The 64,708-nt window shown below is 41.2% G+C and overlaps 1 long non-coding RNA gene across 1 annotated transcript; it reads right to left on the bottom strand.

The window, feature by feature from the left end:
* Positions 1-13,870: 13,870 nt before the first annotated feature.
* Positions 13,871-52,677, bottom strand: LOC122457789. The gene is made up of 3 exons (XR_006277463.1): positions 52,485-52,677; positions 16,512-16,619; positions 13,871-13,958 (listed from the first exon to the last, which is right to left on the bottom strand). It is a non-coding gene; the product is annotated as an uncharacterized LOC122457789 (long non-coding RNA).
* Between the last annotated feature and the right edge of the window lie 12,031 nt (positions 52,678-64,708).

Below are 64,708 nucleotides of genomic sequence, written 5' to 3'. Positions count from 1 at the left end.
TTATAGAAGATTTTAAGGGATCGTATAAGGGAACTGAAGAAGAGGAAAATCCAAGTGATCTGAGACCCTACTGGTCCAATGAATGAGAGAAGGCAGCAAGCAGAAAATACTGGTGGTGAACTGTTGGCTGCAGAACTGGTGTGAAGCTGAAGATTTTAGTTTTGTGGAACTTTGGGTCACATTCCAGAGGGGGATGGCATTGTATCAGTGAATGGCTGCATCACAGATGTAGGGGGGCTAGGCTTGGTTGGAGGCTAGTTGGAAGGGCATGAAATCGATAACTAAAGCGGAAGGTACTCATGGTGCAAAAGCAGTAGAAACTCAAACCAAAGAGAACCAAACTCCATGGAACCCCATTAGAACCATCTCTGCTCAGAGATGATTCCCCATTGACAGCTACTTTTTTAGAAATGTCAGTTAACTGGTCTTAATTAGGGTGACCAAATGTTCCGATTTTATAGGACAGTCCCGCTATTCGGGGCTTTACTTATATAGGTGCCTATTACCCGCCACCTCCATCCCGATTTTTAACATTTGCTGTCTGGTCACCCTAGTCTTAATCCATTTATCATATGTTTCATTGGCACTATATAGTGCTAGTTTTTTATCCCAGTGTCATGGGGTAGTAAGACAAACACCTTAAAAGAACCTGGTCCACACCCTCAAAGGGAGTTAGGCATCTAAATACTTTTGACTCTCTTGGCCTGCATGCCTAAGTCACTTAGGTGTTTTTGAAAAATTTATCTATAGTGTTTAAATATATAATCATCTATGATTTATTCTGCATATCTCCAACCTAACTGAGTGTGCAGGATGGACACAGTTTGAAGCAGAGAACTGTGAGAAGAGAGAGGATTTTCTCTTCTGAGTAAGGGATTCTGGGGACTCAGGAGAGCTGAGTGTTAGGGCTTTTCTACACTGCCAAGTTTTTTCCGCAAAAAGGCAGCTTTTGGTGATGAAACAGTGGAGGTGTACACACTGAAAACCACTTTCAGCGATGGAACTCCTCCGTTTCATCAGCATAATAAAACCACCTCAACAAGAGTTGTAAGGGTTTTTTTGCAAAAGTTTTGTCGCAAAGGGCCAGTGTAGACAAAACACTTGATTTTATCGCTTTAATTGACCTCCAGAAGGCATCCCACAATGCCCATCCTGACCGCTCTGGTCAGCAGTTTCAACTCTGCTGCTCTGCAGTGGGGTAAACACCTTCTGCCCCTCCCCTCTTTAAAGCCCTGGGAAATTTTGAAATCCCACTTCCTGTTTGCTCAGTGTGGGAGCTTACATTGCATCCTTCTAGATGATCATGGCAGCACGGGGGGGCACGTGAACTGCCAGCTGAGGGAGGCTACCCCAGCTCCACCCCTTCTGCCCAAAGCCCTGCCAGAGCCAAGCCCCCATCCCATCGGAGCCCAGAGACTCCCCCCTTCACCATGGCCACTGGCCCAGTCCTGCGGCTAATCCCCCAGACCCAAAGGAGGGCCGGGAAGGCAACGGTACGTGGCTCCAGCCCTGGAGCATGGGGTGGCATCTGGCCCCAGCCCCCTCCCCCCCAGCTCCAGAGCGCAAGAAGGCGGCGGCACATGGCCCCAGCCCCCGCAGCTCCAGAGCACGGGAAGGTGGGCAGTGCACAGCCCCAGCCCTGGAGCATGGGAGGGCGGGTGGTGCGTAGCCCCAGCCCCCAAGCTCCAGAGTACAGGAAGGCAGGTAGCACATGGCCCCAGTCCTCCCAGCTCCAGAGCGCAGGAAGGCAGGCACTGCGCGGCCCCAGTCCCAGAGCACAAGGGGGCTGGACTTGGAGCTGGGAGGACTGGAGCCATAGCTGTATGTAGGGAGCATCATGGAAGGAGGGGGGGCACATCTGGTTGTTGGGGAGGCAACGCCTCCAACTGCCTATGCGATCCACTGCCCATGCATGGTGGTTCCACACAGCAACTGCTTTTCCGCTTGAAGCACTGCGGAGCTGCTGGATCTGCTCAGTATTTGGGGAGAGGAGGCTCTGCAATCCCAACTGTGCTCCAGCCGTAGGAATTTCCATGCCTATGGCCAGATTGCGCACAGCTTGTGGGAAAAGGGCTATGATCGGGACATGATGAATTGCAGAGCAAAGGTGAAGGAGCTGAGGCACATGTACCAGAAAGTGCGGGAGACAAACTGTCGCTCTGATGCTGCGCCCCAGACCTGCCATTTTTATAAGGCATTGGATCCTGTACAGAGCCCCATGAATCCTTCAGCGGGGCTGGACCTGACAGAACTGCACCTAACCCAGAGGAGGAAGTAATCGATGAAGAGGTGGAGGCAGAAGACAACGTGGAGCTCACGGCAGGGTTGCCTGGTACTGCATGCACTCAGGAGATGTTCTCCTCTCCGGAGGTGTCTAGCCAGTCTCACCCATCGCTCTCCAGCGAGCAAGAAGCAGGAGAGGAGACCCCAGTATGCGATTTTGCTTTCTGAAATATGGAGGTGGGTTGAGGACAGAGAAATGTACAAAGCTGGCTGTGTTTCTGTGTGCTAGGCATGTCCTTGTGCAGCATAGTGGAACAGGGTGTTGATACACACCGAGCTGTCATGGGAATCCACCAGAGAGATCTCTAGGAAATTTTCTTGCAGGTACTCTGCAAGCCTCTGCCAGAGGTTCCTTGGCAGAGCTACTTTGTTCCTTCCCCCATTGAGGGTAGGGTGACCAGATGTCCCGATTTTGGGGTTTTTTTCTTATATAGGCACCTATTAATCCCCACCCCCGTCCTGATTTTTTACAGTTGGTATCCGGTCACCCTAACTGAGGGACACTTTCCAGTGCCATTCTGCAATCACTTGTACAGAGACCAAAGCAGCACAGGGTAGAAGCCACAAGCATGTAGTAGATCACAGAATCATAGAATATCAGGGTTGGAAGGGACCTCAGGAGGGCATCTAGTCCCACCCCCTGCTCAAAGCAGCACCAATCCCCAGTTTTTGCCCCAGCTCCCTAAATAGCCCCCTCAAGAATTGAACTCACAATCCTGGCTTTAGCAGGCCAATGCTCAAACCACTGAGCTATTTCCTCCCTGCTTACCCTGAGGAGTGAGATATCTGCCATAATGACCCCCGCCTGTGGAAACCAGTGGGAAACTGAGAGAATTTTCCCCTGAGAAGTGCCCCATGACCCCTTTTACACTGCTTTTCTCCCATGTACACTTTTCTCCCATGTTTCACCCATGGGTACATTCACCAGGCTTGGGGTGTTCACTACCATGTGTTCACTAGGGACACAATGGAGAGGCTGATAAAAGTTTTGGATTGGCAAACTGACATCCTGAACTCCATCCTGATGCTCCAGACTGATCAGATGCATTCCCGCCCTCCCCTTCAGAACTCTTTCCCATGCCCTCCCCAAACTTCTGCTTTTGTGGAGCAAGGTGGTTGATGGAACCTGATAAATAATGGACATGACAGATGTATGTATTTATTGTAACAAGCAAAGTATAATGTGACTTGTTTTATGGCAAAATAGGTTGAATTAAAGAAGCCAGTCTGAGGGTTAGCTAAATTTGGGATCAAACTTATAATTATGTGTCAATAAATTAGGCAAGAAAAAGAATAAATATCCTTAAAAGGAATAAATTGTATGAAATCCATCTTTAGAAAGGTAGGATTTGTAATTTTAAGGAAATCCTAAAACAAACAAATATAGAAAGAAAGAAACAAACAATTTCAACTGCAGAGAGAAGGTTCTCCAGACATTCAAAGTATAATTGAACTCTGAAAAATGACAGTGGCTTCTTCCTACACAGCGTCTTTGCTATCTATATTCAAAGTCTTAATTGTTAACCTTATTGGTTAAAATAAGTTCTTATTGGGCTTTACTCCTGTTTGCACTGCAGCTCCAATACAAAGTCTTAATTGTTAACCTTATTGGTTAAAATAAGTTCTTATTGGGCTTTACTCCTGTTTGCACTGCAGCTCCAATACAACTAAGAATGAGTTGTCTGTATTTTTTTTTCTTCTTCAGCATCAGCAACAGAATTGTTTATTAAGTTCTAATTGGTTACCCTGCAAACCCAATATAAACGAAAATCATAAAAATATCCTTCCTGCTGATGGCACTAGCAATAAAATTCCTCCCTCAACTATTTTCTAGAGCCAGTCAAAAAAAAATCAAATTTTGTGATGCTTATATGAAAAACAGAGAGAATTTTTCAAGAAAATATACTTGTAAAATGAGTGCATTTTTTAATTATTTTATTTTTATGATGGGTTTTTTTTAATCAGCTATTGACGTGGCTCCAAATTTTCACCTTTTTCAACCAAAACATAACAAATGGATCATAAAGCTTAAGCAACATTTTTCCCATTTTGAGAAATGGGTGCTTTATTTATTATGGGTGCTTTATTTATTATTCCTGTACAGTGGTGTGATAGAGAGAAATAATTCAGAAACACTGTCTGAGTTTCCTGTAGGAAACTCCCCTCAAGCTAAAACAAGTGTGATAAAATTTAGCTCTGCATCATGCCCCAATGGTCAATAAACACAGGCTGTAGCAGAATTACAAGAGAAGCAACTTAGAGCTGAGGACACTCTATAGAAATGGGCCTGCCTAGAGTCCTAGAGATATCTAGGTACCATTAATAGATTGAATGCTGAGAACCTCTTCCCTGGTGACTACAACAGCTCACAACAGGGCTTCTTCATTGCTCTCATCTTGTTCATGATGCACCTGTAACTTTCCTTAGTGATTTGAGAAGTTGGGGTGGATTGGGGGAGGGGAGGTCCATGAATTTGCCTTTGCTGTGTTGGCCCCTGTGACATGAATAGTGATTGCCCATGACATCCATCTCAGTCCACCCCACCACATTATTAAAGAACACCTATAAACTATTTTCCCCCAGAGGTACTTTTAGTTTGATCTACCTTATACTTGGTTTAGTATTGCTTCATCATGGCAATTCTTCTGTGGCTGAATGCAAAGCAACAAAGTAAAAACAAAAGCTGGCAACTAAATCAGACAGTGTTTCTGAATGATTTCTCTTTATCATGCCACTGTATAGGAATAATAAATAAAGCTGTCTCAAAATGGGAAAAATGTTGCTTAAGCGTTCATGATCCATTTGTTATGTTTTGGTTGAAAAAGATGAACATTTGGATTACTCCAGTGTATCTACCTCTCCCTACAGCTTAGTGTCATTCATTAACTTGCTGAGGGTGCAATCCATCTCATCATCTAGATCATTAATGAAGATGTTGAACAAAACCGGCACCAGGGCTGACCCCTGGGGCACTTCGCTTGATGCCATGCTGCTCATCCACATGGGCACTAATGACCCTGAGCAGATCAACAGTGACTACAGGGGTCTTGGGAGCAAGGATAAGGAAAGGAGGGAAGAATAGGAAGAGGCCAATATGCCCTCATCAGGAGTCTTCAATGACCTGAAAATCAAAAAGGAATCCTTCAAAAACCGGACCAATTATGAATGATGAGTACAAAAAAATAGCACAGGAACATAAAAAAGATAATAAGTGTTCTACTAAATGCATTAGGTGCAAGACAAACATGAAGGAGAGTGTAAGTCCTTGACTTAGCAAAAAGGACAGCTCATAACAGATGGTATCAAGAAGGTTGAGGTGTTTAATGCCTATATTGCCTCTGTCTTCACTAAATAGGTAAATTGTACCAGATACTAAAAAAACAATTAATATTAACAAGGGGGAAGAAACAAGCCAAAACAGGGAAACACCAAGATAAATAACAGTTAGATATATTCAAGTGAGCACGAAATTCAACCTAGAGTACTTAAGGAATTAACTAAAGCAATCTCAGAACATCAGGAAATATCTTTGAGAACTTTGGATAAATAATAGATAAGTTAGATGTATTCCAGTGAGCAGGGCCTGAGGAAATTCATCTTAGAGTACTTGAGGAACTAGCTGAAGCAATCTCGGAACCATTAGGAAATATCTTTCAGAACTCCAGGGGGAGTCCAGAGGACTGGAGAAAGGCTAACATAATACAGATCTTTAAAAGGGGAATAAAGAGGATCTGGGGATCAGTCAGCCTAACTGATACCTGGAAAGACATTGGAACAAATTATTAAACAATCAATTTGTACACAGCTAGAGGATAATGGGATGATAAATAGGGCTGTCGATTAATTGCAGTAAACTCACGTGAATGTGGTTAAAAAATTAATTGCAATTGCAGTTTTAATTGCACTGTTAAACAATAGAACACAATAGAATAGAATTTGTTAAATATTTTGGATGTTTTTCTACATTTTCATATATATTGATTTCAATGACAACACAGAATACAAAGTATACAGTGCTAGCTTTATATTATTTTTCTTACAAATATTTGCACTGTAAAAATGATAAACCAAAGAAATAGTATTTTTCAATTCACCTCATACAAGTACTGTGCAATCTCTTGATTGTGAAAGCGCAACTTACAAATGTAGGGTTTTTTGTTATATAACTGCACTCAAAAACAAAACAATGTAAAACTTTAGAGTGTACAAGTCCATTCAGTCCTACTTCTTGTTCAGCCAATCACTAAGACAAACAAGTTTGTTTATATTTACGGGAGATAATGCTGCCCGCTTTTTATTTACGTCACCTGAAAGTGAAAATAGGCATTCACATGGCACTTTTGTAGCCAGAATTGTAAGGTACTGCATGCCAGATATGCTAAATATTTGTATGCCCCTTCATGCTTTGGCCACCATTGCAAAGGAAATGGTTCCATGAAGATGATGCTCGTTAAAAAATAATGCATTAATTAATTTGTTACTGAACTTCTTGGGGGAGAACTGTATGTCTCCTTCTCTGGGTTTTACCTGCATTCTTCCATATATTTCATGTTATAGCAGTCATGGATGATGACCCAGTACATGTTGTTCATTTTAAGAACACTTTCACTGCAGATTTGAGAAAACGCAAATAAGGTACCAATATGAGATCTCTAAAGATAGCTATAGCATTCGACCCAAGGTTTAGGAATCTGAACTGCCTTCCAAAAATCTGATCCAGACGGGGTGTGGAGCATGCTTTCAGAAGTCTTAAAAGAAGAATACTCCAATGCGGACACTACAGAACCCGAACCACCAAAAAAGAAAATCAACCTTCTTCTGATAGCATCTGACTTGGATGATGAAAATGAACATCATTGGTCTGCACTGCTTTGGATTGTTGTTGAGCAGAACCCATCATCAGCATGGATGCATGTCCTCTGGAATGGTGGTTGAAGCATGAAGGAACATATGATCTTTAGCACATCTGGCATGTAAATATCTTGCAACACTGGCTATAACAGTGCCATGTGAACACCTGTTCTCACTTTCAGGTGACATTGTAAACAAGAAGCAGGCAGCATTATCTCCTGCAAATGTAAACAAACTTGTTTGTCTGAGTGATTGGCTGAACAAGAAGTAGGACTGACTGGACTTGTAGGCTCTAAAGTCTTACATTGCTTTATTTTTGAGTGCAGTTATTTTTTGTACATAATTCTACATTTGTAAGTTCAACTTTCATGATAAAGAGATTGCACAACACTACTTATATTAAGTGAATTGAAAAATACTATTTTATTTTTACAGTGCAAATATTTATAATTAAAATAAAATATAAAGTGAGCACTGTACACTTAGTATTCTGTGTTGTCATAGAAATCAATATATAGTTGAAAATATGGAAAACATCCAAAAATATGTATATCAATAGTATTTTATTATTGTTTAACAGCACTATTAGTCATGCAATTAATTGTTTTAATCGTACAATTAATTGTGTTTAACTTTTTTAATTGCTTAACAGCCTTACTTATTGTGCTTTGTCTGTATTAAGTTTGTCATCTCTCTCACATAGGGACTATCTCTTTCAATGTGTTTGTAAAACGTCTAATATACTTGATTGGGGCTTCTAGAAGTTACTTTATTAGAAGTATTAAGTTCAATTTGTAATAATAGATTTTCTGTTGTAGTTTGATGTTGAGTCAAGTGCATCACAAACAATCATGAGATTCACAAGCATTGACATGGTTGCTCATATTTTGATGCTGGGATGAGGACTCTTGTTCCATAGCAAATAAAGTAATTATTACTATGCCTATGTCACTTTCCTTTTATACACAATCACGTTTGTTTGTTTTTCCCCTAGGGGAATTTTGTGTATTTTTTTGGATTCTATACATCAAGTGTGTGTGCTATTGTAAGTAATTGGCTGTTTCTTTGTCAGTAATTATTGAGCAAGATTCTTGCACAATGGGAAAAATTCAGTGATCTGCAAGTGAGGCTCCTTCACACAGAGTTGGTCTCCATTTATCACTCACTTTTTGATTTGCAAGTCTCAGGGAATCTAAGTTGGTGAAACCTACATTCTGAGAAGCATCAGAGATGGAAATTGTTAAAGTTGGAGGTTGACTAGTTTATCTTACAGCTTCTTAATAGAGAACTGGTAGGTAAGACACCGTGGGAAGAAAATCTAAGGAAACAGGGCATTTAGGAAAGCTGGCAGTTTCTTAGAGGGACAATATTAAAGGCACAACAGCAAATTATCACGATGTGAAGGTTCTTTCTGTGTTCTTTCAGGAGGTCTCTGTTGCCCCCTGACTGGTTCTCTTTGGTTAGCCACCAATAATGACAATTCTTGCCCCTGGCTCTAATTAGTCTTAGTAGTCTGCTTCAGCCTCTTTGGGCTGCATTTCTGGAGGCAGAAAGGTGCAGGGGTATCAGCCCTTTGCTGTCCCAGGCCTTTCTCCCTCCCTTCCTTATTTGAACCCTCTCTCTTTTTATAGCAGGCACTGTTTCCTCTATTGGTTGCAGCTGTATGTCTCTGCCTCCATGATTGTCGGTTGTGGTAGCTGCATGGGGGTGTGTGGTCAGGAGAGGCTCCCCTCCCCCTTCTGCCAGTGCTCAGTGTGGGGTTTGATAGGAAATATAGGAAGATAGTAAGAGGCCAGCATAGCCCCATCAAGAGCTCTTTAAGAAACTGAATACCAAGAAGGAATCCAACAAAAAGTGGAACATGGACAAATGGTGAAGGATAAGTAGAAAAGAACGGCACAAGCATGTAGGAAGAAAATCAGAAACAACAAGGCACAAAATGAATAATAAAAAGTGTTTTTGTAAATGCATTAGGTGCTAGAGAAAGGTGAAGGAAAATACAGGTTCTTGACTTAGCACAAAGGATAGTTAATAATGAATTATATCAAGAAGGGTGAAGTGTTTAATGCCTTCACTAAATAGGTAAATGTACCAAATATTTAAACACAATTAATATTAACAGCAAGGGGGAAGAAACACAAGCCAAAACAGGGAAAGAACAGGACAAATAATAGATAAGTTACATGTGTTCAAATGAGCAGGGCCTGAGGAAATTCACCCTAGAGTACTTAAGGAACTAACTAAAGCAATCTCGGAACCATTAGGAAATATCTTTGAGAACTCCTGGGGAAGTCCAGAGAACTGGAGAAGGGCAAACATAGTACTGATCTTAAAAAGGGGGAACAAAGAGGACCTGGGGAATTATAGACCAGTCAGCCTAACTTTGATACTGGGAAAATTATTAAACAATCAATTTGTAAGCACCTAGAGGATAATAGGGTAATACATAATAGACTACATAGATTGATCAAGAAAAATTCATGCCAAACCAATTTAATTTCCTCCTTTGACATGGCTACTGATCTAGTGGATAAAGAGGAAGCTGTAGACACTATACATCTTGATTTTCATAAGTCTTTTGACACAGTCCCACATGACATTATCATAAACAAGATAAGGTAATATGGTGTAAATGAAATTAATATAAGGTGGGTACAAAACTGGTTGAAAGACCTTACTTTAATAGTAGTTATCAGGCTCCTGGGTCCAGTATTATCAATATTTAATTAGTGATGTAGCTAATGGAGTAAAAAGCATGCTTATAAAAGTTGAGGATAACACCAAGCTGGGAAGGGTTGCTAGCATTTTGGAGGAAAGGTTTAGTATGCAAAATGATCTTGACAAATTAGAGAATTGGTCTGAAATCAACAAGATGAAAATCACTAAAGAAAACTGCAAAGTACTACACTTAAAGAAAAATTAAACGCACAACTACAAAAATGGAGAATAGTTGGCTAGGCAGTGATGCTCCTGAAAAGGATCTGGAGTTTATAGTAGATCACAAATTGAATGTGAGCCCCCAGTGTGATGGAATTACAAAAAAGTCTATATCATTTTTGGGTATATTAACATGTGTCATATGTAAGACAGAGGTAACTGACCCTCTATATTCAACACTGGTAAGGCCTCAGCTTGAATCCTGTGTCCATTTCTAGGTGCCACATTTTGAAAGATGTGGACATGTTGGAGGGAGTCCAGAGGAGAGCATCAAAAATGATAACCTGACATATGAGAAAAGTTGAAAAGACTGTGCAGGCTTAGTATATAAAAGAGAAGACTCAGAGGTGACAAAAAGTAATCAAGTTAATCTACAACAAGGGAGAATTGGAGATATTAGAAAAAATAACTTTCCAAGTATAAGGATTTTAAAGCACTGCAATAGTCTTCCAAGAGATGTTGTGGAATCCTCATCTTTGGAAGTTTTTAAGAACAGTTTAGACATCAGTGATGATCTAGGTATGTTTGGACCTGCCTCAGTGCAGGTGACTGGGCTAAATGACCTCTTGAGGTCCTTCTCCGATTTACATTTCTGTGATTGTATTATTCTCTCCTGTTAACTGTTTTTTCTTCTTACATTCCTCTCTTATAGTCTTTCAACATGTGACTTAAACCAGCTTACCCTTATGTTCCCTTAAGACTCGCTTCTGAGTTTTTCAGTGAATGTAAATTTTTGGTAAATAAGGATAAAAAGAACTGGAATCCAATTAACCAAAATATCATACTCTGATATCCATCAGTGTAGCAACAGTGCTGAGAATTCAATATGAAGTTATTTCAGTCTAAAGTTACAGCACATAGAAGAAAAAAATTGCCCTCCTGAAGCCAACTAACCTGTATCTTTCCTGTTCAAATCCATTGGCAGGTTTCTGTTCTTACCTTGGGTAATTTCCTGGTGCTGGGTGAGGTTATCGTGCTGTCTACATGGTACAAAGGAGATCTGAAAAACTGAAAGCCAAAGTAATATAACAATATGATGTACCCCTTAAAAGTAAATTGCAGCACAGTTTTACAGATCAATATATTGTGCCTTATAGGGACACAAAGGGCCAAGTTCTACCCATAGTTATACCATCAGGCAGAGTGTCTATTATATTGCTAAAACACCATAATACATTATATGTACTTTTTCTTGTTAAAAGTCATCTTTAAAATAACATTTTGAACATAAAACCCCTGAGAAAAAACTGTGGCTGAAAATCTTGACTCTCTAAAGATTCACATAAAATAGCAATTGAAAACCTCCTGGTTTCCATCATCTGGGTTGAACACAGGTAATGTTTGTAGTGACCACAAAGCAGAAAAATCCCATTTTTCAAGTTAGACTCCAAAACAGAAAAATCAGATACTTAGGAAGAAAGTGAAAGTGAAAAGCCCTGGAATATTTGCAAGGAAGACAAGGACACTTACACTATGGACAGGAAATTCAATGAGAGTATCAGCCCAGAGGAATGCTCACACTGTGGGATGTGTTTTGGACCATGAGGCTGAAGCCTGTGATTTAGACCCAAAATTCATGATTCTGCAGAGGTCCACAGAAAGTCTGTGCTTCGTATTTCTTCTGGAGGTCCCTACACCCCTTCCGGCTCTTGGGTGATGTTGTCAGGTGGAGTTGTTATGCCAGAGGCTTGTCAGCTGCAGTTGTCCCTGGAAACTCTGCAAAGGGGGTCCCTGGTTTGCGTGTGGGCGGTGGGGGGGAGAGAATGTGACAAAATCCAGCTGATGTACAGGCCAAGCCCCCTAAAGCCATAATTAGGCATCAAAATTAGTGGCCTGATTTTCAGAGGATCTAAGGATTGCAGCTCAGAAGGGATAGCTCAGTGGTTTAAGCATTGGCCTGCTAAACCCAGGGTTGTGAGCTCAATCCTTGAGGGGGCTATTTAGAGAGCTGGGGCAAAAATTGGAGATTGGTCTTGCTTTGAGCAGGAGGGTGGACTAGATAACCTCCTGAGATTCCCTTCCAACCCTCATATTCTATGATTCTACTTAAACCTCATGAGATTTACTCTCCAGCAGTTACACAAGGAGTATGTCAGCACAGAGCTTGTCTCTCAGTTTCTACTTTGTTCATGCTTACCATTCACAGCCAAGACCCGCATTGCTATGAGCAAAGCCAAGCAGAAGATCCCCAAAATCCCTGCTATGAGCCTCCATGCAGGAGCTGGAGCAGAAGAATCTGAGAGAGAGAAAAGGGGGAAGTAGAGAACTATGGGGGGAAATGTTTTTAAACCCCAAACTAGGCATAAGCCATCCGTGTTCTCTGTGTTAGTGAAATGTAGCTCAGCCACACACAAGTATTCATTTACCTCCCCCATTCTCACACATATTCAGCCATGTCAGAACAAGTTGTCAGGGCTCTTGAACTATGGAATGAAAACTCTTGCCCTGTTCAAAGTTATACAGGTCAAGTTACCCAGAGGGCAGGATCTAGCCTTAACAAAGCCTTAGTAAGGAGACAGACTGTTTTACGTGGGACTTGATGGCAACAGAACTGTGTTCTGGGGTCCTAACAGAACACCATTAAGATATATTCCTTCCACCTTAGCACTTATATGGAGCTTTTCAACTGTAGAACTTAAGAAGGTAGGAAACTATTATCCCAATTTTACAGATGGGGAAATTGAAACAGAGAGAGGTGAAGTGCTTTGCCCAGGGTTACCAAGGGAGTGAATAAAACCCAACTCTCCTGGCTGCCAGTTAGAAGCCCTGTGCAGTGGCCCAGACTGCTTCTATGTAGAAATTTGTGAAAGAGGGGAAGAATTATATTCATTCACTGCTAGTATTGTGTAGACTCCTAAAGGTGGGGTAAGAATAAGGAGGCTCAGAACAAGGAGTTCTAGGAAGAATAAAATAGGCTCCCCCTTCCTTCTTCGGAGTTCCACCTTCAAGGGCACCTTAAAAAAAAGCATTAAGGGCTCAGCTGTGCCTTTTAGGAACTCTTGTGTTGGGTCAGCGTGGAGCCTCCCCAGCAGGAGGTCTGGGTGAGGATTGGGTTTCCTAGGTTAGAGTCTCTCCGCGAGCTCTGACGTGTGCAAGGGAGAGCACTCACTGCACCATCTTATAGGATGGTGGAGATGCTCCCCTGTGTTACCTAGTGGGGGAGGCAGTGATGGTGCTAGTCCATTGTGGGCCCTTAGCAGAAATATTTTGTGCCCCCTAATTCTAAAACAGGAAAGTTTTTATAATAAAAAGCAAATGGTGACCCCCATGGAACTGTTCGGGGACCTAAGCAATTGCTTAGTCTGCTTATGTCTAGCGCTGGCTCTGGGGGCAGGGGGCTAGATAAGACCATAGTTGTATTTCCCCCTCCATCCACTTTGGGATGGCCAATGCCTCTGTACATTCTAGGAGGGAACAATTCTTGCAGCTGGGAAGAGAATATCTGGCCTATATATTTGGGGGTAGAAGGCAGGGCACGCCTAGTGCCTTCTGCTCCTTTCCCTTCAAACATTCATACAGCAGCTGAGAACAACCTGGCCCAGTTCTCTTTATTACATGGATACTACTTTGAATTTATTTTTAAGGATTTATTTTATATCTTAATATAAGGAATGTGCAAGAAGGCCAGGTGGATAATGCTTCTGGCATCTTAGCCATTGAATGTCTTGATTTTGGGTATTTAAATCCTGATTCTTTATATGGAGTTTTGCTTTTAATGTTCTCATCCAGTTCAAGGAAGATGTTAGATGATGGACAGTTAAATAGTAATATGAGTGGAGTCAGCAGCATGTAGCTCACATGGGGGTTCGTAGTCCTTCGTCTCCTCTGCTGCTCAGTAGTATTCTGGCATTTCAGTTCTTTGTAGGTCACCACCTCCTCGTTTATTTCTAGTGGGTTATAGCATAGAAACAGTGAATTTCATTCATTGCATTGACAAGATCATGTGGCAAGGCATCTTTTTCCTCTCGCCAGCCTTAGCGTTTCTCTCCTCTGGCAATGGTGGGCCTGGGGTAATCAGTCCCACTCAGGCAGGGTTTGCCTTCCCCCTTCGGTGCTCCTTTGCTTGTGTCTTGAGGGTAGGCATGAGGGTAAGCCTAAGGGGTTCTCCTTCCCCACTCAAAAATGGGAAATAATCCCATAGACCCAAACAAAGGGTGATACCTTTCCCTCCCTCCTTGCTGGAATGGGGTGTTGTCTTGTTGTTTGTCCTGGGGTGTCAGTCCTTCCTCTGGCCGGTACTGGGGCTTGTCTGCTTCCCCTATGGGGAGGAACAGAGTCTTTCCTCCTGGAGAAGCTACTTCTCTGCTGCTACTATCCTGGTAACAGCTAGTGTCTCTCTCTCTCTTCCCCTTCTCTCACTAGAGGAAGGGTTTTAAACTGTCTCAGGCAGCCCTTAATTGGATTCAGGTGTCTCTAATTAATCTGAGGTAACTTCTACTCAGTTTGTAGGGGAAAGGGCTTTTAACATTCTCAGGCTAACATATCTGCCCTCCACTACCCTCTTGCATTAAGGAGCAATGGGCGCTGTCCGGGATTCTCTGCTTGGTGTCCCCGTCTGGTTCCCTTTGTATAGCCCTGTGACCTCACTCCAGTTCCTGTTGTCTCATTAGTTGTCCCCACAATTATTTGGAATCCCGGACCTGTGGATCCTCCCCTTATGCTGGGGAAGAGATCCTTTAGAAGTCCTTTAGAGGTCCTTTAGAAGCCCGCCCACTTCCTGGATCCAAACAAGACTACCCTCTTGCATTAAGGAGCAGTGGACGCTGTCCGGGGTTCTCTGCTTAGTGTCCCCTTCCGGTTCCCTAGTTTTGGCCCTTTGACCCTCACACCTATCCCCGTTATTGCCTTTGTTGTCCTCCGAACTTTCTTGGGTTCTGGGTTCAGTAGCTCCTCCCTGGGCTGCGGGAGGAGCTTTTAGGGGTGGGCGAGCTAGCGCTCGCCCACATCCTAGTGCTCAAAAGGACTACCCTCTTGCATTAAGGAGCAGTGGGCGCTGTCCATGGTTCTCTGCTCTGTGTCCCCTTCCGGTTCCCTAGTTATGGCCCTTTGACCCCCACACTTGTCCCATTTTTTCCTTCGTTGTCCCACAACTTTAGTTGAGGTCTGGGCTCAGTAGCTCCTCCCCAGGTGGGGAGAGAGGCTTTTAACTTTGGTCTGGCTTACACCCGCCCACTTCCCAGACCCAATAGGATTACCCTCTTGCAGCCATCTGGCCTGACTTTATCACAGCGGACAGCTCTAATTACAATCTATAGAAGTATAAAACTGTCATTGTAGTACACAAAGCATGGCAGAACTTTGGTATTAAAAGGTTTTGTCCCAAAGCACAATGGTCTGCAGTAGTCTGTCAGTGTACTGGGGTCAACCAACCAACATCTGTGAATTCAGCATATGCATCTTATCAGCTTGTTTCCAATATCTGACTCCTATTTAGCGTCTTACCCAAAGTGTTGTTACATCTAAAGTTGTTCAAGTGACTTATATAACTCTTTGTACATACACTATTATCAGAAAATTACAGTTAAAAAGCTAAGCATTAAAAGTTATGGAAATATCCAGTTAAGATAATGTATCTATTTGACTACCCTTGACACATGCATTCTGCTAATAACAAGCTTGAAATGTAAAATTTCACTTTATGTACTTCAAAACAAATTGAACTGCGATCTACTAAACGTATTTATAAACTCATTAAACATTTCCAGTGCTATTCCCTTGATTTAAAGCTGACTTCTGCTCCCATTGAAGTCAATGGCTGTTTTACAATTGATTTCAGAGGAAACATGGTACTTGGCGTTATGCTCTTCTAAATGGAGCCCATTTTTTCTGTTTTTTAAAAAGTGTTTTTAAATGTCATCTCAAAAACTAACTGCTTAACTTCTTGGATGCTCAGTGGAAATCCCCAGTAGCTCAGGAAATTCTCTGCTGGACAGAAATTATCTTAAGGCTCTGGGATGGTAAATACATGTGGACTATTAAGGATCAGTCATGACTTCATGATGTTTAAAGCAAAGCAGAGAGAAAATGGTACTTTTTTGCATAGGAATAGGTTTCAGAAAGGAGATATGAATTCACACGTCACCTCCTTTAATCCTCCAACCACAAGGCATGACTTAAAGAGACACAGGGCAAATCAACAACATCCATTGAAATGGAATGGTTTGCAATAACACAATCGCAGAACTGTGTTCCAGGGCTCCAAAGCTACAATATTTTTTGCTCACCATGCCCAGAATACAGTGTACCATTCTAGGGGCATTTCAGTGCCTGACAGATGTTAACAAATTACTAAAATAACTGTGCCTGACACTGAAGAAAAAGCTAATGATATAAGTGGATAAAGTCAGGTACAATGTGTACAGCTCAAGAAAGAGACTTAACATTGACAATAAAATATCAGCACTAGCAGATATGTTCTCAGATGCTTACAAACATACCACACCTTTGTCCCTGGTGTTCGTAGATGTCTTTTTCTTCTGCTGCTTAGAAGGAGTTTGAAATTTCAGGTCTACATAGGTTACTGCCTTCTCACTCATTTCTGTTGCATTCTGGGATAGAAAGGTTGGATTCAATAGACTGAGATGAAAAATGGGATCTGATGGAAATTGACACTTGTACTATGGAACCACAACAGCAATTGTCATGATCTAATAGCAGAATAACTGAGGGTTTGGAAGAAACAAGCCTCCTTCTCACTGCACTGGGAATGTGGCATATAGTTCTGAATGGGGAACACATTAATATACACTGGCAAACTAAAGGGATTCAGAAAACAAAAACAAGCAAATAAATAAAACCCTGCGGGGACAGATTTAGGAGTCTAAAAGATAGACCTACGATTTCATTTGCTCTGGCAGTGGAGGGAGGCTGGACACAATCTGGCTCCTAATGCTGGAGAACTCAATAGTTAGTGGCAGTGCCAGTAGCAAAAGAGCCCCCCCCCGCCCCCCGTCAGACAATTTCTGGGTAATGTGGGAACTGGATTGTGGCCCCCTCCCCTTGCTGACTGGGATGGCTGTGCTGAGAGAAATGCTTACAGCATATGTCATAAATGTGCAATATTACAAGGGATGCCCCTCTCTGCTCTCCCCTTAGGTTTCTAGAGGCTCTGTGTCTGATTCTCCACCTGTTTTATAACATCAACTTTAATATGGATTTTGCACCTAAATCATTTAGACACTTTTGTTAAAAATTCCACCCTTAGGTACCTAAATATGGATTTAGGAACAGAACTTTAGACCCCAGTGCCTCCAAGGACTGACATTTGATTGGTGCACCTCCTCCATCTGCTCCTCCACTTGAATGATATCCTTCAGTACTATGCGCATTGAGTTCCAGTGCAGAGTCATGGGACCACGTTAGGCTCTGAGACAGCCCTGTGTGCATCTGGCATAATTCCATGGGAATCACTGGAGTTACTCCAGATTTACAGAGTCCAAATGAGGTCAGAATGGCTCATTCTGTCAGTGGTTTCATGCTGCAGAGATAGAAGTGAAGATGTCAGTCCCATATTAATGTCATTTATTTCATCCTTTGGGAGTCTGTAACAAGGATAATGCAGCAGACTGGAACGGTTAAGGGAACCCTGACTCTCACATGGCAGGGAAGAACAGGAATCAGGGTCCAGAAAGGCCAGAGGGGAAAGGAGGTCCTGTTTCCCATTGGCTGGTTGAGGCAGGGAAGCCTCTGGAGATTATGAACAGTGTTTTCAGTTGTGTTAGTTTTCTCATTTTTGTTTGTTCTCATTGTTGTAAACAATAAAGAAGGGGATGAAAAGGGACTTCGGCCTGGAGATTACCTCCCTTCCCTAGCTGATGAAATAGAGACCCTCTCCCCCCCTCACTCCCGTGGTCTATACAACAATCCTGCACTGAACACAGACTGGGGCTTATATTTTCATATATTTATTGTAGGATTCTGTCTAGAGCTTTAACAAGTCTAATTTTAAATGTTTCTTGCAGAGGGATTTCCACCCCTTACCTTGGGAAACTTTTTTGTCTTACCTCCCTCCCTTTACACCTAGCTCTACAACCTCACACCACCCTGAACAACCCATTTCCCTCTTTGATGCTGATACACTTTCAATATCTCTAAACAGTTGTGCATCCCCTTTCAGTCAGAATTTGCACAATGTTCATTATGCACACTTAGTTCTTCCATCTTTTGTTTATAAATTAATCCCTCCAGCCCCTTTAATAAAGTTCATGTCTTTCCTCTGAATTCCTTCAAAACTTCCAACCACTTTCTGCCTTTAAAAACAAAACAAAACAAAACAAAACAAAACAAAACAAACAAACAAAACAAAAAAACCCACCATGTTTATCTAAATCTTTGGTTTAGGGACCATGGTCAAAATGTTTAAAAATGTGTGCTAAGCATTAGGCTTCCAAGTCTACGTGTGAGTGCGTATTTAAGCAGCCAGATTTTCAAAAGTGCTGAGCACCCAGTACTAACCATAGACTTCAGAAGGGCTGATGGGTGCTCAATATTTTTGAACATAAATCTACTTTTAGATGCCTAGATATTAATTTAGGAACCTAACTTTAGGCATCCATTTTTAAGAACATAAGACCATAAGAATGGCCATACTGGGTCAGACCAAAGTCTATCTAACCCGGTATCCTGTCTGTTAGGGAGCTTATTCCTTCACTTTCCCACTTCCCTGGTCCTTCTTGCATGAACAGAGAGCAACAATACCCAAAGTCCAAAGGTGCAAACAATTCAATGTTTATTGGGATGAACTTCCAGCAAGCTTAAATACAAGTTCCTTTTTCCTAATTTTCGAATCCCAACTTACTTCCTGTTTGCCCCTAATTTATATAGTAATATTCTTAGCTATACCTTAACCAATCATTCTACTGAAATTTACCTAACCAATCCTAACATATTGTAACATGATTAGCTAACCAATTATATCCCACCACCTTAATTAGTTTACACCCAGCAAAATTAATTATACAGCAGGCAGAAAAAATCACAGAACCAGACAGAGACCATGCAAATAAACAATAGCAAAGTGGGAACTATAATGACAAAACAATACAGAAATGAGGATTTCACAACTACATCTATAAAGACATAAGGATTTCCCAGCTGTGTCTATTGATAAGTGAGTTCTTACCAGACAGAAAACTATCAACCTAAATTTCCTCTTACATCTTCTAGGCTCTTCCCTTTCTCTGGAGATGATAGATTGGATCACCTTCCTAACAGCCCCATATTGACTAGTTTGGGATGTGAGGATGTGACCATTCGCTTCCCAGCTTATGGCTGCCTCTGCTGCTTAGCCAAAGGCATTGGCCTAAGAACAGGGCCTCAGGATGTCACAGTAAGAGAAGGCCCTTACACAGATTCTTTGTTGTATACCTCTATTACTAGCTAAATGATAAACATATACCTACATTCTTAAAGTATAGGCCTTTACAGGCAGGCCTGAATATCTATATCCTAACACTGTCTTCCAACAGTTGCCAATGCCTGGTGCTTCAGAGGGAATGAACAGAACAGGTAATCATCAAGTGATCCATCCACTATCGCCCATTCCCAGCTTCTGGCAAACAGAGCCAAGATAGGTGTATCTTGGCTAATAGCCATTGATGGACCTAAAATTCCTCCATGAATTTTTTGAAAATCTTGGCCCATCTCCCCTATATTCTGTACAGACAGCTACACACTAGGCGTTCAACAAATAAATAATAAAATACTAATAATAATGACTCAAAATGGAAGTGCACAGAATTGAGTATGGTATTCTAGGTACACTGTCATCATAGCCATACAGAGACAGTCCTCTAACACAGTGTATCTACCAATGTACAAAATGTTATTTACCTTTTGGAAACATAACACACTGCAAGCACATGTTTAATCTGTTCTCCACTCTCACTCCTAGGCTTCTTTCATCATTACTGGCTTCCATTTCTCCCTACCACTGAATAGCCATGTGTTGGATTATTACATCAGATGTTATAGTTTTTATATAATTTTCTGCTTATTTTGCTAAACTTTCCAGATGTGTTTGCGGTATCTATCTGATCTTGTTTGTGTTTGCAACAACACTCCATTTAGCATCATTTGAGAATTACATGACATTAATTTACATTACATTAACAGGCTATGTACTACAGTTTCCAGACTATTTATGAAGATGAAGATGATAAATAACAAAGATCCTGACACTAAACTCAGTCTATTTCCATTTATCATTACACTTGTTTCACAGTACTTCAACCAGTTTTTAATTCAGTGATAATATTCTTATCCAAGACTATTTGCTAAGTAAGATTTCTTGAGAAACATTGTCAAATTCCTTTCTAAAAATTAAGAGATTAGTTCTCTGGACTTCCCCGGTTCATGCTGATCTTCTAGATTTGCCATATACAATTAGATAGTCTACATACTGCACCAAGAAGAAAAGGAATACTTGTGGTACCTTAGAGACTAACCTACAGCTCACTTCATCGGATGCATTCGGTGGAAAATACAGTGGGGAGATTTATATACACATACAGAGAACATGAAACAATGGGTTTTATCATACACACTGTAAGGAGAGTGATCACTTAAGATGAGCTATTACCAGCAGGAAGAGGGGAAGGAGAAAAACCTTTTATGGTAATAATCAAGGGGGCCATTTCCAGCAGTTAATAAGAACGTCTGAGGAACAGTGGAGGGGTGGGGTGGGGGGGAGAAATAACATGGGGAAATAGTTTTACTTTGTGTAATGACTCATCCACTCCCAGTCTCTATTCAAACCTAAGTTAATTGTATCCAGTTTGCAAATTAATTCCAATTCAGCAGTCTCTCGTTGGAGTCTGTTTTTGAAGTTTTTTTGTTGAAGGTTAGCCACTCTCAGGTCTGTAATTGAGTGACTGGAGAGATTGAAGTGTTCTCCAACTGGTTTTTGAATGTTATAATTCTTGACGTCTAATTTGTGTCCATTTATTCTTTTACGTAGAGACTGTCCAGTTTGACCAATGTACATGGAGGAGGGGCATTGCTGGCTCATGATGGCATATATCACATAGATGCACAGGTGAACGAGCCTCTGATAGTGTGGCTGATGTGATTAGGCCCTATGATGGTGTCCCCTGAATAGATGTGTGGACAGAGTTGGCAACGGGCTTTGTTGCAAGGATAGGTTCCTGAGTTAGTGGTTCTGTTGTGTGATGTGTGGTTGCTGGTGAGTATTTGCTTCAGATTGGGGGGCTGCTTGTAAGCAAGGACTGGCCTGTCTCCCAAGATCTGTGAGAGTGATGGGTCGTCCTTCAGGATAGGTTGTAGATCCTGGATGATGCGTTGGAGAAGTTTTAGTTGGGGGCTGAAGGTGATAGCTAGTGGCGTTCTGTTATTTTCTTTGTTAGGCCTGTCCTGTAGTAGGTGACTTCTGGGTACTCTACTGGCTCTGTCAATCTGTTTCTTCACTTCAGCAGGTGGGTATTGTAGTTGTAAGAATGCATGATAGAGATCTTATAGGTATTTGTCTCTGTCTGAGGGGTTGGAGCAAATGCGGTTATATCGTAGAGCTTGGCTGGAGACAATGGATCATGTGGTGTGATCTGGATGAAAGCTAGAGGCATGTAGGTAGGAATAGTGGTCAGTAGGTTTCCGGTATAGGGTGGTGTTTATGTGACCATTGCTTATTAGCACCGTAGTGTCCAGGAAGTGGATCTCTTGCGTGGACTGGTCCAGGCTGAGGTTGATGGTGGGATGGAAATTGTTGAAATCATGGTGGAATTCCTCAAGGGCTTCTTTTCCATGGGTCCAGATGATGAAGATGTCATCAATGTAGCGCAAGTAGAGTAGGGGCATTAGGGGATGAGATCTGAGAAAGCGTTGTTCTAAGTCAGCCATAAAAATGTTGGCATACTGTGGGGCCATGCGGGTACCCATCACAGTGCCGCTGATTTGAAGGTATACATTGTCACCAAATGTGAAATAGTTATGGGTGAGGACAAAGTTCAGCCACCAGGTTAGCCGTGACATTATCGGGGATACTGTTCCTGACGGCTTGTAGTCCATCTTTGTGTGGAATGTTGGTGTAGAGGGCTTCTACATCCATAGAGGCTAGGATGGTGTTTTTAGGAAGATCACCGATGGATTGTAGTTTCCTCAGGAACTCAGTGGTGTCTCGAAGATAGCTGGGAGTGCTGGTAGTGTAGGGCCTGAGGAGGGAGTCTACACAGCCAGACAATCCTGCTGTCAGGGTGCCAATGCCTGAGATGATGGGACATCCAGGATTTCCAGGTTTGTGGATCTTGGGTAGAAGATAGAATACCCCTGGTAGGGGTTCCAGCGGTGTGTCTGTGCGGATTTGTTCTTGTGCTTTTTCAGGGAGAATACAGACTAACACGGTTGCTACTCTGAATACTGCACCAGAGATGCATAAAATACAGAAATGTAGAATTCTAATGCCTGTGATAATAAATCCTTTCACAGTCACTTAATACAAATAATAATAATGAAATGGTACTATATTTCATACAGTCTCTCTTAAATTGTAATCAGAAGAAAAATATTGTAAAGGTTGCAGACATATGTCTATTCGAGAATAACTAATTCCACTCATTTCTTGAAGCATATCAAAGTAATAAACTATGCCTCTTACAACAACTACATGCTCTGACAATTAAGGTCCCTGAAGAATGTGGAACTCATACCTTTGTAGCTCTTTGATAGGAGGCTAGTGTGCAGAAGCTAGACCTTGAAGTGCCACAAATGGTTTTGTCCTTCATAAAAATCCCTTGGGGATGGAGAGAGACAATCTGGTATCACTCTGTCACTGCCTTGTAAGGAGATGGACAACACTAGCTGAGAGGGGAAGAATTATTCACTCTGCAATGCTCCATCTGAAACCACACAGGAAGTTCTCACTCTGCTAGTTTGAAGTGCGCTGCGCCCGCACAAAGCGCTCACAGGATCTTCTCTCTTTGTAGGCTTATGCAAGGCCCAAGGTGTTAAATTGAACCTGCTTGAGGTCAGGTAAATATTGAATTTATTAAACAAGGTTGCTTAAGAAACTATTGATCATCTAGTGTCTTTGCATTTCATTTCAATTCCATCCTATGCCATTTCCTGTGTTAAAATGTCTAACTGACTAAACATTCATTTTTTTCCTCAAGAATTTTTCCAATAGATTTATTAAAAACCATGTTTCTTCCCCTCATTTTAAGACACAACTACTTCCTGAAGAGCTCTGTAATGATGCTGCCCTTTGGTGGGACACTTCTGAGAGTATCAATTCAGGACAAATTGCTTAGAGCAGGGCGGTTACGGCCCAAGGCTGGGGTTCCTTTACTAGTAAGTTAAACCAAACCAGCCAGACAGAGAGGAATTTGATTTTACCCCACTGGCTAACCATAAGTCACACAAGCAATTCCCTTAGACACTCCAGTTTCCCAGTATCACCACCAGTGTCATTCGTTATGGGGACGAATGGTTATGAAAACCAATGCCCCAATAAAAGTAAAAAAGGTTCTCCCAATCCCAAAGAACCAAGCCCCAGACCCAGGTCAATATACAAATCAGATCTTACCCACAAATCATGCTGTTGACAATCCTTTAGAATCTAAAATCTAAAGATTTATTCATAAAAGGAAAAAGATATAAATGAGAGCTAGAATTGGTTAAATGGAATCAATTACATACAGTAATGGCAAAGTTCTTGATTCAGGCTTGTAGCAGTGATGGAATAAATTGCAGGTTTAAATCAAGTCTCTGGAGTACATCCAGAGCTGGGATGGATCATTCAGTCCTTTGTTCAGAGTTTCAGTTTGTAGCAAAGTTCCTCGAGAGGCAAGAAGCAGGATTGAAGACAAAATGGAGGAGTTTGCAGGGCCTTTTATATTCTCTGACCTGTGGAAGATCACAGCAGCAAGTGTGGAGTTTGGAGTCACATGGGCAAGTCACATGTCCATGCATGATTCAGTTCTTTACAGGTCGATGCCATAGTTCACATGTTAGTTTGAACGTTCCTAGGAAAGCTCATATGTGGATTGGCGTCTCCCAAAGTCCATTGTCAGTTAAGTGTTTCTTGATTGGACGCTTAGTGATAATAGTCCTTTCTCAAGAAGCTGACCAAACGCTTCACTGAGGCTACTTAGAAACAAAACACATTGAGATACAAGTACATAGCCAATATTCATAACTTAGCTACAAAAATGATACACATATACAGATATAATCATAACCAGCAAAGCATAACCTTTTTATAGACACCTCACACAACAACCTTTGTACAATATTTGCTGCAAATATATAACACTGGTGGCAACAATGATCTATGTGGTCACAGTTTATGTCAATAATGTCACAAGCTCACATTACAGCTACAGCCATTCTACCCATGGATACTTGAAGACTGGATGGATTTTCCCCAGCTAATGATAGCAACCAGCCAAAGGGCTTAACAGGCAGGATATGGCACCTCCATAGTTTTTTTGGCCTTGCTGGTCATATAAGAGTGAAGCACCCACATCTGTATGTGGCAGAACAAAGCACTGGCCTGCCGGACCTTTCAAATTGCTTTGCCATTGATTCCTTCAGTAAGTTTTTAAATGTCTGTTAATTTGCTTCTCTAATTTAATGCATTGTCTGCCAAGTTTTTTTTGACGCTGACCAAGAATACAATGCATAGGTGGGGTAGAGGCAGTACTATTGCCAAGCTAGTTATTCCCCCATTTGATTGTTCATTCCTAAATGTAGCACTTATATCTATATCACTTAGCTTCCCAAAGGTACCGAATTACTCTGGAGTCTAAAAGCTGTGGTATATGCCCATGCCAAATCATTTTACGAATAAAAGAACAATTGTGGAGAAGCATGTAAATGTCTCAGAGGAAAAATAAATGAGGTTGTGGGAAATCTGGAGACAATAGTAAAATTTTATCTATATAGCACAGATTATTTTTCAGTCCCTTCTCACATAAGGAACTGAGAGAGATGAGGGATAATTTGGATATACTATACTATACTATACTATACTATACTATACTCTGACTCACATTAATAGAAATATTTTTGATTTCAGTATCTTGGGACATCCTATGTCTCTTGGCTTCAAGGTTAAACACCGCATCAAACATCAGACACCTAGACACCACGCCAGGAACCCTGAGGTCTGTAGACCAAGCTGTGCTGCCTCTCCACACCCAGAGCCTGTAGATCTTGTCATGAAATAATCCCATCCAGGGAAAAGTTGTCAATCGGTTTCTGAAATCCTGTGCAAAAACAATATCACATCATAACTAGCATCCCAGCTTTGCTCTTTAATGGATGTATGGATATCAGGTAAAGTAATGAGGTTAACAAGTCCTGGTGGACTGAAAATTCTCCATGGCTGAGAAACCATATCAGTTGATCTTGACATTCCCCACTGATCTGTCCTGAAATGATCTTCTCTGTCAAGACTGCCAGAGAGGATTCCTTTGGGAGTTTGCCAGTTCTGCTCCATAATTCTCCAGCATATGATGGATAAGACAGATAAGTGAGTCCCTCCTCACAGAAGATGTGTGTGCCCCCAAAAGTATTCCCAGTCCTTGCTGTCTCCAGGGGGTGAAAGTTTGTAATAAAGAGTTAAATATGGGTCTGTAACATGGCAATCCCACCACTAATCCCTAAATCACTGAATACAGCCCTGATAGATTTAATTAAAACTATTCAATCACCTTAACTACTTCACACTTTAAACATTGATTAAGTTTTATTGCTCTCTTGTCTTAAAGACAATATTTGCACTGTGAATAATGCATTATGCAATTTACAGAGTCATTTTACACTACAATAATAACTCCACCTTCTCTCTGCGAGTTACAAGTTCTTCCTTTAAAAGTGATGTATTTGATTAGGGTAAAAAATTCTAGCTGCCATTTCCGGTGTTGGTGGTGTTTGGTGTGTGTGCAAGGTAGTCCATTGTAGTTTATGATGGGAGGTACAGAAAGGTGTTAAAGTTGAATAGCTAACTGACCAAACATAAGAAGTAATGATCATATCATATTCTACAGAACATACTTTTTAGCCACTGAGGAAGTCAATGTTAGTTAATTGGCATTAATTTTATAAATATTCTTTGCAACAATTACGGAAGAGTCTGGAATTCTGGCATTGAATTTGAAGCATTGAATTAGATCTCCTCCTGCAAAAGAATTCAAGGCAGAGAGGAGGGCAGTCTGATGGCACTATATCTGCTTCTAGACAAGCCAAAGCAGGAGGAGAGAATTATTTGCTCTTTGATGTTACACCAGGAACTGCACAGGAAGGTCTCATTCTGAGATGTGCTGTCCCTACACATGGTGCTCAGACAGCTAGGTCTTTCATCTATATGGACTACAGTGAGTGTGAAAGGGACTAACACATTAACTTCAAAGTCTAGTCAGGGTCACTGAAATCCTGAAATATTTTTAGTAACTATGTCTAAAGGACAAAGACTCTGCTGCACACTAGACACTTATTGTTTTCATGTTCATAACCCTTTCTTGATCTTCCCCCAGGCTCAGTTTTTTGCCCATCTGCTCTCCAGAGAAGGGCTTTCCTCTCACTTAGCCTAAGACAAAAGAACACGAGGCACCTCTTTTTGGCAATTTCCCCTTTTATTTCCTAGTCTCCACTCTCAAGCAGTCACAGCAGCATCTCAACCAACAACAGCATCAGGTGGCAACAGCAGCAAGAAAAGAAAAATATCCATCCTCAGCCTTCATATCACCAAGAGAGACAGAAATAGCTTTTGTAGCATCTCCATTAGTAGTGCAGTTAATGGACCACTGTGACAGTGCAGGTGTACAACCAACCAAACTACACTGCAAGATGGAGGCCTAGGTTTGTATCATAATTATTTCAAAGGAATAATACAAATATGTTGAAACAGGAAAACAGAGAACTACAATTTTTGAGACGATTCAGTGAGAATGTAAGCATTTTCTGACCAAAAGCTTGCAATGCTGCCTCTATGGCTATTGTTTTGTTACAATAAAATTCCCATTGATAATACCTGAATTTCATGAAATTACAGAGGTGAATTCCTGATCTCAAGGAGATAGGTCAAATAAATGTCTCAAGATCTCAAGATTGTATATGGCATTATGAGTGTCACAGGTGCCATCTCCTTAGACTTCAGAATCACGAAAGTGATGATGATGAAGTTGAAAATAGAATAATTAGGGGAAAAGATACAGAGAAACAATTCTTGAGACCCACTGTGGCACATTTTCCCTGAAACTAAGGAATATCTTATTTTCCTAATGAAGAAAACAAGTAATCTATCTGATGTTAGATGTTATTGGGGAGAGGTATTCTGGGAAGAGGAGAAGCCAAGAAGAACATTTTATGCTTTCAAAATTCCTCCTGTAGACAGGCCAATCCCAGCTCCTGGAGAGCAGCATGAGAGTCTGAGTGAAAGAAATGTTTCAAAATTGCATTTAGCATAGATTTAGAGGCAGATTTATGCTGCAGTGCATGCTGGAAATAACAGTAATACTAAGAGCGTCATCCTAGCCAGTACACTGTACTATTCTGATGTGTGTGTTTGTGTGTGTGTGTATGTTTACAATGGGGTGGGGGGGGGTGGAACAAGCGACTGTGTTTCTTCATGTACCTTTCCTAGGTCAGAGCTGCCTGCATAGCAGGGTCCATCTTTGCCACAAGGGCACTATAGTTATAATAATAAAGAAGACTTAAAAGTAAAAGTTCAGTCCTGTGAATATGGAATATGAAAAGAAATTCTCATTTAAGACCAAATTGTCCTCGGGTGCAATAATAAAGAAGTCCATGAATAGCTATTAAGGGAGATGGAGCTGACACTAAAAAGAGCAATATGTATATGCCAAGTAGCAAAACAAACAGGAACACAAATAAAAAGCACAGAGAAAAGCACAGAGGGTATGACTGAGAGTATAATCGCTAAATCAGTGAGGGAAAAGTTCACAGAAATTAAATTAAATTGACCAAGGACAAAAACAGGGAAAGCAGGAAACAATGCCAGTGATGTTCAGCTAGCATGAGTATAGGAAATGCCTGGCATTTGGGCAGATACACAGAAGATGTAATCATAAAATCATCGAATAAAAAGTGAAGTCTCTTAGTCGTCTCTTTTCAAAGTTAAAAAGTCCCAGTCTTTTAAATCTTTCCTCCTATGGAATCTGTTCCATATCCCTAATCATTTGAGTTGCCCTTCTCTGTACCTTTTCCAACTCCAACATATCTTTTTTGAGATGGGGTGACCAGAACTGCATGCAGTATTCAAGATATGGGGGTACTATGGATTTATATAGTAAAAGTGGAGGAGCTTGGTTTGCCAGACCAATCAGTAAAGCCAGTACTGACAACCTACATGAAAAGGCCGCAAAACACCAAGCCCCTGGACTGCATCGACATACAGAAAATCTTACAAGCCTGTCACTGTCAAAGCCAATTTTAGAAGTACTTAATGAGGCTGTTAAGGATGCTGGAGACCCAACACAGTTTATGTGAACAAACATGGCTGTTGCATCATACTTTCTATTTAAGTGAGAGATACCACACACTGCAATTGGAGGCCAATGTTAAGTGCATAGTCATTTGTTAATCCTGATGTTGGATACTGGTTTCGAACAAGACTGGCAAATGCTCACTATCTTTCTGCTAGAAACTTATCTGACCAGTTAAAAGCATGCAGTGCAACAGTGAAAGACTCCAACTTAAACACACTGGATTAGATAAAACGTAAAACAAGTTTATTAAATACAAAGAGATAGATTTTAAGTAAGTATAAATAATGAGGCGTAAAAGTTAGAAATGGTTAACAGAAAAATAAAGATAAAACACTACTATCTCCTTAAGAAACTATCTTAGTTGGAAAGCAAACTTTCTCACCATGTGCTTCAGCAGATTACTGACCAAACTCTCTGATCAGGACCCCTGCCCCAGATCCAAAAACTGATACCTTTTGTTTTCTCAGGTACAGAGAATGCAATGAATCCCTGGGATGTTTGTCCCTCCTTTCTATAATTTCAGTGCCCCTCTTGAAAAACGTTTCCCGCTGAGAACCAGGAGGTAAAGATTCTATGTGGAAGGATATTCCCTGCTGTTTTTTATCTGTCTGAATGTCCTTTGTCTTTCCCTTCCTGCTTGATGACACTGTTTACTCCTTAAATACAATTTTAGGAAAGGAATATTCCTTCCTTTGTTCAGGAGAGACCTGACTTCTGCCTGGGTTGTGTTATGGGGTTTGGAACATCTTTTAATAAAATCAGACAGGGAAATCTTACAACTTCATGCCACACATATTTTACCAGGACAATACTGACCAGCAAATTTTGAGTTTTCAAATGCTACCTTACAAGGCATACTTTGTACAAAGATTTTTACAATAGTGTGGTAGGGAGTGAATACGAGGTGTATTCCATCACACTTGTTTTTCATTTCTGAACGAAATCATTTGGCATCTGCCAACCTCTGGCATAATTCCCTTGGTGTCCACTGTCCCCCAGCATGATCCCTCAGTGTTCTCTGTCCCTCCAGCTTGATTCTTCATTGACTTTCTTGCTCCATTCTATCTCCCCAATGTCTATATGATCTTTCTCTCCACCCTTTCCAGGTAGACTTCTTTCCAGTGCTTGAATGAATTTATACCAGCATCTCCACGCTAATGTGGCTGCTCTGCTTTTTAACACCAACCTGTCATGGATCTGCTCAGTAGCAGGTGGTTGGTGCTGCTGACATCATAGCATGGTTATATCATATTCTTTGATGAGCTATGTCAGGATCAGGAAGGTCTCCTGTCTGAAGTCTCTCACCTGTGGGGTGCTGCAGGGATGCATATTATATCTGCTTCTCTTCAATATTGATAGGAGGCTACTGGGAGAGATAGTGAGACACCATGGACTCAGCTTCCAACAGTATCTCAATGACGCTCAACTTTATATCTCATTCTCAAAAGATGCAACCACCACCAGTACTAAAATGTCAGAATGTCAGCAGGAAATTAGCTCATGAATGAAGAACAGCTGGCTCCAGCTCAGCCTAGGCAAGACCAAAGTGATGCTTGTTGGAAACGAGAAACACTTTGAAACACTGGCCAAGATGTTATCTCCATCTTCCATCGAAGACATACAGCCCCCATTTACTAGAATTTTGTGAGGCCTTAGAGACCTGCTTACCTCCTCACTAAGCTTGGAAAACCTGGAAGCCTCAATTTCCAAACATTCCTTTTTTATCTCAAGCTTACTAGGAAACCCAGTACCTTTTTCTTGGAGGAGGACCTGGCTGCAGTGATCCACGCATGTGACGCCTCCAGGATGGATTACTGTAACTCATTGCAATTTAAGGTCTGGTACAGAATGCAGATGACGGCCTTATTCATGGCTTAGGCCCACATCAGTCCCTTCAGTCAGCTTCCAATGCTAGTTTAAGGCCTTGATCCTAATTTCAAAGCAATTAATGAATCAAGCCCTAGCTACAGTCTGACATGGGGCTTTCTCAATCTTGAAGCTGCTTCCCTGTGACTAAATAATGAGAAAGACATTGGGCCAGAGAGAGCAAGCGAGCCTGGGAATGATCCTGTAGCTTGGTGGTTAGAGCCCTCACCTAGGGGGAGGGACACCCAGGATACAATTTTCGTTCTCCAATCCTTTTTAAAATTATGTATCTGGAGAGGAACAGTTTCAATTGGAGACACTGAGGGAGCCCATCATCACAATAGCTCAGAGGTTAGATTACTCTGAGAGGTGCCAGACCCTGTTCAGATCACTTCTCCCCCTCAGGCAGATGTGGGGACTTGAACTGTAGGCCTTCCACACCCCCAGGGAGTTCCCTAACCACTAGACTAATAGTTATGAGGGAAGTGCAGTTGCCTAACCCCGAGAGAGGGTTTGCAGCTGAGACTCCCAAGCACAGGAAGTTGCCTCCCTCCAGCCCCAATTTAGGCACCTATCTCAGAGAGGGGCGGGGTTTAGAACATATCTCTTCATAGAATCATAGAATATTAGGGTTGGAAGAGACCTCAGGATCATCTAGTCCAATCCCCTGCTCAAAGCAGGATCAACAACAACTAAATCATCCAGCCAGGGCTTTCTCAAGGAGGGCCTTAAAAACCTCTAAGATTGGAGATTCCACCACCTCCCTAGGTAATCCATTCCAGTGCTTCACCACCATATTAGTGAAATAGTGTTTCCTAATATCCAACCTAAACCTCCCCCACTGCAACTTGAGGCCATTGGTCATCTGCCACCACTGAGAACAGCCGAGCTCCATCCTCTTTGGAACCTTCAGGTAGTTGAAGGTTCCTATCAAATCCCCCTCACTCGTCTCTTCTGCAGACTAAATAAACCCAGTTCCCTCAGCATCTCCTCATAAATCATGTGCCCCAACCCTCTAATCATTTTTGTTGCCCTCTGCTGGACTCTCTCCAATTTGTCCACATCTCTTCTGTAGTGGGGGGACCAGAACTGGACGCAATACTCCAGATGTGGCATCACCAGTGCCGAATAGAGGGGAATAATCACTTCCCTCGATTTGCTGGCAATAATCCTACTAATGAAGCCCAATATGCCGTTGGCCTTCTTGGCAACAAGGGCACACTGCTCACTCATATCCAGTTTCTCATCCACAGTAACCCCTAGGTCCTTTTCTGCAGCACTGCTGCTTAGGGAGTCTGTCCCCAGCCTGTAACGGGGACGTCTTAGCTTGCTATCTCTCATTGGATAGCATTTGTGAGGAGCTGCTTAGTACACTTGCTTTTGTGAATCCTATATCTCTGCATTCATTGTATAGGGAGCCTGGGCACCTAACTCAGTGATTCTCCAGGCACCTAAGAATTAGTCACAGTGTGCTCAGTATCATCACACCTAAATTTTGTTGTTACTCTAATCTCTAGTGACCTAACGAATGAATCGTGATTCACACTCGCACGTAGAGAACTCTTGGGAGAACTGGCCCTACCAATTTACTCTGACTGTGAGCTCAACTGTAGAAAGTGTATGAAAGTTCATAAGATGACACTATAACTTATAATAACAAATGTGGATGGGAAAAGGTATGAAAAGGAGAGAGTATGACTGAATGAGTCTAAACAAACATGCCTCCCGATATAATTCAAAGACTGTGTTAAGATCATGGCTGGTAAATAAGAAAATGTGAGCCTGGAAATCAGTGAACCAAAACTGGTGTGTCAAATATGAGGGGAAAATGAGGAAGAGCAGACAGAGGCTACTGGAGCAAGCGACACTATCATGGCTGCCACTGCCAGTCTCTTCTGGGATCCCGGCCCTTTTTCATCCTAATCCTGAGAGACCTCAGAGCCATTGGTGATTATCTTTGAACACTAGTGGAGGATGGGAGAGATCCCAGAAAATTGCAAAAGGGCAAATTTAGTACCGATCTCTAAAAAGAGAATAAGGCCATTTAGAGAATTATAGACCAGTCAGCTTAACTTCTGTACCCAGAAAGATAATGAAGCAAATAATCAAACAATCAATTTGTAATCACCTAGAAGATAATAAGGTGATAAGTAACATTCAACATGGATTTCTCATGAACAAATCATGTCAAACCAACCTGATATCCTGCTTTGACAGGGTAGCAAACTTTGTGGATGGGGAAAAGCAGTAGATGTCAGATATTTTGACTTTCATAAGGTGTTTGATACTGTCTCACATGATCTTCTCATAAGCAAACTAGGAAAATATAGATAACACAAACCTCCTATAAGGTTGGTGCACAACTGGATGCAAAACCATACTCAGAGAGTAGTTATCAATGGCTCACAGTTAAATTAGAAGGGCATATCAAGTGGGGTCCCACAGGCAGCTGTCCCAGGTCCAGTTCTAGTCAATATCTTCATAAATTATTTGGATAATGGCATAGAGAGTACAATTATAAAGTTTGTGGACAATACCAAGTTGGGACGGGTTGCAAGTGCTTTGGAGGACAGGATTAGAATTCAAAATGATGTTGACTGGAGAAATGGTCTGAAATAAATAGGATGAAAATCAATAAGGACAAAGGGAAAGCACTCCACTTAGGAAGAAATAACCAGTTGCACAAATGCAAAAATGGAAAATGACTGCCTAGGAAGAAGTATTGCAGAAAAGGATCTAAGGGTTAAAGTGGATCACAGACTAAATATGAGTCAATGTAAAACTGTTGCAAAAAAAGCCAGTGTCAATCTGGGATGTATGAGCTGGAGTGCTGAAAGCAAGACTTGGGAAGTAATTCTTCATTCTACTCAGCACTGATAAACCTCACCTGGAATTCTATGTCCAGTTCTGGGTACCACACTTCTGGAAAGATGTGAACAATTTAGAGAAAGTGCAGAAGAGGGCAACAAAAATGATTAAAGATCTAAAAAATATGACCTATGAAAAAAGATTGAAAAAAATCGGTTTTGTTTAGTCTGCAGAAGAGAGATAAAGTCTGCAGAAGAGTCTTCAAGTACATAAAAGATTTTATAAAGAGAAAGGTGATAAATTGTTCTCCTTAACCACTGAGGATAGTGCAGGAAACAATGGGCTTAAATTGCAACAAGGAAGATTTAGGTTAGACATTAGGAGAATCTTCTTAACTGTAAAGGTAGTTAAGCCCTGGAACAAGTTACCTAGGGAGGCTGTGGAATCTTTGTCTTTGGAAATTTTTAAGAACAGGTCAGACAAACATCTGCCAGGGAACAGTCTAGATAATACTTAGTCCTGACTCAGTGCAGGGGATTGGACTAGATGACGCATCAAGGTCCCTTTCAGTAATACTTTCTCTTTGAGGATCAAAATGACTTTTTGTTTTGAAATTTAAATTAATTGTAGTAAAAATCAAAAATAAACATTTTAAAATGTCTAAATGAAAGATTTCCATTGACCTGATTTTTTTTAAGGTTTTTGGTTTGCAAAATATTAGATATTTTTACTTTTCATCCTGATTGGGGTGGGAAATATTGAAAATTCTCACACAACAAGAAAAGATTTCCTGCCCAGCTTCACTCTTAATTGGATTACAGAGCATCCCTCTCTACATCTGGGCATAGGGAATTCAGTATGCTGGACCATTGCTGTGGACGGAGGTATGTGTGCCTCTTCCCCCAACCTTGAGGACTCCTGAATGGTCTCTATTATAATCCAGATTTTGTCTCTGCCCAAATACAAGTGTTGTTTTTTATCTGAATGCAGCATTTGTTTCTGAGGAAGGAAACTGGAGTTGGGCCTTGTGTGAGGCAAGTAGGGTTCTTTTAGACATGTGGCTTGGGACTTGGGACCCACTTAATGAACCTGGGATGCCCCAACCACAACAGTGTATGTTCGTCTTCCATAACAGGCTGAGGTAACTCTGAGAACAAAATGGCTGCTCTTGCTGAAGAAAGGCAGAGTTCTTAGAAATTTTAAGGTTCAATACCCAGGAAAAAATGGCATCACAGGTTCCTGGCTAAATATACCACAGTTTGGGCTAGTGAGAGCGCACTGAGGGTGCTCTGTTTGGTTGTTCACCAGTCCAAAGGTGAGTGGTTTATCAAATGAAGTTGCTGTTGCTCATCCTGGGTACCTAACTCCTTCTTGCCACTAATCAACATTTTCTGTGATTGCAACAAAATATTTGAAAATTACTATAAATGGCAATAACAATAAATGTGATATATGAGGCCAGGGCCAGGGATTAGTCCAAGGGTTATCTTTGTGTTTAGGAATCAAGATACACCAGGAAATGATTTTCATGGTTTTTCATCCTTCCTCTGCCAGTGCAGTGGGCTCTGGGTGAACAGCTTTCTTCTCACAAATACAGGGGTTTGGCTCGTCACAAGATTTGGACTTGGCTCCTCTACTGAGGAAAAGTACACAGTGGTGTAGAGTACCATGATGGGTGACTGTAAACCTAGGAAGGAAAGGCACAACTTACAGCCTGCCAGTGACATATACAAATCCCCGGCAGTGATACTCATTGTGCGGTTAGTAGGGCAGCAGGTGGGAGAGATGGGCACAGTTTCTAAAACAATCTGGGAATGAATCTAATGTTCATGAAAATCATGAGGAAAAAGTGTTGGAAAAAATTAGGCCAGTCATAGACAGCTTCCTATCACAGCTCTCCCAATATCCCTGACTCCGGAGCTGCAGCACACCCTGCTATTCCAGCCCAGGGCTCTCCCACCCCACAACTTTACCAATGCACCTCATCCCCCTCTCTTGCATAACAGAGATCTCATTTTCATATGGTTGTCCCGTAGGAATAATAAGATGAGGAAAAATACTAAAAGATATGAAGTAAAGAGCGGCAGGCATGCCGGAGGGAGCGATGTGCTCCAACCTAATGAATGAAACAAATTGTGGAGGGGTGAGGTGGAGCATTTTGTGTGTGTGTGTGTGTGTGTGTGTGTGTGTGTGTAGGAGCCTTTCAAGGTTCCTTCCCCACTCTGAACTCTAGGGTACAGATGTGAGGACCTGCATGAAAACCTCCTAAGCTTACTTTTATCAGCTTAGGTTAAAACTTCCCCAAGGTACAAATTATTTTATCCTTTGCTCTTGGTCTTCCACTGCCACCACCAAACGTTTCACTGGGTTTACTGGGAAAGAGTTGTTTGGAAACGTCTTTCCCCCCAAAATCTTCACCAATTTGCATAGGTGACCACAGACCCAAACCCTTAGATCTTAAGAACAATGAAAAAAACATTCAATTTCTTACAAGAAGAATTTTAATATAAGATTAGTAAAAAGAATCACCTCTGTAAAATCAGGATGGTAAATACCTTACAGGGTAATTAGATTCAAAACTTAGAGAATCCCTCTAGGCAAAACCTTAAGTTACAAAAAGACACAAAGACAGGAATATCCATTCTATTCAGCTCAACTTATTTTCTCAGCCATTTAAAGAAATCATAATCTAACGCATATCTAGCTAGATTACTTACTAAGTTCTAAAACTGTTCTGTCCCTGGCAAAAGCATCACACAGACAGACCCAGACCCTTTGTTTCTCCCCCTGTCCAGCTTTGAAAGTATCTTGTCTCCTCATTGGTCCTTTTGGTCAGGTGCCAGCGAGGTTATCCTAGCTTCTTAACCCTTTATAGATGCAAGGGTTTTTCCTCTGGCCAGGAGGGATTTTAAAGGTGTTTACCCTTCCCTTTATATTTATGACACGCCCCCCAAATCACAGCTAGGGTGAAACACTGGCTGGGATTTCTTCCTGGAGCACTAGGAAAAAACAGAGTTAATAAGACACATGCACCTCTAAATATACTACCAACCATATAAAGACTAACAATATGTTCCACATCTCAAGGACGATTTTAACTAGTTGATTCTGGGAAACTTTCACGGGAGAGGGCATCAGCCAGTTTGTTAGAATCTCCTGAGATGTGCTGGATGTCGAAATCAAAATCTTGGAGAGCTAAACTCCACCAAATAAGTTTTTTGTTATTTCCCGTGGCGGTATGAAGCCACCGTAGCACAGCATGGTCGGTTTGCAGGTGGAAATGCCCTTCCCAAACATATGGGCATAGCTTTTCCAGAGCGTAGACAATGGCGTAACATTCTTTTTCAGTGACTGACCAGTTGCTTTCCCTCTCAGACAGTTTTTTGCTGAGAAACACTGCAGGGTGGAATTCTTGATCCGGTCCTTCCTGCATTAAAACTGTTCCCACACCACGCTCAGACCCGTCTGTGGTTACTAGGAACAGTTTGTCAAAGTCTGTGGCCCTTAGTACAGTGTCAGACATGAGTGTTGCTTTAAGTTGGTTAAAGGCCTTCTGACACTCTTCGGTCCACTGAATGGCATTTGGCTGTTTCTTTTTGGTTAGGTCTATCAGTGGGGTGGCAATTTAGCTGTATTGCGGTACAAATCGTCTATAATAACCGCCCAAGCATAAGAAGGATTGAATCTGTTTCTTTGACTTTGGGACAGGCCACTTTTGGATAGCATCCACTTTGGCCTGTAGGGGGTTGATAGTTCCTTGACCTACCTGGTGTCCAAGGTAAGTCACTCTGTTTAGGCCTATTTGACACTTCTTAGCCTTAACAGTTAGTCCTGCCTCCCTTATGCACTCAAAGACTTTTTGTAGATGTTCCGGGTGTTCTGCCCAGGAATCCGAAAATGTGGCCACATCATCAAGGTAGGCGACTGCATATTCTCCTAATCCCGCTAGGAGACCATCTACAAGTCTTTTAGTCTTTCCGCAGCCCGAAAGGGAGTACATTAAATTCATACAGCCCGACATGTGTGGTGAAGGCTGACCTTTCCTTGGCGGATTCATCTAGCAGTACCTGCCAGTACCCCTTGGTTAAGTCCAAGGTAGAGATGAACTGGGCCCTTCCCAGTTTCTCTAAGAGTTCATCTGTGCATGGCATTGGATAGTTGTCTGGGCGAGTTACAGCATTTAGCTTACAGTAGTCCACGCAAAAACGTTTATCTCCCCATTTGGATTGGGAACTAGAACCACTGGAGATGCCCATGCACTGCACCTTATTGGTTCTGGCTCACATTATTTCAAATATGTCTAAGCTCAGTATTTGGGATCTCCTTTGTCTTTTGGCTTCATGTTGGGCACCATAGAAATGCTGCAAAATAATCCTCATAGAAATGAGAAGTTTGTAGAAGTGTCTGTGACTCACCAATCAGTGGAGAGAGCTGTGCCATTTCCCCACATTCAGGGTCTGTAAGTCTTGTCACGTGATAATCCTATCCAGTGAAAAGCTGCCAGTGGGTTTATGAAATCCTGAACAAGAACAAAACCAATTCATACAATTGCATTCCTTTCCCTGCTTCTTTCATGGGCAAATAGATACCAGGTATGGTAATCTGATTAACAAATCCTGATTTGCTCAGGTAACCTCAGGTTGGAGCAACTTTATTGGCCAAACTGATCATGTTCTTCATTTTCTCCAAAAACATAAGTTTCAGTCTTGTAGAAACTGTGTTAATATTCTCTCTTCCCTTCCCAACCATATTTTAACACCTTTGTCTCCATCAAAACAATCAGGAGATTGAAGAAGTTTCCTTTGGAAACCGCCAATCCTGCTCCATTGATGCCCTGCCTCATCCCAAAGGATGAGTACACCTGCTGAGCAATTCCCTGTACTTGCTGGTCCCAGGCAGTGAAAGGCTGGACAGGGGATTCCAACCTTGATCTCTACCAGAGAAGTACAGAGCACTACTTCCTAGGACACTAAGCCTGGTGCTATTGCTTTTCCTTAAACTCTGTCAGTTCTTTCAACTACTTCATTTCTTAGGTGTCGATTAATCTCTACTCACTCTCTTAATTGGAGCACATTATTTGAGACAGAGAAAAATGCCCAGTGCAATGTACAGCTCCATCTTATACTACAGTAATAGCTGTACCTTGAATATGAATATGAAAAGTACCAGTGACATTGGGTTACTGCCTTGCAGGAGATGTATTTGTTTTTTTAGAATTTAGTGATGATTCCAATACTTGCAGGAATGGAGAAAACTCAAAATAATTCGCCTTCAAGAAAAAATATATAATAAATCAAAATACCAAATGAAGCCAAATCTCATTCTTCCCAATCCTGATTTTCACTGACAAATCTTCTATTAGCAGATTTGAATATGCAGCTCTCCAAAAGAGGAAGATACTCTACCAGCTCTTCTTTGCTTTCTATCAGAAGGAGTCTGGAGCCATGAGAAGAGCAGGCCTTTCGACTCTCCAGCCAATGTTTGTATTCAATAGAAAAGCGGTAACATTTCTTTCCATGTTGAAACCAATGTTCTGAGCAAAGAGACTTCCATCCTTAAAAAGAAAATAGAGTTTAGGGTTTCTATTGCTGTTACACTTGTACAGGCAAGTGAGGGTCAGGGAGTGTAAGATGGCTTAAGTAATGTGCTGAGAAGCCAGAGCAAGGTGTAAGGTAAAGTGGTAGATTGATGGGTTTATTTTACAGTTTCTTATTCTCTCCAGCTGACTGCTTTTCTTGCTGTACTTCTCTCTCTGGCCTTTCTGCATGTCACTTAGATCAGTTTAACTTCCCTGACCTTCCCTAAGGCTCACCTCTGACTTTTGTCTAGTGAGGATATGGGGAGATTCTTTAGTAAATAGGGATAAAAAGACCAGTGTTCTAATTCACCCCAAATGTCATGATCTGTGTATTATTGATCAGTGCCACTACAGGTGTTGGGAATTCAAATTAAAACTATTTCAGTCAACAGGTAAAGCAAATATGAGAAACACTTGGTTTTTGAAGGAAGTTGATCTATATCATTCCTGTTCGAAACCTATGGTAGGTTTGCATTCTCACCTTGGATAATTTCCATTTCTTTTGTGAGATTTTCCAGCTGTCCACATGGTGGATCAGAGACCTGAAAAACTGAAAGCCAAAATGGCATAACAATATGATGGACCGCTTAACACTAAATTTAATCATAGTGTTACAGATCAATGCACTGTGCCTTTCAGGGATACAAAGGGCCCAGTTGTGCCATCAGTTACTGTATATCGAATATATATCTAACATATCTAATCTAATCTATATCTATATCTAATATATATATATAATATACTATATATAATATATATATATTTATAATAGTAAGTAAATATTAACTTAAAAATAAACATCTTGAAATTAAAAATAAAAATTGTGTGTGGCTAAAAATCCTGACTCTGTGACGATGCTGAGAAAAATGCAATTGGAAATATCCTGGTTTCTAGCCTTTTAGTCACAAGAGTGATTGTTTGAAATTACTACAAAGCACAAATATGTCATTTTCCAAGTTAGGTACCCAATGAGAAAATTAGAAATTTAAGAAGAAAATGGTAACTGGAATCTTTGCAAGGAAGCTAAGGAATAACTGCATTAGGCAGAGAACATTGCAGAAGTTTCAAGCCCTGAAGCTTCCTAGGAAGTCTATAGGTGGCTTCATTTGGCAGATGCTGGGGGTTCAGACCCCAGATTCCACCAGAATGTCTGTGCTTTGTGTTGAGGGCCGGGGACCTGTATGGATCTTTGGTTCCTGGACAAGACAGCTACATTGTTGTTGTGATACCAGGGAATCTCTTGCTGCAGCTGTCCCTAGAAAATCCTGCAGGGTTAAGAGGAATCTGTAGGAGCCCAGCTGGTTCCCCTGTCCTGCTCCCTAAATTCATAATTAGATAACTAAAGAAGTGATTTTCAGAAGTGCAGCACACACAATGCAAGTTACACTCCATTAGAAAAGACATATGTCAGCTCAGAATTATTGGCCTTTTAGTGTCTTCTTTGGCACTCAAGAAACGCACTACAATCAGCAAAGCCAGGCAGAAGATCTCAAGAATCGCTACAATGAGCATCCATTCAGAAGATGGAGCAGAAGAACCTGTGAGAGAGAAAAGGGAGAAATGCAGTATTAAGGAGAAAAATTTGCCTCACAGTAGGCATAAGCCCTACCTGATTTTTTCTAAATCTTTATGTGGAATTTTGATTTTAATGTTCTCATACAGATCAAAGAAAGTGTTAGACTATGGACAGTTAAACAGTAGTGTGCGCAGAGTCAGCAGCATGTAGCTCACAGTACCTTTACCCTGGGGCTTCGTAGTCCTTCGTCTCCTCTGCTGTTCAGAAGTATTCTGGCATTTCAGTTCTGTGTAGGTCACCACCTCCTCATTTATTTCTAGTGGATTATAGCATAGAAATAGTGAATTTCATTCAGTGTACTGACAAAGTGGACAGCTCTGATTACAATCTATAGAGGTATAAAAGTGTCATTGCAGTATGTGAGGCAGAACTTTTGTATTAAAAGGTTTTGTCCTACAGTACAATGGTCTTCAGTAACCTATCAGTGTACTGGGATCAATAAACATCTGTGAATTCAGCAGATGCAGCTAATAACTTTTTTCTGATATCTGACTCCTATTTAGAGTCTTACCCAAAAGTGTTGCTAACTTCCACTAAAAAGTCGTTCAAGTGATTAATATAACTCTTTGCACATACTATATAATCAGAAAAGTACATTTAGAAAGGTAAGCATTAAAAGTTAGGGAAATCACCAATTAAGATAATGTATCTACTCAATTACCCTTATGGCTCATGCATTTGCTTATCAAAATCTTGAAATATAAAATTTCATTGCATATACTTCAAAAGAGGAGGAGACCAAAAGCTGGGAGACCAAGGAAGTTAGCCAGCTGAGTTTGCCAGTGGAGGCAGATAAGTTTGTGTGTATTTCTGTTTGTTTGGTTTTTCATTCTGTTTCCTTAAACTTGCAGGTGCTGTACAAGGAAGAACCCATCAGGGCATGTTTCCATCACCACTGCTATCTCTTTGTCTGTCTACACTGGTAGGGGTCCCAATCAAACAGGCACCCTGACCGTAGAATTTCCCTGCCAATGAAACCAAGTAGGGGGAACAACCAGGTGTAAGAGGCGTCTGATGGAGGAGTCACTTATTACATTGCAGTTAATACAGTCACTCCCTATTTATAGTGATATAAACAAGATCAGAGTCTAGCTCATGGTCTCTGTGTTCACATTCCCTACTTGCCTTACTAGGGAGGCAAATGTTGCCCAATGGAGAGCTGAGTGCACTTCCTGGCTCTACCCTGGATCTGCTGACTACAGCTCAGTCACTTCACTTCCCTGGAACCTGGAGTGCAATGAAGTGGTTTAGGTACAAGAAGAACAATCCCCAATCTTTGCCTGCATCATAACCAAACATATACATAGGTACAGTGGGTTTGGACAGGGAAAGAAATATTCACTTAACAGTGTTCTGGCTGAAATCACACAGGAAGTTCTCATACTCAAGTTGCCAATTTGAGGAGGGCTGCCACCAGCTAGAATGGTCAGAACTTGAAATACATACTTTTGACAAAGATTCCTTATTTATACTTAATCTCCCTTTTCCAGAGTAGATGCAGACATCAACCAGTGATCTTATGCTAGACTCAGGTGGTCTGCATAGCTTGTATTTTCAAAACACAATCTCTGCCCATACTGAGCTTGGAAAATTTTACAGGAAAAAAAAACCCTGGTCAACTCTGAGCTCCCTGTGTCCCTGGGCAGCTGTCATAACCATACAGCTAAGGGTATCCTAGAATTCATCCTTACCTGGAAGGGGTTAAGAAGCTCAAGTAACTTGATTGGCATCTGACCAAAGGAACCAATGGGGACAAAAGATACTTTCAAATCTGGTGCGGGGGAGAGGTTTTGTTTTGGGTTCTTTCTTTCTGTGGCCGTTCGCTCTTGGGACTAAGAGGAACTGGACATCAATCCATGTTCTCCAGATCTTTCTAAACAAGTCTCTCATATTTCAAACTTGTAAGTAACAGCCAGGCAAGGTGTATTAGTTTATTTTTGTTTTCTCAACTTGTGAATTTTCCCTTTGCTAGAGGGAGGTTTATCCCTGTTTTGTTGTAACTTTGAAACTAAGGCTAGAGGGGGTTCCTCTGCGTTCTTTGAATTTTCTGCTACTCTGTAAGGTTAACTACCAGCCTAAGTTTACAGAGGTGATTCTTTTACCTTTTTCTCTTTAAATAAAATCCTTCTTTTTAAGAACTTGACTGTTTTATTCATTGTTCCAAGACCCAGGGGTTTGGGTCTTTGATCATTTTGTAACCAATTGGTTAGGATATTATTCTCAAGCCTCCCCAGGAAAGGGGGTGTAAGGGCTTGGGGCGATAGCTGGGGGAAGAGGAACTCCAAGTAGTCCTTTCCCTGGTTCTTTGTTAAATCACTTGATGGTGGCAGCGTTATTTAAACCCAAGGTACAAGGGAGAATTTGTGCCTGGGGAGTTTTTAAGCTAAGCTGGTAGAAATAAGCTTAGGGGGTCTTTCATGTGGGTCCCCACATCTGTACCCTACAGTTCAGAGTGGGGAGGGAATCCTCACAGCCCTTCTAAAATTAGCAACACACAGTTGGGTCTTAGAACTACAGTGCAATAATATCTGACATTGACTAATGTGAAAACAGAGAGTAATAGGAATAAACAAATGATCTAATTGGCTGGCAGAGATGTGAAGCTCCTATCCCTTTCCATGTCCCTTCCAGCTAACCTCCATACAGCCAAACACACATATACCCAATGGCAAAATTTGCCCAAAATATGGTTGACAGCAGACATGTGAAAAAGGGTAGAAAATTCAGCATCTCCATTTTTACAATCATAAGTAAGGAAAAGATTGTTACAAACTTTATATATAGTTTTACAACAAAGAATTTGATAACTGCAGTATTATATAAAAATGGCAACACACAGCTCAGCAAAACCAGGAAGCGGCATTTATGAGTTTCTCTTTCCATCTGGGATGTTTCCAGATATGAATCTCACAGTTTCTATGTTTTTCCTCATAATAGTGCAAGGGACTTCAGCTCCACTGCCTCCTTCTCACAGGCACACCTACGGGTGGTTGTACAAACACTGGAGCATATTTCAGAAAGAGAGAAAGCTGCACATTCTTCACTGTAATTTTTCTGTACTAAAGAGCAGGGAAGGAAAGACACACATTACTGTCAGCCATACCAATGACATGGAAAAATCATAAGTAGCTATGAACAGTGGGGTCATTCTGGTGGGCAGGAATGTTGTTTAAAAAGTATGTTAATTGGTGGTTATGAAAGTGGGGAATATGACATCTGGTGAGAATCATGTACAGGGGGTTGGGGGGGGAGAGCTTCAGCTTGTCTTTCCTTCAAAAGAAAACAAATAGATTGGCCAGATTTCTGTGTTCCTGTATGAAATGAAGTTGAAGATTGGCATCTTCTGACTAACAAATCATTCTGAAACCTACAGGGAACATTACTGGCTGTTGACACTCCACTGTCTGATTGCATAGTGTGCAGAGTCATTTTGCTGCTGATGAGCTCATTCCCCTTTCAACCATAAAGACCTTTTTTTAAAAAATCTTGTTTTGTTTTGTGGTACTGTAAATGTGAAGGAGGAAAGAGGATGACAATTCCTGATGCAGGGCTCAGACTTTTGTCAATTCCTAGTTTAAATCTATACTAGAATCCATGCAAATCTGTCCAGCACAGCAATTACAAGGTAACTGAATCAATAGAAAGTATCTAGTGGCATAAAATGTCATGCAGGTAACAGAGAGCCCTGACTGGTTGTGTGCTGTCCTCTAAGAGGACTCTGTTTACATACAAGCACATGGTACAGGGCAAGGGAATTCTATTCAGTTTATTTTGCCAAATCTCATTGAAAACTCCATGTCATGTCATAGTACCTAAAAATGAAGCACTGTGGGTAGATGATATTGTGGGTTATTATAAATTATTGTGATTGACATTCTTACAGCAATTTTCATACAAAGGACCAAAAGTGCACCACAATGTGTATATTAGGAGATTGCTTAAAGGAACACTGGAATGCACAAATTGGTAAACTGTTTTTAGTCCCACTGCCTTCAATGAGCACTGGATTGGACACTAGTTCCCTAATAACACACACCCTATCATGGCTATAACAGTGAACATAAAACTATTTGCACCAAACTCATTTTCCTTATGACTATAAATCCGGTATTTAAATTGTGGTCTCTGAACATGAACAGTTGAGGTATTAATTCCCATTATGCCCCTCAGTTTCCTTGTTCGTTTGGCAACAGATAGAAGAGAACTAGGGCCTGGTTTATGGAAGTGCTGAGCACACACACTCCCATCCATTTCAATGTTCTTTGGGTGCTCAGCCCATTTGAAAATATGGCTGATTGCTTCTATATTACACTAATGCTCCTGTTCGGAGGTGGATTAATAATAGTCATCGCATAATGTATTCAACACATTTTGAAATATTTTTTAAAAATCACCCCGATCCTCAGTCTTCACTTGTAATGTATCTTATGTGTATTGTGAGATGTTGGACTGTATCTTTGCAGAACAAGGCAAAAGGAGCACTAGGATAGATAGATTGGATGGTGGGCAGAGGGAAATATGTGAGGGAAATTGAATTGTAAGAACTATGGAAAGGAGTGTCCGAGGAGCATGGTGGAGACATTGGCCTGGAGCTGGGAGACAGGCTTGAGCAGGAGTGGAAAAGGGAGAAGCTCTCCATTCTGGGAAATTTCTTATCTGTGGTTTGTCAGAGGATCTCTGTTTTGACAAATGAGAGGGAGTTCTTCAGAATGTGACTTAGATCCAATGACCATTTGCTCTCCGTCAGAGCAGAGACGCCCCTTTCACAAACCACAGGGGTTCAGCAGAAAAGAGAACTGGTCCATCCCACTAGGGCCTACCAGGCCCTACCCAGCTCAACCACCATTTGTAGCCCCGACTCCCCACATGTGATTCTGACACCCCCTGCCTACTCATGCGTCCGTTCACCCACGTACCCTCTCTCCTCAGCCTCTCACTCCACTTATTTCCCTGTGCAGTTGCTCTGCTGTTTACCAGAGGAACAATGAGTGACTAGGGATGCTGGGGAAGGCAGGGGTGGGAGCGGGACGGTGGGGAGTTATGGGCTTCTGGGGATGTGTGCTGGGATCTGGGTGGGCGAGATCAGAGATGTGTGCTGGGGAGGAAAGCAATAGGAGTGACCTCCATTTTATGTGAATCATACACAGACAGCCCCATTTAAACCATCTTCCTGCTCTATGTCTAACCCCGTCTGTGTGAAACACCGTTTACACAAAACACAATTTATACTCAAGAAACAGATTATATTGATGTTGCTGCACACATTTTTACATTTTACAGTTTAACTATCTTGCCTATATCTGAGTTATAGTGAAGCTGAGTAAGTGACAAAGTAGTGACAGGAAAACATGGGCCAATTTAAAAGGAATTATCTTGATTTTTAAAGAATTTCATAGATATTTCATTAAAACTGCAAAGAACATTAAATAGCCTCTTAAAGAGATATTGACCCATATTTGGAGACTTACATTAATCATTTAAGAGTGAAGCCAAGGGATTTTTAATCCCGCTTTAAGTGGAAATGTAATCAAAACTTTAACTGTGCTAAATTAGCACTCAGGCTTCCACTTTGAATGATTCCCATACAGTGTTACAATGGTTCAGATCACCTCTAAAACCCTGACCCTGCACAGGGCAATGTGTAGGGGGATCCTGAATGTTCTTTGAACTCATTGAAGCATTGTAGCCTTAGTGCCTTCGTTGGATGTACTCATCCTCAGCACCCAGGATCTGCAGTGTTACCAGCAACACCAGGCAGAAGATCCCAAGAGTCAGTGCAATGAGCAGCCACCGAGGAGATGGAGTGGCTGAAAGAAAGGAGATGGGGCCAAGCGAGGCAAAGTGAAAACAGTGTCTTGTCTCTCTTGAGAGTGGACATTACCAGACTAATCCAAAAGAAAGTTTAATGTCCCTGTGACAATCAGGGTCCAGACACCCCAAGGGGAGAGAGAATAGGGGGTCTCAACCACAATAATAAGCAATTCAATCAACTGGTTGGATACAATGTTACTGTGTATAAAAATATGTCAAGTAAGGTCTTTTATTGAAAGCTTGTAATGTTCCAAACTTGATGGTCATTATGAGACGTGTGTGCAGACTGTGGTTATGAATTTATGTATTTGTGTAGATCTAAAATGGTGCTCCTAATCTGTGTTGCAACATTCAGCTCTGCCTCACAACAGGGAGGTGGTCAGCCTGGCAGGGAGGGGCTGCCTCCACAACCAGAAGAGACTAGCTCCATGCACCTGGCTTTGTACAACCTGGAAAAAGACAGATGATGGGCCATTAAAATTAATAGGAAAACATTAAGACAACCTGGCTAGAATTTCCCCACCCTAAATAACCATGAGTCAACATGCCAGAAGAAAATAAAAAGAAAAAAGTCATAAAAGGGGGGCTTGAAACCAAAGCTTTTTTCTAGAAACTGAGGACCAGCATTTAGGTCTGGTGCTGTCCAGGAAAGGGTGAATCCTCTCTGTGACAGGGGGCATGCTGAGACACTGAACAAAGGCACTAGGGTGACTTGCATTACAAAATGGAATTTGTTTAATATAGAAATGTAAAACCTGAAGTTGTGTCTTTTTGTTTATTTTCTGTGTAACTTGTATGTTTTTGCCTCTCTTGCTATTTTGTCTTTGAGTCTGATTTTTCTGTTCAATAAACCTTTTGTTCATTTTTCCCCAGGCCGGTCTCTGTTGTGAAAACTGTGTAGAGTGTATGTGCTAAAGTGAACTGATAACTGGAGGCAGGTTTCACTCCTTCGGGGTGATGAACAAGAAGGGGAAAGTCCAAGTGCCTGGGAGTTAAGAACTCAGCGTAGACGTATTTGGGGAGATTTGGTACCAGAAGGGCTGGTGAGATCACCCTGCAAGGAGTAACTAGGCTGGCAGAAGCCAGGGGAGACCTTCATGCTTGTAGGCTGGCTACTGGTGTCAGATCTGTAAGCCATAGCATCATAGCATTAAGGAACCCAAATATATAAGGAAGGACAAGAGAAAACTCCTTTCTGGTCTCGGTGATCCCCAAAATGTCGCAGCCCACATCCTATAATGGACAATTATAGAATAACCTGCCCATACGAGAAGCTTCATCCTAACCCCAGACAGTTGTTGCTTGACTTCTGCCTTGTAACATAAGGGGATTTATAGAGAAAAGAAAGAAAACAAGTTAATCCAAACCAGTAATAGCTGATTGGATGATTGCTCAGCCTAGCAGCCAATGAGAGTGACTGGAGAAGACAGACACTCCTGTTAGCTTCCAGGTCTGTGACCTTCCCCAACCATGCATGATTATTTCTTGCATTTGGCATTCAAAGCTGTGATCAGGTCTCAGTAACTTGCCATTGGCAGAAACACCAGAGTACAATAAATTAAAATTTCTGAATTCTGACATATAATATCAAGGAAAGTTATTGGAGGAAGGGGTATGACTCTGGATTGTAAAATAGCAACATGTACAGAGTTAGCAGCTTGTTATGTATAATACCTTTGCTTTTGATCTTCTCAGCTGTTTGTCTCGTTTGCTGTTGAGCAGAAGTGTGAAATTTCAGTTCTGTGTAGGTCAGTGGTTCTCAAAGCCAGTACGCCGCTTGTTCAGGGAAAGCCCCTGGCATACCGGACCAGTTTGTTTACCTGTCGCATCCGCAGGTTCGGCCGATCGCGGCTCCCACTGGCTGGGGTTCGCCGCTCCAGGCCAATGGGGGCTGCGGAAAACAGCACGGGCCAAAGGACGTTCTGGCCGCCCTTCCTGCAGCCCCCGTTGGCCTGGAGCTGCGAACTGCAGCCAGTGGGAGCCGCGATCAGCCGAACCTGTGGACGCAGCAGGTAAACAAACCGATCCGGTGCACGAGGGGCTTTCCCTGAACAAGTGATGGACCGGCTTTGAGAACCACTGGTGTAGGTCATTTCCTGCTCACTCATTTCTGGTGGAATACAGGATATAATGTTTAAACTAATTTAGTGGATGGAGGTGACTGATGAGATTACTAGGGCTGTTGACTAATCACAGTTAACTCACACGATTAACTCAAAAAAATTAATCACGATAAAAAAATTAATTGTGATTAATCACAGTTTAATTGCACTGTTAAACAATAGAATGCCAATTGAAGATTATTAAATATTTTTGCATGGTTTTCTACATTTTGAAATATATTGATTTAAATTACAACACAGAATACAAAATGTACAGTGCTCACTTTATATTATTATTTTGATTACAAATATTTGCACTGCAAAATGATAAACAAAAGAAATAGCATTTTTCAATTCACCTCATACTGTAGTGCAATCTTTTTATCGTGAAAGTGCAATTTACAAATGTAGATATTTTTTGTTACATAACTACACTAAAAAACAAAACAATGTAAAACTTTAGATACTACAAGTCCACTCAGACATACTTCTTCTTCAGCCAATCGCTAAGACAAACAAGTTTGTTTACATTTATGGGAGATAATGCTGCCCACTTTTTATTTGCATTGTCACCTGAAAGCGAGAACAGGCATTTTTATGGCACTTTTGTAGCGAGGTATTTACGTTCCAGATATGTTAAACATTCGTATGCCCCTTCATGCTTCGGCCACCATTCCAGAGGACATACTTCCATGCTGATGTCACTCGTTAAAAAAATAATGCATTAATTAAATTTGTGATTGAACTCCTTGGAGGAGAAGTGTATGTCTCCTGCTCTGTTTTACCCTCATTCTATCATATATTTCATGTTATAACTGTCTCGGATGATGACCCATACATGTTCCTGGTTTTAAGAATACTTTCACTGCAGATTTGACAAAAGGCAAAGAAGGTACCAATGTGAAATTTCTAAAGATAGCTACAGCACTCAACTTAAGGTTTAAGAATCTGAAGTGCCTTCCAAAATCTGAGAGGGACAAGATGTGGAGCATGCTTCCAGAAGTCTTCAAAGAGCAACACTCTGATGAGGAAACTACAGAACCTGAACCACCAAAAAAGAAAATTAACCTTCCACTGGTGGCATCTAACTATGATGATGAAAATGAACATGCATCAGTCCGCACTGCTTTGGATTATAATTGAGCAGAACCCATCATCAGCATGAACACATGTCCTCTGGAATGGTGGTGGAACCATGAAGGGACATATTTACGTGCCAGATGTGCTAAAGATTCATATCTTGTGACACCAGCTATAACAGTGCCAGGTGAATGCCTGTTCTTACTTTCAGGTGACATTGTAAGCAAGAAGGGGGCAGCATTATTTCCTGAAAATGTAAACAAACTTGTTTGTCTAAGTGACTGGTTGAACAAGAAGTAGGACTGATTGGACTTGCCGGGCTTTTTTCCACATAATTCTACATTTGTAAGTTCAACTTTCATGATAAGGAGATTGCACTACAATACTTTTATTAGGTGATTGAAAAATACTATTTCTTTTACTTTTGACAGTGCAAATATTTGTAATTGAAAATAAATATAAAGTGAGCACTGTACACTTTGTATTCTGTGTTGTAATTGAAATCAATATTTTTGAAAATGTGGAAAACATCCAAAAATATTTAAATAAATTGTATTCTATTTTGTTTAACAGTGTGATTAATCGCACAATTAATTTTTTTAATCGCTTGAAAGCCCTAGAGATTACAGCTTAATGGGCCTGAGTCTGCCCTTTGTTATTCCAGGTTCATTCTAGTATAACTCCAGTGAAAATTATGGAATTTCACCAGCATCAAACTGGTGCAGTGAAAAGAGGAAGTGGACTCTATATATTCACTGGTGGAACAAACAAATATAGAGACCTATTTCATGTTACAATAGACTGGATGACTGAAACCAAGGAGAGTACTGGAATGAAGAAAAATCTTTTTAAATGTCTGACCTCTATTTATATGTTTTGGGACCAAAAACGAGCTGATTGTCAACGTATATCAGTAACTGAAGCAAAATAACTAAACAAAGATGGCAAACTACAAATTAGAAGTTGAAAGGTTTACAAAAACAAACATTAGAACATTAAGAGATTGTAAATTAAGGCTACACTTATTTTTTAAAATGCGGCAGAGTATGTAAATACAAAATTGAGGTACCATACTCTGAACAACCTTAAGTGTAGTTTTGTTCTGAAAGTTTACTGTGGAAAAAGGACATCTCCCTCAAGAAAGTTTCCTGGGCACAGTCTGAGTCATATCTGCTGACTTTAGTAACTAAAACAATGGTTTCTACATTTTACATCTGAAACTCAGTGGGTTTTAGTCCTGCATGCTTAACTGCTTAACTGAATACGAGGTACCATTTCTGAAGTACTTTCATGACATAGGAATCTATGGCCTATTGGGAAAAAAAATCAACGGGACTAAGTCACATAGGCACTTTTGAAATTTTTTGCCTAAGGGCCATAATAAATTCAAACTATCATAATGCTGTGATATGGTGGAAAGCTGAAAACATATTATCCCAGCCCCATTCCTGGATAACACTCCAATTAAAAAAAAATGCAAGAATGGAAATAAATAAATAAGCTAGCCTTGCATCATGCCTTAAAGGCCAGAAAATTTCAAGGAATAGCAGAAAAACTAGGAGAGAAAATTAGAATTCAAGACATTCCACTGAAAGTACCCTCAACTGAGTGTCAATCAGTCCATATCTAGGCTTATTAACATAAGCATCTCAGGTGATCTCAGTTGTGAGTGTGTTGCATAGAGACAAGTTTATTTGACTCAATATCACCTTTTTGGGTCCTGCCCATATTTCTCATCTCCCTAAATCCTTAGGTATCATTTCTCAGACTTCTCTGTGGTTCTAAATGCCTTCCAATACAGTATACATCTAGAAATTTTATTAACATTTTTCTTACACTCTCTTCCAAAACGTTTAATCAGATGTTATATAAATGAGGGCCTCTCATTCATTCCCATTTAGCACCTGACTGGACATCTAGCTCTGGATTCACTATACAGTTTTTACCGTTACCTTTATTTTTATGGTCCCCTGTCAAATTCTCAGTTAATAACTTTATGTTAATTTCTAAGTTGTTACCTTGTTTCTTCAGACAGGACCAGATGCTTTGTTAATACTGAGATCTCTGCCATAAACTTGGAACCTTACTTTTTGGCGGTTTTGTAGATTTGGTTTATGAGTGACTAGGCCTCAGGCATTAACTAAAGAGCATTCAGTTACAAATGCAGAACCATAAGACACAGGGATTGCCAACATCATACATCCCAAACACACATGTTTTGTTGCTTAGACTAAACTTTACTAGATGGGGAAAGAACAATACAAAACTTAGAGATATCTAAAATCCTTTTAAATAAAGATAATAGGTGGGATTTGCAAAGGTGCGCAACTGACTCAGGAGTGTACGTGCCTGCAATGGGCCACCACCCTCGAGCAAATACTCTTGTGGCTGTGCTTGGATCTCCAGGAATGCTATTCTCCAATCCCCCTTAGTGCCTACAATCATTTTCTGAGACTTGAGTACTTTTGTGGGGTCTCATTTATTAACGTTTCCCACATTATACAAATCCTCTTTAGTCCCTTGAAGCCAGCCCTTCATCTAGTCCTGGGTACTCATTCAGACAAGTTCTGATATGGGCCAGCAGCAGCCCTCAGTCAGCTTCTCACCAGCTGGCCCCTTTTCACTCTGTCCTTTCACCTATCAGTGGGGAGACGTAAGCAGGCAGCAGTCCTCCTCCTGCTACAGCCTCCCTTTTATGAGGGAGGAAGGAACATATATATGGGCTTCCTTCCCAGGACTCATCCTGGTTGGCTGGGAGAGAGGGGAGTTTTGCCCCATCCTGCACTACAAGGCTCCTGCTCCTGGGCCCTTAAAGGAACAGTAGCATGGATTCCCCCAAACACTAACTATTCCCCCAAGACTGCTTCCCCCTCCCCCCCATATCGGCCTCTGTCTCTTCCTAGGCCCAGTCCCCCATTGACTTCCAACATGAATTATGTTCCTAAGTCACTTAAGTCCAGATTTTAGGCATATTTAGGCTCCTAAATCCAATTGATTTCAATCTGGTTCTTAGGTACTTTTGAAAATGTCACCCATTAACACTTACTTTCTGATTTAGACAGAAGAGGAAAATCTTACAGCAGTTACAATCCCTAACAGTGAAATATCCCACAAATACTTAGAGATGATACCTGTGGAGGTGTCCTCTGGTCAGTAAGCAGGAGTCTGGGAATAGAACTTGAGGAGCTGTACCCGTCTAGTCCTGTATCAAATCCTTTGAGGAGCCAGAGAGAGGCAGAAACTGTCTGTCCTGCTATAAGAGAGTCAGCATGAATGAGAGAGGAAAATTATTTGCTCTGTGATGTTCCTACTGAAACTGCACAGGAAGTTCTCGCTCTGCTACTTTGACAGATGTTGCACCTCGACAATGCGCTCAGAGAAAAGGGTCTTTCATCTTTATGAGCGACTAGGCCTCAGGCATTAACTATAGAGCTTGGTTTGGACCCTTACACACATGAATTACTGCATAAAGCAACTGTGACTAAGAAACAAATGCTCAGCCTGTGTCCAAGCACTTTTAAAAGCCTGGTCTTACATTCCCTGTATTACCTCCAGAGTGAACTCTTTGCCAACCAGTTTTCCAAAGGGGAGCCTCCTATCCTATGGCCTAGACCAGAGGGATATTGGGGGATCTCTCTACTTCTTTGCATTTGGAAATTTCCTTTATTTTACTTATTTTACATCACCATCAGTGCAACCAGTTGTGAAAGGATCCCGAGATGCAGCCTGGGACTGTGGGACCGCTGTGCCCCCTTAACTCTCTCCAGCCTGGGCTGTCTCTCACGATGCCTTGCTACTGACCAGCAGCAAACCCTCCAGTGATCACTGTGATCACTCAGCACAACTGCATGTGGAGTCCCACATGCACCTAGATTGCATGAATGCTCCCAGAGCCACTCATGAATCACACAGAGAAAGCCACCAGACCCAAATCCCCCCAGCTCCCAACACTATACCTCAGGAATATACCATCTTGCACTGCTCAAGATGAGCAATGCAGATTTATTAATTGGTTAACCACTTCATCAATGGAAAGTGGAGATACACCAGCCTTTGCAAAACCTGAGCAGATTTGCCACACACTTCATACAAACTCACTGGTAAAGATAAACAGTAAAACAAATTTATTGACTATAAAAGGTAGCTTTTAAGTGATATTAAGTGATGGGCAAAAAGTCAGAGTTAATTACCAAAAGAAAAGAAAATATAAGCATGCAGTCTAAACTCTCAACCCTGTTAGATTGGGCAACAATTAGACTAAACAGTTTTTTCTCACTCCACTAGATATTGCAGTCCTTAATATACAGATTTGTCCCTTAAATCTGAGCCAGTCTCCTCTGTTGGAGTCTTCAGTCTTCTTCTCAGTGTCTTTGTTGTTTGCAGCATAGGTGGGGGCAGGAGAAACACCAAGCATTTGGCCACTGTGTCTGTTTTATACCTTCCATCCATGTGCTTGGAAAACACAAGTCCAGGCATGTCTGGAGGCACTGCTGAGTCTCAAGACAAGATTGAGCAATTCCCCTGGTGTGGTCTCATGCAGGTGAGTCATTGCATCGTAGCTCCCTTGCTGGACAATGGTTGGTGATGGGTTGATTGACACCCCACCCGGGTGTTGGCTACTTTCCTTATTGTTGCCTCTGGGGAACTAATGTCTGGCTGATTCCCCAACTTACAGCCAGCTTGAGTGACCACCATACAACACAATTCTCATAACATCATATGCATTCATGATATACACATATAGATAGATAAATACTTTCAGCAGATCATAACCTTTCCCTTGATACCTTACAAAGCATGCTTTATATGTAAGATCACGATTATATAAAAATGAGAAGATGGGGTTGGAAGACACTCCCTCAAAGTATAGTATGTCACACCAGTATCATCACCAGAAAGAGGAGAGGATACAAAACCATCGGGCACAAATAGTATTGGCATGAGCAGAGTGTGCATGCATGAAACTAGAACTGAATTGTCATCACCAACACTATGAGAGACATTGACTCTATCAGTTTCTGCTTCCACAGTCCTAGAATCTTGTTTATTTATTTTTGACTAGACACTGCAATACTAGAGACAAGAGTGGAAACAGTCTCAAGAAAAAAGACAAGCTAAATTTGGGTCAATAGGAAAATTATGGGAAATGCTGACTGTCTGTAACATTGAAATGAAACCAGATATATCCCCAAACAACTCTAAAAATGGGGAGAGGGTTAAAATGAGCAATTATTTGGTGGACTCTGAAGAGACATGTGGATATCATTTTGGGAAAGAATGGTTCTTTGAGTGCAAAAATTATAATCTCATTTATATCTATCAATCTGGTAACTAAATCTGGTCATATATGTTCAGTCAAAAATGTAGTTTTACCAAAAGTGAGGTGATCCTTGGGAAAATGTTTATTTCAACTTTTTTTCAGTTTTCTGAAACAACATTTTGCATAAAGAAAAGGAGTACTTGTGGCACCTTAGAGACTAACAAATTTATTAGAGCATAAGCTTTCGTGAGCTACAGCTCACTTCATCGGATGCATTTGGTGGAAAAAACAGAGGAGAGATTTATATACACACACACAGAGAACATGAAACAATGGGTTTATCATACACACTGTAAGGAGAGTGATCACTTAAGATAAGCCATCACCAGCAGCGGGGGGGGGGGGGAAGGAGGAAAACCTTTCATGGTGACAAGCAGGTAGGCTAATTCCAGCAGTTAACAAGAATATCAGAGGAACAGTGGGGGGTGGGGTGGGAGGGAGAAATACCATGGGGAAATAGTTTTACTTTGTGTAATGACTCATCCATTCCCAGTCTCTATTCAAGCCTAAGTTAATTGTATCCAGTTTGCAAATTAATTCCAATTCAGCAGTCTCTCGTTGGAGTCTGTTTTTGAAGCTTTTTTGTTGAAGTATAGCCACTCTTAGGTCTGTGATCGAGTGACCAGAGAGATTGAAGTGTTCTCCAACTGGTTTTTGAATGTTATAATTCTTGACGTCTGATTTGTGTCCATTCATTCTTTTACGTAGAGACTGTCCAGTTTGGCCAATGTACATGGCAGAGGCATTTTGCATGTCATTTTGAATTACATACCATTTTAAGATGAAATGTTAGCTCTAAACATAACATTTTATATCTAATTGACATTCTATTTTCAAAATTCATTTTGGGATGACAAAATATATAATTCTGATTGAAAATCTCAACATTTTTCATTTCTGCATTTCCAAAACAAAGTATCTCAGAATTTTTCATTTTTTAAAAATTTGATATTTTTAAATTTTGTCCCAATTCAGAAAAAACCTAACATCAACAAGACAGAATTTCCCTTAGGAAGGAAATTCCATTTTCCAGTCAGCTCTATTGGTAACACAAGGAGAGGAGGATCTGAATTTGTTTTGGGAGCAAGATGCACACAACTCATGGAAAGATCAGGGTCTTTGCATTTATCCACTGAAAAGGTTTCTTGGTTTCTTACTCTACAATATTGTATTGGCTTTAAAGACAAATCTCTATTTTCCTCTCAAAATGTCCTTGCTAATTCTTTCAGAATGTTGGCAGTGACTGTACTGGAATATGAATGGACCTTTCAAACAAGAGTCAATAGAGATAGTTATGTGCACTACTTTCTTCCCTATACAGAATAACAACCCCACATAAGGTACTGGGTTTCTATATAGCTAATCTAATCTGATTAATCTAGTCACCTCAGTTTTACAAAGTAGGAATGCTGAAAAATGTGTACAATTCCATGAAAAATACATACAAAAAATAATAGCATCTAAATTACAACAAACTCACACTATCTCCCTGTGCTTGGTGGTACCTGGCCTTTCAAGGCCCCCTTTAGAGGTCCTGAGGTCCTACTGAACCCTGCCCCAGGAAAGGAGCTGTGGAGGTAGGTCTTCCAGGTCTATCCAGAGAGGTTGCATAGAAGCAGCCAATCAGAGAAAAGAAGCTGCAGGAGCTGAGCAGGTCATTTCCTGGCTGGAACCAAAGGAGCAAGGATGGGTATACTTTGCTGGTCACAGGAGCTTGAGAGACAGCCAGAAGGAGGATTCTGGTGGTACTTACCCCCACCAGTGCTGGAGTGGTCTAAGCCCCAGAAAGGGGACATAGCTAGTTTCAAAGCCCAAGAAAGGGGGATAGATAAAAGGACCCAGAGACAGGGCTGAAGACACTAATAAGTCCACACCTATAGTCCTCGTTGGACCTTTTTTACCTCGTTCATTCCTTCATACTGACTGTGTGACTTGGCCAGAGGGATGAGCCATTGGAGACTTGTCTAATGAGGTCAACACCTACAGGGGGCACCAAGAGAAAAAGGATTGCAGCACCACACCCAGCTGATAGGATGCACTCCTGAGAAGTTTGTCCCTTGTCACAAATACGTATATACAAGACTGTATAGTCCATTGTCCTGTGGCTTAAATATGCTTTAGAATACACACTTTGTCTACCCCTTACTGATGTATTGTGCTCCAAATGAAAGCTTTCATTTAAAAGAAAGATTCTAGCCCTGTGGGTTGTTCAGATTACCTTGAAACCGTGAATTGAATGTATCCAGTTCAGTGTTATATTTGTGAGCTAGCAGACCACCTTCAATAGCTCTAAGAGATGTTTAGTGATATATTCATCTCCATGGGCTGTTGACTCTAAATCTTGACAATTTAGGGTGGTTGAATTTTTTCCAAGAAACTTTTTTCTGACAGAAACTTTTTTCTGACAGAAAATTCTTTAGTCGATGAAATAAATATTGTTGTTGAAAATTCCTGTTTTCTTGAAAAGTTTTGACTTTTCATCAGAAAATCTAACACCCAAACCCCAAATATTTTCAGCTGAAAACCAAGAATTTTTGCATTTTTTTCTGTTTTGCTTCTGAGACACCAATGCTTAAAATAGTGATTCAAGTATTTGACTGTCCTAAACATCAGACTTTGAAAATAATACTGTAGGCCCCATTATCATCTCCTTAACCCATCAAAATGAAAGATCATTTGCTCAGAGTGCTTTGTGTAGGGGTAGTGAATTTTTAACATGAGAACTTCCTGAGTGATTTCAGCCAGAATATTGCAGAGTGAATCATTGTTTCTCAACTCCCACTGATTCTCTAACAGGTGAGTCAGACTATTTATTTCTCTCTCTGTCTCCCTCCTGCTAAGGATTTTTATACATAAGAAAGTCCATAAGAATGGCCACACTGGTACCCACAGACACACAACCCACAGTTGCATTGCAACTTACAGAATTTAGAGCAGAGGTCCTGGAGATGCAGGAGAAACCTGTAAACAGGCAGCAGCAGCGTGGACGTAGTGTAGATGCTGAACCATTTGTGTTTAAACCGTTTCTACCCTACCCATTTGATAACTAATGGCTCAGTTCCAAAGTGTAAACAGCCTGTGTTTTTGTGAAATATAGTCTGTGCATAATGGAGCTGATCCTCTCAGTTATTGCTGTTGGGATGTTGCCAGTTTCCTGTAAATTGCAGTAACCAGATTAGCAGCATCAGTTACAGTGTGAACTCTGCACAGTAGAAATAGCTATAAATGACTTTATTGGAAGCCTTGGTTGGTCGGGATTTATTTTTTTGTTTGTTTGTTTGTTTTCGTTTTTTTCTTGTATAAGAAGAGATAGAATCTGAGGAATACAGAAAACACTGTAGAAATGACCTCCAAACTGATATTTTTGCACCTGCCGCTTTCTAATGTTTGCTGATGCACTTACACAAACACACACACATTAAAACATTGAATTGGTTTTATAAACAAATATAAGTTAATGTGGAAGTAAAACTTTAGAATTTTACTCCTCTTCACCTTCTTATCTGTAACTTGTTCTGAGTGTGCTGGTCAGGGTACAGGGCTTCTGACGGACACTCCCTGTATGGCATAGGGTGCCTTCGAACGGCATTCCTCTTTCTCCTGTTGGTGGCAGTAGAAAAGGAGGACAGTCAAATAGTCTCTCTCCTCTGGATATTTAAATACCAGAAAGGAGTAGTGGAGCAGAACCAGAATTGTTTGCAGCCTGAGAGAGAGATAATGTATGTTCACTCTGACATCTCTCTTCTCACCAAACATTAGCTGAAATGTAACAATGTTGCAATGTGATGAGGCAAGCATCCAGGCTCTGTTTAGAACTTCAGACTGTTTCTCTTGTTAAGATTCAGGAAATGCAAGCTGGTCTCAAGCCCATTATCTGTGGTATGGACCTACATCCCTTCTGGATAGTGAAAGCTAGTGGCAGGTCCCAGTTCTAAGACTGACGAAGGTGCTCAGTGTCTCAATCTGAGAGAGAAAGATCCCACCAGGATTATGTGTAAGAAAGTTTGTCTTAATATACTTTCTCTTCATGTGAACAACTTGACTGAGAACCAATTTGCCTTAAACTTTTATTTTGTGGGAGCAGTCAATAAAACCTTTATCTACCCTCAGCCTACTCCTGGGATGCCACTGCGCTTTCATTTGCACTGAGCACGCATCCTGGCCGCATATCTCTTGAGCACCAGGCAGGACACAGCAGCAGCATTTTCATTAATGACTTGGATGATGAAGAGGAGAGTATGCTTATTAAATTGTGGATGACACCAAGGGGTTGCAAGCATCTTAGAGGACAAGATTAAACTTCACAATTTGGATAATTAGTCTGAAATCAACAAGATGAAATTCAATAAATACAGGTACAAAGTACTGCACCTAGGAAGAAAAAAAGATCAAATGTACAACTACTAAATGGGGAATAATTAGCTAGGTGTTAGTACTGCAGAAAAACATCTTGGGGTCATAGTCAATCACAAACTGAATATTAGTCAACAATGTCATGCACTTTTGAAAAAGGTAATATCATTGTCGGGTGTATTAATGGGAGTGTTATATGTAAGGCCTGGGAGGTAATCATCCCGCTATACTTGGCACTCAGGAGGCCTCAACTGGAGTACCGTATTGAGTTTTGGGTGCCACATTTTAAGAAGATGTGGATAAATTGGAGAGAGATCAAAGGAAAGTAACAAAAATGATAAAAGGTTTAGAAAACCCGAGCTATGAGGAAAGGTTAAAATAACTGGATATCTTTACTCTTGAGGAAAGAAGACTGAGGGGGTACCTCATAAGGTTCTTCAAATATGTTAAGGGCTTTTGGACAGTGGTCAATTTTTCTCCATGTCCTTTGAAGGTAGGACAAGAAATAATGGGAGTAATCTGAAGCAAGGAAGGTTTAGGTTAGATATTCGGAAAAAACTTTCTGAGTACAAGGACAGTTAGGTGCTGCAATAGGCTTCCAAGGGAAGTTGTAGAATCCCTGTCATTGGAGATTTTTAAGACCAGCTTATACAAGCATCTGTCAGGGATGGTCCAGGTGTATTTGGTCCTGCCTCAGATTCTTCAACTGTACTAAGATGAGAGGCAATCATCACTAGCAACTCCATATTAAGAAGAGTTGACAGAGAATTCAGCAAAGGGTCTCAGACACAGCAGGATGGTGTGCTGTCTCCCTGGAGAACAGACACAAGATTCATCTACAAGATTGGACAGGATTCTGAATTCATTTGGCAAATCTCCACTGCTGATGATGCACATTGGAACCAACAATGTGACATCATGTGGAACTACACAGATTATAAAATATTTCAGGGATTTTGGAAGGGAACTAAAGAAGAGGAAAGTTCCAGTGATCTCAGAGATCCTATCAGTCCAACGAATGAGAGAAGGCAGCAGGCAGAAAATACTGGAGGTGAACTGTCGGCTGCTCAACTGGTGTAAAGCTGAATTTTAGTTTTGTGGAACATTGGGTCACATTCCAGTGGGAGAGGAGACTGTCTGAGTGAGGTGTTGCATCTCAGAATTAGCAGGGCTAATTTTGGTTGGAGATTTTTTGGAGCAGCCAAGTGGGTGTTAAATTAATAAAGCAAACGGAAGGGGCTCTGGATGCATATACAGTAGAAACTCAAACCAAGTAGAACCAAACCTTATGGAACCCCATTAGAACCACCCCTATTCAGGGATGATTCCCTCCTGATGACTACTTTTTGAGAAATGTCAGTTATCTAAGTCTTAATTCATTTAGTGTGAGCTTCATTGATATACTATCGTGCTAATTTTTTCATCAGAATGTTGTGGGATACTTAGGCAAACACCTTAAAATAGTCTGACATAGATCTTCAAATGGAGTTAGGACTTATATACCTTTGAGATCTTGGCCTAAGTCACTAAGGTGCTTTTGAAAATTTTACCTACAGTGTTTAAAAACATAGTCACAATTTACTCTACATGTTTCTGGCTCCACCCAGTGTGCAGGAGGGACATAATTTGAAACAGTGGGTTGTAAGAAGACAGAAGATTTTCTCTTGTGAGTAAAGGACTCTGGATTGGGACTCAGGAGAGGTGAGGCTAGTCCTGGCCATACCACAGATTTTCTATGTGAAGTTTGGTAAATCTGTGTCATAATGCATATGCACAATGGGGCCAGGTTTCCATGGGCAACCTTAATTGGGGCCTTTTCTAATGCTTGAGTGCTTGACATTGAAACCATAATATTTTTAGTGTGGTTTATTTTATTTTAATATGTATATACAAGATTCTGTGTAGTCCATGGTTCTGTGACTGTTTCATATGCTCTGGACTCCACACCTTCCCGACCATTTGCTGTTGAATTGTGCTCCAGATTGAAAGCTTTTACTTAAAAGAATGATTCTAGCCCTCTGAGTTGTGCAGATAACCTTGAAACTATGAACTGCATGTATCTGGTTTAATGTTATATTCCTGAGCTAGAAGACCACCTTCAGCAATAGGTCTAAGAAATGTTATCTGCCCCATTCATCTCAGTGGGCTATTGACTCTGAATCCTGAAGTGACAATCAGGGATGGTTGAAAACTTTCCATTCAATTTTTCAAACAGGAAGTTCAGTAATCACTGAAATAAATATTGCTGTTGACAGTTCCTACTTTCCTTGAGAAGTTGTGGTTTTTAATCAGAAACCCCAATTCCCAAAACCCGAATATTTTCAACTAAAAACCAAGAATTTTTCCATTTTTGTCTGTTTTGCTTCTTAGACACAGATACTTAAAACAGTGATTCAAGCATTTGAGTGTCCTAAACATCAGACTTTGTGTGAACATGTTAGGCCTCATTATTGTTACCTAACCCATCAAGATGAAAGATCATTTGCTCAAAGGGCTTTGTGCAGGGGCCTTTTAATTTAGGAACTTCCTGTGTGATTTCAGCCAGAATATGACAGAATGAATCTTTGCCTCTCAACTCGCACTGATCCTCTTCAACACAATAGTCAAAGTATTTTTTTTCCATCTCCCTTCTGCTCAGATATTTATACAGAACAAGGTTCAGGGCACCTTTTCACATTCTGTCCCATCACTCCAGGTGATGGATCTCAACACATCCATGCAGATATCATCACTTGTTGGGATTTGATGATTGCTATGTATTGAAGGTTTACATCTCTCATCTAATTCTAAGGAGTGACAAAAGTATCTATTACAAAAGATCTTATATATAATTATTGTTTTGTCTCGTACAATTTATTGCATGTGTCAAAACATATATCTATATACAATGTATTATTTAGTGTTGATGCTCTAGCATGTGATTTCTGTATTTGTAGTTCTGTGTTCTTTTCACCAGCATATAAAGATCATCACCAACAAGGGAATGCAGAAGATGGGTTACATCTTGATATTAGAAAAGGTGTACTTGTGGCACCTTAGAGACTAACAAATTTATTAGAGCATAAGCTTTCGTGAGCTACAGCTCACTTCATCGGATGCATTTGGTGGAAAATACAGAGGGGAGATTGATATACACACACAGAGAACATGAAACAATGGGTTTTATCATACACACTGTAAGGAGAATGATCACTTAAGATAAGCCATCACCAGCAGCGGGGGGCGGGAAAGGAGGAAAACCTTTCATGGTGACAAGCAAGGTAGGCTATTTCCAGCAGTTAACAAGAATATCTGAGGAACAGTGGGGGATGGGGTGGGGGGGGGAGAAATAACATGGGGAAATAGTTTTACTTTGTGTAATGACCCATCCACTCCCAGTCTCTATTCAAGCCTAAGTTAATTGTATCCAGTTTGCAAATTAATTCCAATTCAGCAGTCTCTTGTTGGAGTCTGTTTTTGAAGCTTTTTTGTTGAAGGATAGCCACTTTCAGGTCTGTAATCGAGTGACCAGAGAGATTGCAGTGTTCTCCAACTGGTTTTTGAATGTTATAATTCTTGACGTCTGATTTGTGGTCCATTCATTCTTTTACGTAGAGACTGTCCAGTTTGACCAATGTACATGGCAGAGGGGCATTGCTGGCACATGATGGCATATATCACATTGGTAGATGCGCAGGTGAACGAGCCTCTGATAGTGTGACTGATGTGATTAGGCCTTATGATGGTGTCCCCTGAATAGATATGTGGTCAGAGTTGGCAACGGGCTTTGTTGCAAGGATAGGTTCCTGAGTTAGTGGTTCTGTTGTGTGGTGTGTGGTTGCTGGTGAGTATTTGCTTCAGATTGGGGGACTGTCTGAAAGCAAGGACTGGCCTGTCTCCCAAGATCTGTGAGAGTGATGGGTCGTCCTTCAGGACAGGTTGTAGATCCTTGATGATGCGTTGGAGAGGTTTTAGTTGGGGCTGAAGGTGATGGCTAGTGGAGTTCTGTTCTTTTCTTTGTTGGGCCTGTCCTGTAGTAGGTGACTTCTGGGTACTCTTCTGGCTCTGTCAGTCTGTTTCTTCACTTCAGCAGGTGGGTATTGTAGTTGTAGGAATGCATGATAGAGATCTTATAGGTATTTGTCTCTGTCTGAGGGGTTGGAGCAAATGCGGTTATATCTTAGAGCTTGGCTGTAGACAATGGATCATGTGGTATGATCTGGATGAAAGCTAGAGGCATGTAGGTAGGAATAGCAGTCAGTAGGTTTCTGATATAGGGCGGTGTTTATGTGACCATCACTTATTAGCACTGTAGTGTCCAGGAAGTGGATCTCTTGTGTGGATTGGTCCAGGCTGAGGTTGATGGTGGGATGGAAATTGTTGAAATCATGGTGGAATTCCTCAAGGGCTTCTTTTCTATGAGTCCAGATGGTGAAGATGTCATCAATGTAGCGCAAGTAGAGTAGGGGCATTAGGAGACGAGAGCTGAGGAAGCGTTGTTCTAAGTCAGCCATAAAAATGTTGGCATACTGTGGGGCCATGCGGGTACCCATAGCAGTGCTGCTGATTTGAAGGTATACATTGTCCCCAAATGTGAAATAGTTATGGGTGAGGACAAAGTCACAAAGTTCAGCCACCAGGTTAGCCATGACATTATCGGGGATACTATTTCTGACGGCTTGTAATCCATCTTGGTATGGAATGTTGGTGTAGAGGGCTTCAACATCCATAGTGGCTAGGATGGTGTTTTTAGGAAGATCACCAATGGATTGTAGTTTCCTCAGGAAGTCAGTGGTATCTCGAAGATAGCTGGGAGTGCTGGTAACGTAAGGCCTGAGGAGGGAGTCTACATAGCCAGACAATCCTGCTGTCAGGGTGCCAATGCCTGAGATGATGGGGCATCCAGGATTTCCAGGTTTATGGATCTTGGGTAGCAGATAGAATACCCCAGGTTGGGGTTCTAGGGGTGTGTCTGTGCGGATTTGTTCTTGTGCTTTTTCAGGGAGTTTCTTGAGCAAATGCTGTAGTTTCTTTTGCTAACTCTAGTGGGATCAGAGGGTAATGGCTTGTAGAAAGTGGTGTTGGAGAGCTGCCTAGTAGCCTCTTGTTTATACTCCGACCTATTCATGATGACGACAACACCTCCTTTGTCAGCCTTTTTGATTATGATGTCAGAGTTGTTTCTGAGGCTGTGGATGGCATTGTGTTCTGCATGGCTGAGGTTATGGGGCAAGTGATGCTGCTTTTCCACAATTTCAGCTCGTGCACGTCGGCAGAAGCACTCTATGTAGAAGTCCAGGCTGCTGTTTCGACCTTCAGGAGGAGTCCATCCAGAATCCTTCTTTTTGTAGTGTTGGTAGGAAGGTCTCTGTGGGTTAATGTGTTGGTCAGAGGTGTGTTGGAAATATTCCTTGAGTCGGAGACGTCGAAAATAGGATTCTAAGTCACCACAGAACTGTATCATGTTCGTGGGGGTGGAGGGGCAAAAGGAGAGGCCCCGAGATAGGACAGATTCTTCTGCTGGGGCTAAGAATATAGTTGGATAGATTAACAATATTGCTGGGTGTGTTACGGGAACCACTGTTGTGGCCTCTTGTGGCATGTAGTAGTTTAGATAGCTTAGTGTCTTTTTTCTTTTGTAGAGAAGCAAAGTGTGTGTTGTAAATGGCTTGTCTAGTTTTTGCAAAGTCCAGCCACGAGGAA

Source organism: Dermochelys coriacea, chromosome 1 (genome assembly GCF_009764565.3).
Source record: "Dermochelys coriacea isolate rDerCor1 chromosome 1, rDerCor1.pri.v4, whole genome shotgun sequence".
Taxonomy (NCBI): Eukaryota; Metazoa; Chordata; order Testudines; family Dermochelyidae; genus Dermochelys; species Dermochelys coriacea.
This window is presented reverse-complemented; position numbering and strand designations above follow the sequence as displayed.